The sequence below is a fragment of the Astyanax mexicanus genome, chromosome 11 (assembly GCF_023375975.1).
Source record: "Astyanax mexicanus isolate ESR-SI-001 chromosome 11, AstMex3_surface, whole genome shotgun sequence".
In the NCBI taxonomy this organism is placed as follows: Eukaryota; Metazoa; Chordata; class Actinopteri; order Characiformes; family Acestrorhamphidae; genus Astyanax; species Astyanax mexicanus.
This window is the reverse complement of record NC_064418.1, coordinates 18,153,252-18,225,340: the sequence shown is the minus strand read 5'-3', so window position 1 is coordinate 18,225,340 and position 72,089 is coordinate 18,153,252. Positions and strand designations below refer to the sequence as shown.

General features: G+C 41.4%; 1 protein-coding gene across 2 annotated transcripts; it reads left to right on the top strand.

Annotated features, from left to right (window-relative positions):
• Nucleotides 1-27,454: 27,454 nt before the first annotated feature.
• LOC125804896 (uncharacterized) lies at nucleotides 27,455-28,147 on the top strand. 2 transcript variants are annotated; one of them, XM_049484618.1, is made up of 2 exons: nucleotides 27,455-27,635; nucleotides 27,714-28,147. In XM_049484618.1, the coding sequence occupies exons 1-2, from the start codon at nucleotides 27,483-27,485 to the stop codon at nucleotides 27,810-27,812; spliced, it is 252 nt and encodes an 83-aa protein (XP_049340575.1). In that variant the 5' UTR covers nucleotides 27,455-27,482; the 3' UTR covers nucleotides 27,813-28,147. The 2 variants fall into 2 exon arrangements, with proteins under 2 accessions (XP_049340575.1, XP_049340574.1); XM_049484617.1 differs by having other exon boundaries at nucleotides 27,666-28,147.
• The last annotated feature ends 43,942 nt before the right edge of the window (nucleotides 28,148-72,089 follow it).

Below are 72,089 nucleotides of genomic sequence, written 5' to 3'. Positions count from 1 at the left end.
GGCAATTATTTCTGTCTTTAACTGATTGCTTATGAAAACCACTATGACTCACCAGTTTTAAATTTACACCCTTTTCTTTACAAAACCTGGATGATTTTACCGTGCGAGCCAACGTATTGCTAATTATCATTATTATTTTTATTCATTCACACACTGCCAGCACACGCTAGCGACACTAATCTGATTCATGAACTCCAGGGTTCGTATACTATCTGAGAAAAAGGCTCTGAGTCACCAGAAGCCCGGAGACCATCATTAAGCTTAAATCTCTTCATTACAATTTAAAGCCAATGAGTGTCAGGGATCAAAGTGAGAGTAGTTACAAGGTGTCCAATCAGTAAACCAATGGGAGATTGAATCAAAGCCGAAGAATCTGGCACCTGTCTAACCTGACGTATTGTTACTGATACACTCAGAGCTCTGTTTAAGCTGGATTAGTTTTACTTGAGGAGGTCTGATAATGTCATTTGTAAGGGATTTACTGGCTGATTTGTATGATATGATTTCTGTGGAACTGCCACAAAAGACTTTGGTAAAGGTAGAGGTGGCACTTGCCACTCCAAAAAGCTAATTAGCATGGCCTAAGTTGGCTTTTTTTTTAAATGTTCTGTTTCACCTTAAAGCAGAGTTAGTGTTGGAGTAGGTGATTTTGTAGAAACCAGTAGGTGTAAGCTAATTTTAGCCACCCTAGCATTTAATTAGACCCCTTCTAAAGCCACTGCTCCATAATACAAACATGTACTGGCTAACAATGAAGCTCATTGCTATCTTCCACCTTCAGTTTCATGCCTTGCTCCTGCATCATTTAAATAGCAGGTCAGTTTTCTGTTCTGAGAAATGTAGAACAATTCCAGGTAGCTGCGCCATTAAAATAGCAATCCACCAAAATCAGAGTGCACCCGGCTCTTGAAAGGAATGGCAAGTGAAACACTGATTGGTTTATTTCATGTTACGCACAAAACACACACATGATTAATTAAGAGAATTAAAACATACCTTCTCCGTGTTTCGAGTCACGCATGTTGTACTTTTTCTGTTGTTCTGATAGCAAATATACACTGACACTCCCTAACTCAAGCTGCAAGGTGCACGTTTGACGGCTCACCCATAGTTAGCTAATATAGGGCCCTGGAAGTTAAAATATATGTGTAAATTCCTGTTTATTCTTAAAAGAAAAAAGTACTAAGTCTAGAAAAAGATTATAGCTGCTTTCACACCTACCAGGTTTGGTCTGGACTGTTTTAGTTTGGTCAAAACGAAATAGCAGGACCAAAATTTGGAACTGTGGCTCAGCAAAAAAAAGCTAATCCTGTATAATCATTTAAACAACAAAATACAATGAATCAGCTGAGAATAGTGTAGATGAAATAAAGCATATCTCAAGTGATTTTCTTTCAAGGGAGTTAGTAATACAGCCACACTACCTGTCAAAAGTTTTAGAACACCTGTTTTTTCCCCATTATTTTTGCCATTTAAGGTAAGGGAAGGGAAATACTATAACTGAAAAGATTACAAAATCTAGTGTACAAAATTTGGCAGGGCCTTTAAAAAAAACAAATTAATCAAAAACTTAGTGAAACATTAGAGGGTGTTCTAAAACGATTGACCAGTAGTGCATTTAAAAAAAAAATAAAATAAATGCAGTTGGTTAACTGGCCCACTATGATGCTCGCATAAGAGTTGGTGTCCTGTAAATGAAAAACACTGATTTATGATTATTGATCTTAAATTATTTTCTCTCACAAAACATTAAGTGCACTTACAGTATGCCACTGATACTTATTTTATACTGCAGAAAAATATTGCTCACTTTATGCTCTTACTGATTTCTTTGTTAGTTTGTTCTGTTTGCAGTGATTATAAATATACCTGATCTCTGTTGGCAACAGAAAAACAGAAGTAAATTAAAAAAAAAAAACAGGATATTGTTTCCGACCAAAACCACATAAAGGGAGATCCAGGGTTGTAAATACGAACTTGAAGGCAACATTTGAAGAGCAGCTGTCATCTGTAACCAAATGACTGTGCTATCCATAAACTACACCAAACCTACCCAGCACTGCGAAAATAACCTAAAAATGTGACTCAGCATTAGCACAGCATTAATCCAGCATTTAGGTTAAAAAACTACCCAGCAGTTTAAAGGGGGCATATTATGTAACTCACTTTTTGCTTGCTTTTCTATTTCCACTTGGGTCTCGACTGCTCCTATAAACACTCCAAGCGCCAACAAAATACATGCATCCGTTTTCTGTGAATTAGTTGAAAGAGTTTGGGATCAGGAATCGTTTGCTTTTATAAGCTGTTTGGATGCTCCTTTATTGTGATGTTACAATAAGAAAACTTGCATTGAACTACCCTGGCACCACCCATCACCCCCCAACCCCCACAAGAGCCCCACTCAATAGATCAGTTGAAGAAACAGCATTTCAGTCTGCTGGCTGAGAACCTCAGACAGTACACAGAAGGATTAGCCAGCAGACTTTGTCTGAGGGAGGGATCTGCACCTACTGTCTGTAGCAAGTCAGCAAATAACGGAGAGTTACTATTTTTAAATATTGTGTTTTGTGCTTGTCTCGCAGTTAAGCATGAACTAGCTTGCTAACACTAACATGTCGCAAACGCTCAGCGTATAAATGGTGTGGCCAGCAATAGCTTATTTGTATAAAGTGACAGAGCCCTTAAATGGCTTTTCTGAAAGGGACTGAAACTGGTCAGAATAGAGCTTGTGAGATCTCTTTATGAGTGATTTTGTGCAAAGAACATCTTAATGTTTATTAACATGTTTTGTATAGCCCATAGTGCTAAAATGTGTAGCACATAGTGTAGCATGGTACATACCAAACTTGTTCATCAATTTATTATTTATTCAGTTTTCAACAATTTTCTGGCTATAAAATTCCAACTTTTACTGTTTTTTTCATTTAAGTTGCTGGTCCACAATTTACACCCACTCATGTTATCACCAACTGCCACACCATCTAGAAGTTTCCCATGGACACGGCTCTTCTGTAGCCATCTGCACTCAGCCTAAGCCAGCTTACCTGGCCAAGAGTAGAGAGCAGCCTCCAGGATTTAATCTGGGCTTCATCTGAAGCCTGGGAAAAAGCTCATCATTTCCGCCCCCTTTCCTTCCCGTGCCTGAGCTCCATATGGGATGTGCCTGAAGCTGACTCCACTAAGGATGGGTTTTTCTTTTTTCCCCACAGTGTCCGACTGTCTGCTCGTATTAACCTCTCTAACGGAAGTGCAGGGTTGCTTTAATTCCCAGTGGTCCGCCCTCGCCCGGAGCAGGAGGGGATACACAAAGAGCAATGGCTTGTTGTCTTGTCAAGGTAAGAGTCGACAAAATAAAACAGTTTATTATTCATAAGGCCAAGCCCTCTGCATTCACCGGAGCAGTGTTCCACTGCAGATCTGCATTTTCCTTTTATCACACTGTGGAAATGGGAAGTCAGTATTATGAAGACGATTCAGTCAGAAGATTACTTGCTGTGGCCTAAACCTAAAAATTCTGAATGTACAGATCTATACTCTACTTAAATGCCATGTCTCCTCCACTTCAAACTGTCAGAAAAAATATTTTAATTTAATGTAGGCAGGGCAAGACAGAATAAAATAGAGCAAAGTAGAGTGATGTAGAGCAAGGTAGAGTGAGCAATGGCAAAATTGAGTGAGGTAGGGTCAGGTAGAGATGAAGTAGAGTGAGGCAGATTGCAGTAGAGGAAGGCAGAGCAAGGTAGATTGCGGAAAAGCAATGTAGAGGTGAGACACTGAGGTAGGACAAAGTAGAGGTGAAAGAGTGACACAAAGCAAGGGAGAGTCAGGTAAAGTGTGGTAGGACAAGGTAGAGGTGAGGTAGAGTGAGGTAGGGCTAAGTAAATGTGAGAGAGTGAGGCAGAGGAACGTAGAGTCAGGTAGAGTGAGGTAGGGCAAAGCAGAGATTAGATAGAGTGAGGTAGGGCAAGGTAGAGTCAGGTAGAGTGAGGCAGAGCAAGGTAGAGGTGTGGTAGAGTCAGGTAGAGTGAGGTAAAGTTAGGTAGATTGAGAAAGTGCAAGGGAGAAGGGAGGTAAAGCAAGATAGGGTAGGTTGAGCAAGAGTCAGATAGAACAAGTCAGAGTTAAAGAGAAAGGTAGAAGTGGGGTAGGGCAAGATAGAGATTAGAGAGTGAGGTAGGATAAGGTAGAGGTGAGCTAGCGTGAGGCACAGCAATAGAGGGCCAGGTAGAGTGAGGAAGAGCAAGACAGAGTGAGGTAAAGCCAGGCAGAGTGAGATAAAGCCAGACAGAGTGAGGTAAAGTTAGGTAGATTGAGAAAGAATGAGGTAGAAGAGAGGTAAAGCAAGATAGGATAGATAGAGCAAGATAGAGTCAGGTAGAACAAGGCGGAGTAAAAGAGAAAGGTAGAAGTAAGGTAGGGCAAGATAGAGGTTTAAGAGTGAGGTAAAATGAGGTAGAGGTGAGCTAGAGTGAGGCAGAGCAAAAGAGGGCCAGGTAGAGTGAGGTAGAGCAAGACAGAGTGAGGTAAGGACAGGCAGAGTGAGGTAAAGACAGACAGAGTGAGGTAAAGACAGGCAGAGTGAGGTAAAGCCAGGCAGAGTGAGGTAAAGTTAGGTAGACTGAGAAAGAGCGAGGTAGAAGAGAGGTAGAGCAAGATAGAGTCAGGTAGAACAAGGCGGAGGGAAAGAGAAATGTAGAAGTAAGGTAGGGCAAGATAAAGATTTAAGAGTGAGGTAAGATAATGCAACTCATCTTTAGAATAGCCTGGTAAAGTAGGTGTATTTTCCTGATCTAACCCAGCCAAAGGGTGTCCTGCCTCACTTGCTCGAATTTGTCGAACCTCGCACCTCTCCAGCCCAACATCTACTAGTTCCTGCGCTAGTGTGGTTCCTTTGTGGATCAAATTACAAATAGCCACACAACCATCATACTCCAAATCTTCAGAGGCAACGTTAGGCTCCCCTGCTAAAGGGTGCCTAGAGAGGGCATCCGCAGCCTTATTACTCCGGCCGGGGCGATACTGAACGTCAAAATCACACTAACACTAACCAGCTTCTCCTTTAAAACATCAAAAGAGGTCTGACACTCAGTACTCCATAAGCTCAACAACCGCTCATTTACTCTAGAGGGAGGTCCAACCATTAGACAGTTATTTACCAGATCATGCAGTGGACCAGCTATCTTTGAAAACCCCTGCACGAATCTTCGGTAATAGCTACAGAACCCTAAGAATGAGCGTAAAGCTTTCAGAGTGGTAGGTACTGGCCACTGCTTCACAGCTTCTACCTTATCAGGGTCGGTCGCTATACCTTCTGCGGAGACCTGATGTCCTAGGAATTTTACCTTTTCCTGAAGGAAATGACATTTCTCTATTTTGATTTTGAGACCTGTCTCCTGGAGTCGTCTCAGTACTGTCTCTAATCTCTCAACGTGCTCTGAAAATGTCCTAGAGAAGACTAAAATGTCATCCAAGTATACTAAAATTATTTGAAAAATTAGGTCAGTCATAGTTGCCTGCATCAACCTTTGAAATGTAGCTGGTCCATTTACAACCCCCATCGGCATGCGTAAATGTTCATATAACCCATATGGGGTTATGAATGCAGTCTTGTGCCGGTCACGTTCATGTACTGCCACCTGGTGGTATCCACTAGCCAGGTCTATAGATGAGAAGAACTTTGCACCTCTCAGAGCATCAAAACTTTCGTCTATACGAGGTAAAGGAAATGCGTCTCGCTTAGTTTTTAAGTTTAGCTTACGATAGTCGACGCAGAGTCGTATACTACCATCAGACTTCCTCACTACTACCACAGGTGAAGCATAGGAGCTGGTACTCTCCTGAATCGCTCCTTTCCTTAGAAGCTGAGTAATGTGATCTTTGACCTCCTTGTACTGGGTCGGTGGGATACGACGGTATGGAAGGTTCACTGGAGTGTCATCAACTAACACAATCTCATGTTTCACCTTTTCTGTGTAGCCTAGCTCATCATCTCCAACAGCGAACACATCTGAATATTTACCAAGTAAGGCCCTTAACTCTGCTTGTTCTTTTTCAGTGCCACCTATATCCAGCTTACTCAGTATATCAGACACCTTTTGATGATCTTGAGACTCTTTTAAATCCACTGACACCTGCTCTGTATTGGCGGAAATGCGCTGAAACGTTACTTCACAGTGCTGATTATTGGTAATGCACTGTACAGGTGATAAGACACCTATGCAAGTTCTTGGATTGAGCCACACATCCTCTCTAGAGAGATTAACTACTTGCACTGGAATCTGATGTCGGTGTTCCTTAACCAAAGAAGGCATTACTACAATACCTCCTGGTAATGGTAGTTTACCAGGCTCCAACAACCACGAACCTTGGTTTGGTGACTTGTCTGAGAAACCTCTGACCATGACAGTGACTACTGATTCAGCTGGGACATGTACAAAATCTTTCCCTGCTATTCGAGCCATCTTTGTCTTGTCAACATCACATTTATGCATCTGTTGGAAAACAGTCCTCCAATCTGAGTCTAGCTTTGCATCCAAAGTTCTATCAAATTCAGCCTGAACTAACTGACAACAACGACTGATGATATTCATGCCTATGATAGCAGGTAGGGATGACTGAGAACTCTCAGGGTTTTTCACGACTAAAAATACACAATCAGGGATTTTAATACCCATGGTATCCATCTCTAACTCCAAATAGCCCAGGTAGGGAATATCGAATCCATTGGCTGTGGTTAATTTAAGCCAGCCAGAGGTTGAAAGCATATCCCCCTCTTCTCCCCCTAACTGCTGGCGGAAGAACTCTTCTGTAATAGTGCTTACTTGGCTGCCTGTATCCAGCAAACATGAAACAGGAACATTCCCAATGTTAACATCTATTGTAGGGCAAGTTCCTACCGCACGCTCCAACACCTGACCTTGGCTAAACTTGGCTTTAGGTGAGTCTGTAGTTTGCCCCTGAATTGCCCGACTCACAGCAATCGGGGCCTTTCGTTTCCCTGTGCATCAGTAAAGGCTGGATTTTTAGTATGCCGTGTTTGTGGACAATTTCTGGCAATGTGTCCCTCCTTCTGACACTTCAGACAGATAGGTTTGCCATCATCTGTAAATCTGAGTGGAGCCCTTGCCTTAGAGACGGGTTTGAAAGTGTGAGTTTTCTGAGTGGTCAACTCCATTACTGCCTGCGTTAGCTCACTAAGCTGCTTTCCCTGCTCAGTAACAACCTGCATGACGTCATCCAAAGTCAATGGTTTGTGTTCACCAACACTTACTACAGCACAGCATGCACCCCTCTCAGAATCAGACACCTTGCTTCTAGTTCTAGATGGTTTTGAATTAGGAGTAGGCTCTTCCATATTCCATAGGTAAGCTTCCTCACGTACTTCTACCATCGAAGAATCAGGTTTGTTTCTAACCCACCTCCTAAGCTCTCTCTTAAGTGCAGGGTCCCGAACTCCCTCGACAAACTGATCTCTCAATACTACCTTCATATTTGGTACTGCATCAGGTGTTTGTCTCAATACATTGCTAAGTGCTTGTGATAAGGCATGTGAAAATTCCAGTAAGCCTTCACTCTCTCTCTGTTTGCGGCTGTAAAAGTCATGCAATAGCTGAGCCCCACTACGCCTATCACTAAAAGCTTCCCGAAGGTAGGTGAACAGGTCACTAACCTGGTCTACTTCACTATCACTTCGTAAACGTACCTCTTATAATGCAACCCCTCGCAACAAAGAGAGAACAAAGTCATACTGCTCAGGAGGAGACTGACTGCGTGCACGTAAGACGCGTTCAATTTCCTCAATGAAATCATCTACTAGTCTTCCATCTTTTTCAAAATCACCAGTAAACGGAGCAATGTGACGCTCTCGTGGCACATAGACATATGTTCTATCAGGCATCCTATTCAAGGAATCAATGGTTGCCATTGCTACAGCATGTTTTCTGTTCAGTTCACCAATTTGTTTCTGAATGTCCGAGTCTTCTGGACCAACCCCATTATCAGAGTCCCTCTCCTCCTCTGAATGGTCAGACATTTTAGGAAAAATAGTCTTTGCCAGAAAAAGGATAAGGCTTCTGGATCAGTCCAGGAAGATGAACAGCAGCAGCCAGCAGCGATGAGTCCTCCACTCCACCGTCTCTGCAACTCCGTCTGCAGTCCGACGTCTGGTCACTAGGTCCTCTATCACCACCACCAGGTCCTGGTTCCACTCTCTCCCTCTCGAACCTGCGACACTTCACCACTATCAAATAATTGTACTGTGTTCTAATGTGTATCACTCAAAAAAACCTAAACAAACTATCAGAAACCCCACTCCTGGTACCAATTTTTGTCACCGGGGAAAGGACGCACACCAAATGACCAAATAAATTTTTTGGGTGTATTTTATTCTGATAAAATTGTACTCAAAATAACAAAAATAAAATGAATACACTGTAAAACCCTAGCTTAGAACACAGCACAGTATTTGGTAGTGGCACTAATTACAGAAAATAGATAAATAACATTAATACCACCTTAATACCATTAACAGAGCTCTTTTTATATTTGTTTTTAAGCTCACCTCGATTTACTCAGCTTTACTCAACAAGATTTGAGCATTTCTTTAAGAGAACTTGGATAAACAGCTTCTGTAACCCAGAAAAATACAAGTCTTGAACACGAGGAGCACACTACCCCACAGAAACAATGCCATCTGCCCGCATCTGGTTATGATTCATCCAAAATACATGTTTAGAAAGGCAATATAGGCATCTACTACTGTTATAGGTCAACTAAATCTTATATTGTTCAGTATTTCCTGATTTTTACCTCTTATTTCATTAGGATGGCTCTGGATGGATCCTAAAATGGAGCACCACCATTCACTGCAGCTTGAGCCTCCTTCTCTACCATGCTCTTAGCTCCTCCCTTTCCTCTCTCAGGGTGACAACACTTCTGATTGTGTTTCTTAAAGTTACAGACACACATTTTAAAGGTGTATTCTCAATTCACCACCTGGCTACAATAAGGTAGAGATGAGCTAGAGTGAGGCAGAGCAAAAGAGGGCCAGGTAGAGTGAGATAGAGGAAGGCAGAGTGAGGTAAAGTTAGGTAGAGTGAGAAAGAGCGAGGTAGAAGGGAGGTAAAGCAATATAGGATAGGTAGAGTGAGGTAGGGTCAGGTAGAGAGAGGTAGAGCGAGGCAGAGTGATAAATCAAGGCAGAAGAGAAGTAGAAAAAAGTAGAGTAAGGAAGAGCAAGGTAGTGCGAGGTAGGATCAGGTAGAGTGAGGGAGAGCAAGGTAGAGTTAGGTAGGTTGAGGAAGAGCGCAGAAGAGGTGAGACAATGTGAAATAGAGCGAGTCAGAGTGAGGTAGAGATTGTGGGAAAAATAAAAACAGCCAAGCCAAGAGCCGAAAAACCTTCAAGAGGAATAAAGTAATTTAGTTTATCTTAATTTATTGTGTTTTACATCAATATCAGAATATGCAGCAGCACTATCTCATTTTTTATCCACATCGTGCACCCCTAATGCGAAGGTTGGATATTTAATAAAGTCTCTCTGGAGTCTCAAGGTGAAGGAAAAAACAATAATAAAGTCTAAAGCAAAAAGGAAGTAGAGGAAAAGGATGAAATGACTGAGGTGAATTCTAAATTTAGCACTACAACAGTTGTAATATTAACTCCATAGGCTTGTTGCACTTCTTTAAAGCTAGGGGTAAAGGAAACTAGCTTTCTAGGGGTAAAGGCTAAACTAATGTAGCATTTTCTGTTTGCTGCTGCAAAGACATCTCAGTCGTGTGCTTTTAGACACACATCCCTGAAAGGCCAAACTTCCACTAAGTCTCTAAAACTTTTTAATTAGACTTCACATAACATTTTACTGCAGAATGGGTCAATAGCGCTAACAACCTACCAGTAAGCCTGGTAAATGATATCCTTGAGATAACAATCAGCTAATTACTAAAGCCGTAAACAAGCGTGTGCTGTGTCGTGTGCGTCGAGGCTCCTTATCCGTGATTAACGACTTCTCCTGGGAATCGCAGATACTTCTTTCCCTTGATAAAGTTTCTTTTTATGGTTGGGAGGGTTTCTGTCATGTGAATAGGGGCGGTGAAGGTGGCCATGATGGACTACACTGAGACTGTAAGCTCTTAGCTGCTTAGCAGTGGGATGCTGAGTGTGAGTCACAGCTCATTTAAAGGTTTCCCCCAAAAATAAAAATGAGTACTTACTATTGAATGACGTGGGCTCTTCCAGCGCTCAAAGAGCTGTGAGGCGCCATGCATGATAAATTCTTTAAAATGTATCCTTCATCCTTAATTAAGATTATGTTATCAGGCTGAACTCTATCTTTACATCTTTCAAGAAAGCTGTACTACCTTCTTATCATTGCAGCAGAGATACAGAGTTACAGCTCACAATGTACTGGACCCTCTGCACAGCAAGTTTCTGGAGTGGGATAATCTGAAGTTGAAGCAAAATGTGTAAAAACATCTGATCCTAAATTGTTTGTGTTTATTCTATAAATTAGACTACAGCTTGAGTTCAGGTGTACTCTTTGGTGGTGTAGAATTTCAGCAGTTGTGCTATACTTTTAGCTGGGTAGAGTTCACCCCATATTTTGAATGAACATTAACTACATTGAAGAGCTAAGAAATACTAAAAAAGGTACAAAAAAATAATAAAAAATCACACAAAAAGTACTTTTGTATTGGCTCCTGACATCAGTTATTTGCATAATAAGTGTCTCCCTGGGGCACCGAGTGGTCCAGCGGTCTAAAACGCTGCCACTATGAGCGGAAGGTCGCAGGTTCGAACTCCAGCTCATGCAGCTTTTCCATCAAGCTGCTGGCGTCAGAGGGAGCAAAATTGGCCCTGCTCCCTCCGGGTGGGTAGATGGCACTCTCTCCCCACATCACTCCTATGGTGTCTCCAGCACAGGGCGTCTGTGAGCTGATGTACCGGAGCTGCTGTGCTTTCCTCCGAGCGCGCTGGCTGCTTGGCAATACAGCAGCTTGAAAAGAAGCGGTGGCTGACTTCACATGTATCGGAGGAAGCATGTGTTAGTCTTCACCCTCCTGGTGTTGGGGCATCACTAGTGATAGGGGGAGTCCTAATGAATGGGTTGGGTAATTGGCTGTGTAAATTGGGGAGAAAATGGGAAAAAAAACTCACTCACTATCAATGTGTAGTCATTCCCATCAGAGCTACCTTCCCTTGGGTAATCAGTTATGTTTTATTTCATTCTTGGCTACCAGGCCACGGTGTTGTAGGACAAGAGAGAAAGTTACTGTAAAATGTTCTGCAAAGTGAGACTTAATGGGACATTCCAGGATTTTGGTACATTTCCTGTCCCACCACTTAAATTTCAAATGTACATATCCAAAATATTTAAATGACTATTTTTTGTGAACAATGTACTTGTTATAAGACAAACTGTCAAATTTGGTGGAAAAATAAGCTCCTTAGATATTATTCAAAAGACCGAATACCTTTGGACCACCTCAAAAAATGGCAGTTTTCTCTTGTCCCACACATTGGATGGCCAACTCCTTTGGCAAATTTAACAATTAAAATAAGCTCTAAATAAATTACTTCCTCTTGTATATTGTTGATATGCATCTCCTTTACTTATGAAAACAACTTCTTTGGTCTACATTGTTTTGCATGTTACAGTTTTTATGCTATTAAGTTGTGTCCCACAACATGCGCGCAACCCTGCTACCATAAGGAATTTTACCTGGCAGAGAAAGGGTTAAAAATATTTGTCTACTGGCACAAAGGAAGTTACATCACAAGGACATTTTCTGCCCACATGGCAAGACCAAGAGGTTGCAACCCTGTTGCTCGCAACCCTGTTACTGTAAGTTACCAAATATATTACATAATCTAATTAATAAAACTGCTTTGATAACTGAGCTTGACGAATCAAACTTTTTGATAGTCTATTACCTGTATTTAATAAATATATGACTAAAAATGATCAAATTGAAGATCAATTTTTTTAGAAGTGACCACCCCTGAAATGTACTTGTCACGCGGCCGTGTTCTCCTTCCACGCTACCTGACTCCATTTCCCAAGATCCCATGAACAATAACGTCAACAACACACGCTCACCTTCACCCAATCATGTTACGCTCCGACGCTCAGACTCACCTGTGTTCTGAGTTAGTTCCGGTTCATTCCCCTCTAGCTTCCTGTATTTAAGGCGGCCGCTTGTAAACAATCTCCGCGAGGTAATGTTAACTCATGTTACTTACTAAGCGTTTTCCTGTGTATTGTTTTTGCCTTCTCGTTACGACCCTGTTTTCGGATTATTGGTTTATGTCTTTTGTTTTGCCCTTTCTGGATTTGATGTATGGTTGGACTGTTTCTCAGTTACGAACTCGGACTGTATTTTTGACCACGTCTTCTGTCATCGGTGAGATCTTTGTTTGCCTGGCTATTCTGTTAGCAGTATCTGTTAGCTTTACTGCTAATAAACCTGTTTGTATTTTTAACTCGGCTCGCGTCACTCCTCACTACCTGGCGTTACAGAATACCTCGCCTGAAGTGATGGCCGAGTTTAATGATCTCCAGCAGGCAGTCGGGAATCAGGGGAGGGTTCTCGAACAGCATAGCCAGCTTTTTGAGAGCCTTGCTAACACCGTTACTGCTCTTACTACCCAGCAGTCAGATCAACACTCTCAGCTAGCTCAGATAACTGCTAGCCTTCAGGATATCGCTACTCAGCTTGCCCAGCTGAGAGTGGCCACTCCAGCTAGCCTAGCCTCTGCTAACCAGGCCCCGGTTAGCTCTCCTGCTATCGCTCCCTCGGCAGCCGCTTTTCCGGTAAGCAAACCTGATAAATATGATGGTTCTCCAGATTTATGCAGAGGCTTTCTCTTGCAGATGTCACTATTTTTTGCTAATTCAGCAGTTAGTGCCGACGCTGCGCGTATTTTGTTTTTTATATCTCGTCTCACCGGCAAGGCTTTGGATTGGGCTACTGCTATTTGGCCTAGTATTGAAAATAGCCCATACGAGCATTTCCTCAGGGAATTCAAGTTGGTTTTTGATCACCCGCATCATGGACAATCTCAGGGAGAGTTATTGGTTCAGTTACGTCAAGGAAACCGACCCGTGTCTGATTTCGCTCTCGAATTTCGTACTTTGGCTGCTGGTAGTGGTTGGAATGAACCAGCTCTACGCGTGATGTTTCGAAATGGACTCAGGGCTGATGTTTTGGCCGAATTAGCTTGCAAGGATGATGGGCTGCCTTTGGATGAACTTATATCTTTAGCCATCAGACTTGATCAGCTCAAACAGAGCTCAGTACCTGGCCGTAGAGCTGCTGCTACTTCTCCTCGTTTTGCTATGCCACGCGCATCTGGATTTACTCCACGGACCACACGCAGGGATGAGGAACCCATGCAAGTAGACGCTACCCGTTTGTCAAAAGAAGAAAGAAAGCGACGATTTCAAGCTGGATTATGCTTCTATTGTGGCAGAGCAGATCATGTGTTGCGAGATTGTCAGCTTTGCCCCTCCCGAGTTCAACGCCAAGATACTTCAGGCTCGTCCTACGGTGGGCTCTCCCATGGTTATCATGGCAACCCGGACCGTCCATATGAGCCATCTGCTACTAACTCGGGAAAGCGTGTGGAGAGGATTCCACACGCTAAAGGGGTAAGCCGACTTAGTCCTGATATGTTTTCAAGATCTTTTATTATTTCTGTTGTTCTGTTCTGCCAGTCTTCTTCATTTGTGTTTCCAGCCCTGATTGATTCCGGTGCCGAGGGGAACTTTATACACGAGCAGCTGACCAGACAACTCCAGATTCCGTTCGAACAATTGGAAAATCCTATGAGACTGTCTGCGGTGGATGGGACCCCAGTTGGCCGAGGAGCTGTTTCCCACACCACCACACCTGTCAAGCTCAACGTCAGCGCTCTGCACTCAGAAGAGATCAGGTTTTTTGTGATGAAGGACACTAATTATCAAATTATATTAGGACTTCCATGGTTGAAAAAACATAATCCTCTGATTTCTTGGTCTAACTGTGAAATTATTTCTTGGTCTCCATACTGTCATGATCACTGCATTACTGTTCCTAAATTAATGATCCAATCTACTACTGTAGAGAGTCCTGGCCTGGAGTCACTTGCACATATTCCTCCTGATTACTCTGATCTGAATGAAGTTTTTAGCAAGTCACGTGCTACTCAACTTCCCCCACATCGCTCCTATGACTGTGCTATAGAGCTTATAGACAATCAGATACCTCCCAAGTCACGTATATATCCTTTAACTCAAACTGAGGAACGTGCTATGGAGGAGTATGTGCAGGAGGCTCTATCTCAGGGGTTCATTCGTCATTCCACTTCTCCGGTAGCCGCATCCTTTTTCTTTGTCATGTCATCAAAAAAGGATGGAGGTCTGCGCCCATGTATCGACTATCGGCAACTAAATGCAGTTACCAAAACTTATCCCTATCCTCTCCCTTTAGTACCTGTAGCGCTTGAACAACTACGCGGAGCTTCCATCTTCACTAAATTAGATCTCCGCAGTGCTTATAACTTGGTGAGAATTAGAGAGGGTGATGAGTGGAAGACTGCCTTTTTCACCACTAGGGGGCACTATGAATACTTAGTTATGCCGTTTGGTCTCAAGAACGCCCCGTCCGTATTCCAATCTTTCATAAACGATGTACTCCGTGACATGCTAGGAAAATTTGTCATAGCTTTTATAGACGACATTCTAATTTATTCATCTGACTTGACTACACACATTTCCCATGTTCGTGCTGTGTTGACCTGTCTTCTCCAAAACCAGCTTTTCGTTAAAGCGGAAAAATGTGAATTTAATCTGTCTACCATTTCCTTTTTGGGTTATGTTATTAGTGCCAGAGGCATTACTATGGATGATAGGAAGATTCAGGCTGTAGTTAACTGGCCAACCCCTATATCAGTAAAGGAACTACAAAGATTTCTTGGTTTCGCAAACTTTTATAGAAGATTTATTCGTAATTATAGTTCTGTAGCTGCTCCACTGACCAATCTATTGAAACGGAATGCTAGAAAGTTGATCTGGTCTGAAGAAGCATCAAATGCTTTCTCTTCTCTCAAAGGGGTGTTTACTTCAGCTCCCTTGTTAAAACATCCAGATCCTAAAGAGCCCTTTGTTGTTGAGGTAGATGCATCCAGTGTTGGAGTAGGTGCTGTCCTCTCCCAAAATATTGGCTCCCCCAATAAGATGCACCCTGTTGCCTACTTCTCCCACAAACTCTCCCCAGCTGAACGGAACTATGGTATTGGTGATCGTGAACTATTGGCCATTAAATTAGCTTTAGAAGAATGGAGACACTGGTTAGAGGGAGCACTACATCCTTTCGTGGTAATAACTGATCACAGAAATTTAGAATTCTTGAGATCTATGAAAAGTATGAATTCACGTCAAGCACGTTGGTCTGTCTTCTTTGCTCGTTTCAATTTTGTAATCACTTATCGACCTGGCTCCAGAAACACCAAGGCAGATGCCCTCTCACGAATTTATGAGGAAGATAATGTAGAAACCTCAGAACCCTCTACAATTCTAAAACCAGGTATAGTTCTAGCTCCTATCAGATGGGATATCTCGGAGGAGATCAATCTAATTAACTCTACATCCCCTCCTCCTTTGCAGTGCCCCCCAGACAAATCTTATGTACCAGACCAGTGCAGAGATAGACTCATTACTTGGGCTCACACTTCTCCTACTTCAGGACATCCTGGCGAGACCCGCACTTTTCAATTATTAGAGAGTCGTTTCTGGTGGGAAAATATGCGATCTGACATCCACAATTTTGTATCCTCCTGTACTGTGTGTGCTCAGAGTAAAACTCCCCGTACTCTACCTGCCGGTAAATTAGTACCTCTGCCTGTTCCTGCTCGGCCTTGGTCTCACTTAGCTGTCGATTTTGTTTCTGATCTTCCTGAATCTATGGGTCAAACAGTTATCATGACAGTTATAGACCGTTTCTCTCGCGGAGTTAGGTTCATTCCTTTTAGTAAAATGCCTACGGCCCTAGAAACTGCTGAAGCCATTTTTATTCATGTTTTTCGTGTTTTTGGTATCCCTGAAGATATTGTCTCTGATCGTGGTCCCCAATTTATTTCTCAAGTTTGGTCTGCCTTTATGAGTAGTTTGGGTATATCTGTTAGTTTATCTTCTGGCTATCACCCTCAAAGCAATGGACAATGTGAGAGAATGAATCAGGAGCTAGGAAAGTTTTTGAGAGTCTATTGTTCTAACAACGTCCATGATTGGGCCAAATTTCTCCCTTGGGCGGAACTAGCTCAGAACTCACTGATCAGTTCCACTACTAAAATGACACCTTTTCAATGCTTTTTAGGATATCAACCACCCATCATGCCCTGGTCGGCCGAACCCTCTAATATTCCTGCGGTAGACGATTGGATGCGTCGGAGCGAGGAAGTGTGGGAGGAGACTCACAGACGCATTGAGGCTGTTTTACAACGGCAGAAACAACAGGCTGATCGCCTACGCCGTGAGACCCCCCTTTACTCTCCTGGTGATCGGGTTTGGCTATCTACAAGGGATTTCCGGCAACCAGATGCTAATAAGAAACTTTCAGTTAAGTATATTGGTCCTTTCAATGTCATTAAGAGAATTAATGAAGTTACCTACCGTCTCGATCTACCCTCTCACTACCGTGTATGCCCTTCTTTTCATGTGTCTTTATTAAAGCCGGTTATCCCTGGTCCGTTGGATGAGACATCGCTTGGGGCGTCTCCTCCTCCTCCGGTGGCTATGGACGGTGGCCCGGTTTATGCGGTAGAACGACTTTTGGACTCCAGGAGGAGAAGGGGAGCCCTGGAGTATCTGGTGGACTGGAAGGGCTACGGACCTGAGGAGAGAAGTTGGGTTCCGGCAACTGATGTCCTGGATCCTTTAATGGTGGATGACTTTCACCGGTCTCATCCATCCCGTCCTGCACCACGCCCCAGAGGTCACCCTAGGAGAAGGTCTCCAGGTCCAAGAAGGGGTAGACGCGGTGGTTCTGTCTCTGTCCAGTCCCTCAGTTCGGTCCGCAGTCCCAGGAGGGGTCGTCCCAGGTCCAGGGCTTCCATCCATTCCGTTCCCGTTTCTGGGCCACCTGTTCAGGACTCCGCTGAGGTTGGGGGGGGCTGTCTCCTTGTGTCGTCCTCATCCTTCGGATTATTCAGACTCTTTGGAGGGGGGTACTGTCACGCGGCCGTGTTCTCCTTCCACGCTACCTGACTCCATTTCCCAAGATCCCATGAACAATAACGTCAACAACACACGCTCACCTTCACCCAATCATGTTACGCTCCGACGCTCAGACTCACCTGTGTTCTGAGTTAGTTCCGGTTCATTCCCCTCTAGCTTCCTGTATTTAAGGCGGCCGCTTGTAAACAATCTCCGCGAGGTAATGTTAACTCATGTTACTTACTAAGCGTTTTCCTGTGTATTGTTTTTGCCTTCTCGTTACGACCCTGTTTTCGGATTATTGGTTTATGTCTTTTGTTTTGCCCTTTCTGGATTTGATGTATGGTTGGACTGTTTCTCGGTTACGAACTCGGACTGTATTTTTGACTACGTCTTCTGTCATCGGTGAGATCTTTGTTTGCCTGGCTATTCTGTTAGCAGTATCTGTTAGCTTTACTGCTAATAAACCTGTTTGTATTTTTAACTCTGCTCGCGTCACTCCTCACTACCTGGCGTTATAGTACTAAAATCCTGGAATGTCCCTAATGCTGGCTGAGAACTGCAGTACAATAACTCTCTGCTGGATTAGTTTTCCTGAAATGAGGGCAAAGTTGCATTTTCAAACTAATACTTAATATTCAAGAGTTTCAAAGAGTTAAAGATGAGAGAGTGTTACTGTTACTATGCCTACTCAATGGTCACATACAGTGGTGTGAAAGTATTTGCCTCCTATAGATTTTTTTTTTGTTTTTGCTTTTTTGTCATACTGATATTTTTCACATTATCTAACAAACTTTAATATCAGATAATCTGGGTAAATATAAAAAGCTTTTTTTAAATGATAATTGTATTTAATGAAGAAAATCTGTTCAAACCAATCTAGCTCTGTGTGAAAAAAGGGTTTTGTGGCGACAACTGCAATCAAGCTTTACCGATAACTGGCAACGAGTCTTTCACATCTTTGTGGAGGAATTTTTGCCCACTCTTCTTTACAGAATAGTTTTACGTTTTAGCCACACTGGAGGGTTTTCAAGCCTAAACCACCTGTTAAAGATAATGACACGACATCTGAATCAGACTTTGACTAGGCCAATCCAAAACCTCAATTTTTTAAGCCACTAAGAGTCTGACTTGTTTGTGTGCTTTGGGGTACACCTGAGCTCGAGGTCACAAACAGATGACAAGACATTCTCCTTCAGGATTTTTCTTATAAACAGCAGAGTTCTTAGTTTTATCTATTACAGCAAGTTGTCCAGTTCCTAAAGCATTAAAGCAGACTCAGACCATCACACTACCACCACCATGTTTTACGTTCAGTATGATGTTCTTTTTCTGAAATTATGTGTTAATTTTATGCCAGATGTAACAGAACACCGAGTTTTGTCACATCAGTCCAACGAATATTTACCCAGAATCCTGGGGATCATCAATTTGTTTTTTGTAAATGTAAGACGGGTCTTTGTGTTATTTTCGTTCAGCAGTGGTTTTTGTTTTGGAACTTTTCCATGGCGACCAATTTTAACCAGTCTTTTTATTATTATTATTGAATCATTAAACACTGACCTTAATTTAGGCAAATGAGACCTGTAGTTCTTTAAATGTTGTTTTGGGTTCTTTTGTGGTCTCCTAGATGAGTTGTCCATGCCCTTTTTGAATAAAAAACTCCAGGGTCGGCCTAGCTCTTACTGTGGTCCGCTGGAGTCCCGAAGTCTTAGAAATTACTCTGTAACCTTTTCCAGACTGATAGATGTCAATTACTTGAAAAAATGTGTTGCTTTTTGAGATCTTTTAGCTGCTTCTTGTTGTAGTCTAGTAGGGGTGGCATAGAAGGAACTTCATAATAGCACCCTTAACTACTAGAAGGGCAGAAGGGCGTTAAATCGTTAAATTAACAAATTTTCCTAACCTAGAGGCACATATTGTTTCTGATCCACGACTCCAGGAGCCTTGTATCAGACTCTGGTCTGAACTTTGAGGTGTAAAAACATCCTAAGATAAACTTGGTCTTGAATTCAAAGTGACATTGTGCTAATTTAAGCTGAAGTTCTGAGCCTGAGCTCACTCTCCAAAATAATCTTATCTAGCATTACGCCCAAATGGACTGTAAATGAAACCACGGAAGTGTAATTGCACCAAACTGACGAAGAGGAAAAGAAAAGCCCTTCGTTTTCTCTCTGCTGCTTGTTGTTAGAGCTCTTCGCTGTGACCTGGTAAAGGAAAATTGTCTACAAGACTGTAAGCAGTAGTGACAAGCGCCGGTGCAAATTTAATCCAGACCCCCACACCCTGCCTCCCCACTTCCCCACCATCCGTTTAATAATTTCTTCTCTCGGCTGGCTGGAAAACTTTCTGACCTCAGACAAAAGCTGTGATAAAGCAATTAAGAGGAGTGTGTGGGTGGTGCAGGTTGACGGGAGCAGTGTGGGAAAGCTGTGGTCATCCTGACCGTATCGTTCCTATTACAACATCAGCAACAGATATGATGTGCTCAAATCAAATAACAGAATGTAATTTACAGGACAAATAAAACATGTCATAAATGTGCTAAAATACTGGTTACTGTTAATTAGGAGATGCCAAATGCCTAAAAAAAACATTTTTAACATTTTAAGTGAAAAATATTTTTGTTCTGCACAGTAAATGTAGTGTTTCTGCTGTTGATTGACTATTCTCAGTCTAGTTATGACACTGAGATGTTTAAAAACTCCAGCAGCACTGCTGTGTCTGATCCACTCGTACCAGCACAACACACACACTAACACACCACCATCAGCATGACCCGCCACCCAAGTAATAATATCTGCTCTGTGGTGGTTTTCTCTCCTGTGGGGTCCTGAGTATTGAAGAGCAGGGTAAAGGGAGGATAAGAACATAACAAATAACAAAGAATGTAGAGAAACAGATACTGGACTACAGTCTGTGATTATAGAACTACAATGTCTCTTATGTGATCGGTGGAGCTTTAAAAAATGAATAATAGGTCTAAAAAAAAGGGAGCGGTCTATATTTGATGCACAAACAAAAAATGAATGTAAAGTTTACTTAACAGTTTACTTAGTAATTTACACAAAATGTACACGTTTATTTGCTTAATGGGCATGTCCCCTCACCTCACACTCACCCTGTGTCTTGCCCACCAGGTTTTCCTTCCATTGGGTATTTGGTTTTATTTTATATAACGGTTGACAGGCTGGCTACAGTGTTCTAGGGTGTATGAGCAAGTTACCATTTTCCCCTTCAGAGTGTGGCTTCATACTGGAATAAGTTTCCCTAAGTTAAACTGCCTTGAATAAGCAACACTTAAGCTGTGTCTCAATTCAGGGGCTGCATCCTTCGAAGGACTCATGTAAAGGCCGATTACGCCACCGCGGTGCGACTAGGCTGTCCCATTTCGAAGACTTCTTCGAATGCGGCCGACGAATGCAGCCTTCTTCTCCTCGGAAACGAAGGATGCACCGGGTGTATCCTTCACAGCCTACAGTACCCCAAGATTCATTGTGTGCCAGCTTATTTCAGCACTAAAAGGGCGGAGTCAGCAGAGCAGTCGGCAGTATTATGTAGGTTATAGATATATAAATACTTGTAGAGATTATAAATATGATTTATATTTTATATCATTTATATTATTTAGTTTATTTATATATATATATAAATATATAAGTATTATTTAGTTAATATATGTAGTTTCATGTTTATGTTGTTATATGTTAATAGTTTATAGATATATAAATACTTATATATTTATTTACATAAACTAAATAATATATATATATATATATATATATATATATATATATATATTTATATATGTGTATGTATTAATGTATTATTTAGTTTATTTATAAGTATTGTTTATATATATATATATATAATATAACATAATACTTTATTCTAATTGATTCTCTTTTTTCCAACTTCATTTCAAACGGCCTTTTATTTGTTTATGTTCAGTTCCACCCGTTCACATTTAAAATATTTAAGTATTTACACAGTTAGTAAACCTGGACTTAATTCATTTGGTATTTTGTGGTCTGAAGCAAAACTAGAATCAAAATCTCTGGCTCATTTCTCAGCTCTGACTTTGGTTGTGGCGGGTAGAATCTCAAACAGGAAACAGGAAATACTCCGTAGGGTAGACTGTCCCATTTCAGTACTGCCATCTCAGCCTACCCATCCTACGAAGGACACACCTTCATAGACTGCATCCTTCGAAGGATGCAGCCCCTGAATTGAGACACAGCTTTAGCCATATTAAGAGACTAATAACAAATATTGCATAGAGGAAAAAATGCCTACCAGCAGTCACATTCCTCATTCCTCTTTTAAGTATTAATTGAATACCATAAGGTGGGTGGGTGAGTAGAGGGGGACATGCCAATTATGCAAATAAAAGATGCTAAGAACCAATAGGTAATACTGTATGTACTTTTTGTGTGATGTAATAAGAAATGTAAAGTTAAGTTTTTGTGTCAATTTGGGTACAATATACCCAAAATTTGCATTGTTACAGTGTAAAAACCTGGAGATGCACACACTCTTGTACAGAATATAAAGAGTAGTTGCAGACAGAGAAACAATTTAAATATGAAAAATTCTCTCCTGCAGTACAGGATTAAAAGTAGTGAGGAAGTAGGGAATCATAAACGTGTACCGTTTCTCACAGCCGTTATTTCCTCCAGTAATTCCCATCCCGTCCTTCTAGCACACAGATCATCCGCAAAGTCTGCGAATGGCCCCGGGGTCCAAAAGTTCCTGTTCCAGCCCTGCAGAGCAGCGTCTGATTTCCCTAATTAGGTCCCCTCCTTTTGTTAAGGAGCTGTGCTCATTAGTGGAATCGGGAGGTGTGGTGAAGGTTGGAAGGACAGTGCGGTCCTCGGTGGACCAGTCAGACTACAGCTGTTCTGCAGCGATATTTCAGCTGAAATAAAAAATTAATAATGAATCAATGAAACTCTCCCACACCTGCAGTGTCCTTATCCTCTCTGAACAGCATTAGTATGTGTGTTGTGCTGGGTTGAGTGAATGAGATACAGCAGTGCTCTCAGTGTCACTGAGAGGAGTGTCCTGTGGGCAGTATTAATAAAGGACTAATAAAGGATAACCAACACAAACTGTGCAGCAGCAGATTCAGAGCTTCTGTCTCTGATTTTGGAGCAGCTCGGTTGGAGTGTCTAACATAGTGGACAGTGACAATCATGGGCGTGGTAGTGGGGGGAAAAGTGGACCTGACCACCCAGGGCCCAAGTAGAGAGAGGGGCCCATGAAAATTTTTGCTCACGTTCCTTGTGTACTGGCATGGATAGGGGCCCACTGTCACTGAGAGTGTACAGGGCCCCGAATTTGCTGCTACGCCCCTGGTGACAATAAAACAACCCCAGAGCATGGTGGTACCACCACTATGCTTAAGAACTGGTTCTTGGAGTTGTCTGCCTCACTTTAACTTCTCTAAACATACCTCTGGTCATTGTGGCCAAACTATATTTGCCTCATCTGACCATGAAACCTTTGGCCATGTTGTCTGTTGGAAGATTTAGTCAAGGAAAAAGAAGCAGGAGCTTTTATGGCATCGTAAAATAAACGTTGACTGTTCCAGCAGCTTCCAGGTCATGGCAGGACTGATCTTTAATAGTATTTGGGTTGTTTACGACCACCTGTAACGTTATAAGTTGCCTTAAATTTTTTATTTTTTTTTTGTAACACTTTACTTGGATGGTCCATTTGATGGCCTCGTTAATGCTCAACTGACATTTAACTAATATTCAACTTAATGTCTATTAACTGCAACTTAACCATATGTTGAATGTAAATAATTCAAAACAGAACCCTAACCTTAACCATTAATCAACCCTAAAAGCTAACCATACACCTGACTCTAACCTTAACTTTAAATCTAACTCTAAACCCAATGTTAAAATTTAAAAATTAAAGTTGCGTTAGAGTTGGATCTTGGGTTACATTCAATAGAGAACAATTTACTTTTCATCTTTCAGTTCAATTGCATTTAATAGACATGCAGTTGGATGTTAGTTGAATGTCAGTTGAGCATCATCAAATGGACCATCCAAGTAAAGTGATACCGTGTTTTTTTTCAGGATTTACATGTGCTATCCCAGCTGGCATAGGGAAGAAGGCAGTATACACTCTGGACAGGCCTCCAAACCATCGCAGGACAGACAGACACAGACAGACTGACACACATTCACTCACACACTCACACCTAGAGGCCAATTTCAACTGATACCCATTTAGTCTGAACATGCAGTCTTTGGACTGTGGGAGGAAACCAGAGGAAACCCACGCAGGCACGGGAAGAACGTGCAAACTCCACACAGAAATACCCGAGTCACAGCAGCCGGGAATCGAACCCAGGCCGTCTTGCTGTTAGGCAACAGCGCTACCCACTGCGCCACCATGCCACCTTTACTTAGGTATTCCTCTGTCTTTATTATTTCACTCCACGCAATGTACCTGTTTAGCTGCAAGCAAAACAGCTCCAAAGCATGATGCTCCCACCACCATGTTTGCAGCTGGGTGACCATCAGCTACTGTTTGGAGAAAGTACAACTGGAAGTTGGTACAGCTGGCATTGTTTCAAAAAAAGTGGACATTGTGTATGTATAATTTAACTGTTTGGTTAATAGTTATGCTGAAGAATTCAGATGTAGTTTTCATTCTTTATTATTGCAACCACTTTCTACAATGTACCAGTTTAACTAGCAGCAAAACATTCCCAGTGCATAATAATGCCCCCACCACCATGCTTAACAGCTGGTACAGTGATCTTGGTGTTGAATGCTTCACCTTTACTTCCAAACACATTTCTTGTCACTGTTTTTTCTGGCTTGTTTTAACCACCCGAACCAATTTTCTTAGGTGGCAGTTTCTTAGTTATTTCAGACTTTTCAAAGAATTGGGAAAAATAAATGGAAGTACATAGTTGTTTCTACAAAAAGTATACAACGACTACAGTATGTATAGTTTAACTATTTAGCTGAAGGAAGTCTTCACTCTTCATTATTCCAATCACTTTCTACAATGTACCAGTATCACTGTCAGCAAAACAACACCAGAGTACATTGCTCCCAACACCATGCTTAACAGTTGGTACAGTTTTCATATCTGGTCACTGTGGCCAAACAACCCAGTCCTTTTCTTTCTGGTGTTTCAGCAGCTTTCACTTCATGGTGGGTCTGAGCTTTGGTGTTTTATTGGTGGTTTTTGAACACTTTTCCTCCACAAATTCAAATTGAACCCCTAAAGTTCCTCAAGAAACTTGTACTTTTAACAGTGTAATAAAATGTGCAGTAAGTATCTACCACTTTTACGGAATGCTAATGCATGTTCTATGCTATTGGTAAATTAGCATAACCTTTGGTGTTTGATGGTATTGGTCACTATCATGTTGTTAATTTCGTTTACATTCCAGATCAATAGCACTCAGCACATCTGCAAAATGGCAGTAATTAACAATTCAATGGCCTGATTAGTCGAGCGCGGCTGGTTTCCTTGAAGCTCAAGGATGCGAAGGCCGTTCCCTCGAGACCAAACAAACAGAAGGTTCCTAATAGCTTAGCTTTGCTCTCCACCGCCGAGCACATGTCCGACCCTTTCACTGCTCTCAGGCTTTGGAGGAGAAGCTGCTAACTCAGCACGAGCGAACTCTCAGTCCGAGTCTAAAAGGCCCACAGAGTCCCCCAGCTACCCCCCCTCCAAACGGCGCCCTCCGGAGAGCGGGCGCTGACGCAGCAGCGACGGAGCTGTGAATGGGAGTGCTTTCCCAGGAGCTCCTGTCCAGAGGTGTTTATCTACGCCAAATTCCATCTGCGAGACTCCAGACCCACAGGCCGTCCAACGACCAGCAAGGTGCTGCTGCTGCTGTGAGGAAATGTAGCGATAAGATGTTCCCTTTTTTGTCCTGTTAATCCTCTTATGGGCTGTACTTCAGCGGCTGCCTTTACAGGTGCATCACAATGAACACACATTTACATCAACATATTTATAATATCAGACAAAGATAACCTGAGTAAATATAAATGTACAAATTATTGTTTCATTTATTAGGGAAAAAATATGTTCAAAATATTTGATCCCTAAATCTAATAACTTGGTTGTGCCACCCTTGGCGGCAACAACTGCAATCAAGCATTTTTTATAACTGGCAATTAGTCTTTCACATCTCTGTGGATGAACTTTGGTTCACTCTTCTTTACAGAATTGTTTTCATTCAGCCATACTGGAGGATTTTGAGCGTAAACCGCCTGTATAAGATCATGCCACAGCATCTCAAACACACTAGGCCACTACATAACCTTTTTTTTTTAGGCATTTAGAGGTTGGACTTGCTGGTGAGCTTCAGATCGTTGTCTTGCTGCAGAATCCAAGTATGTGTAAGCTTAAGGTCACAAACTGAAGGCCAGACATTCTCCTTCAGGATTGTCTGATAAACAGCAGAATTCCTGCTTCTATCTATTACAGGACGTCGTCCAGGTCCTGAAGCAGCAACGCAGCCCCAGATCATCACACTACCACCACCATGTTTTACATTTAGTATGATGTTCTTTTTCTAAAATGATTAACTGTTATTTTACGGCAGATGTAACGGGACACCTTGCACTCAATTATAGCCAGACACCACTGATCACCACTTTGGGAGGTAATAATGCTGGAATATACCGAGCACTGTAGATGGAGGAATGTTAAATGTCTGTACTACTCCAGAAATAAAACGTCTCATTCATCTGAACCAACCATCTAACCCACTCCAACTGAAGTGCAAGAGCACAATAGCCAATGTTTAAGTCACAAGATAACACCTCACAACTTACACAGGTGCAGGTGGTCCTAAGCCATCCCCTGAGGTAGCACTTTTATTGATTAATTTACATACTGATGTCCCATGAATTTTTGCACACCAAAGTAACTTTACACACCGAAAAGCTGTTAGATTAACACTGCCTCCGTTCTACACTCAATAATTGTGAGACATTTAGACACCAATTGCCTGAATCCCAGTTAAATTAGGTCTGTTCTATTACAATTTATTTTACATTATATGTTTCTATTTAATTGTTATTACTTTGTCTTAAATCTGTTTTTGCTTTTACATAAAAATAGTTTTTTTATGTCAAAAAGCAACAATTTCTTTTTCTTTCTTTCTATTAAAGATGTAATGTAACTCATTCTGCTTCAAAACAAAACTAAAAAACTCCTTGAACTGATTGAACTGCAAGTTTTCTAGAATAATATCTTCATATTGTCAGTTCTGCACATCCTGTATCTATTAATGGCAACACAAGTATTTATCAGACTGTTGCTTCTCAGAACAGCACTGCATGTTTTCTAACACATAACCTTAACCTGCAGATTATATAATAACAGATCTGTAGAACTGCACAGAAATCAGACATTACATTTACCACAGCCACATTCATGTAATGTGGCTTAATTCACTTAATTCACTTAAAAACATCACACAGATATTAAGAAGCTGATAGACTTTGCTTTAATTGCTTTAATTTAATTGTAGCTAAAACTAACAAACAAACAAGAGATACTAAAGATAAACAAACGGGGAGACTATAAAACTAGGCAGGATAAACTAAAACAGGGCAAGGGAATAAACTAGGGAAAACACAGGGAACTAGAAAATAACAAAATAAACAGGAAGATAAATATATACTACAAACAAATAGGGAGGCTGACAAAAACAAACGAGGAAAACAATAAGGAACTAAACTAGATAGATAATAACTAACAAACAAAGCAGGAGTAGATAAACAAAGAAATAAACTAGGAACTGAATAATTACAAAATTAAACAAGGCAGAGATGTATAAATATAGGGAACTAGAAACAAACAGAGATAAACACTAAACAAGGACCTAGGGCAATGACTAAAGAAACACTGAGAGGCTAAGAAACACAGAGAGAGACAGAAACGCAGAGAGACAGACAACGGGGGACAGTGCAAAGACCGACAGAGGACAAGTAACAGAGGAAGTCTATTTAACTAAACAGGAAACACACTGGGAGTAGAAACACCTGGGGAAGGGGTGGAGCTACAAATGAGACATGAGGTAATGGAAAATCACAGGCAGAACACAGGGGCACGGGTCACGTGGGACAACACAGGCACGAGGACAGACAGGAAACAGGGCCAGGCGTGACAGAAACCTCCCCCTAAACGCGCAGCTCCCGAGGCGCGTAAAAACAAACCCCGGGGGCTGGCGGCAGGGAGAGGCCGGGGAAAACAGGAGACCGAACGGGAGACTGGACAGGGAACTGGACAGGAGATGGAGACAGGACAGGGGACAGAGACTGGACAGGGAACGGAGACTGGACGGGGAACTGGACAGGTGACGGAGACTGGACGGGGAACTGGACAGGTGACGGAGACTGGACGGGGAACTGGACAGGTGACGGAGACTGGACGGGGAACTGGACAGGTGACGGAGACTGGACGAGGAACTGGACAGGTGACGGAGACTGGACGGGGAACTGGACAGGTGACGGAGACTGGACAGGTGACGGAGACTGGACGGGGAACTGGACAGGTGACGGAGACTGGACATGAGACAGAGACTGGACGGGACCGGACATGGGAACAGGGACTAGAACATTGACGGGGACGGAAACAAACACAGTAACAGGGACAGGAACAGAGAAACCACCGGGGACAGGAACTGGAACAATCACAGATACGGGGACCAGGACAGGGAGAGACAGGGGTACAAAAGACATAGGTGGGTGCCCAGGACTGGTAAAAGTCTGTGAGGACAGCCTGGGCACATAACTAGGGGCAAAGTCAGGAGGCCTAGGAGCAGGCCTGGAAATACGGGGCCTGGGCCCAAACATAGTTCTGGGAGCTGCAGGTGCTTGAGCTGGAGCTGGAGCAGCTGGGACTGCTGGTGCTGGAGCTGGAGCAGCTGGGACTGCTGGTGCTGGAGCTGGAGCAGCTGGGACTTCCGGTGCTGGAGCTGGAGCAGCTGGGACTGCTGGAGCTGGAGCAGCTGGGACTGCTGGTGCTGGAGCTGGAGCAGCTGGGACTGCTGGTGCTGGAGCTGGAGCAGCTGGGACTGCTAGTGCTTGAGCTGGAGCAGCTGGGACTGCTGGTGCTTGAGCTGGAGCAGCTGGGACTGCTGGTGCTTGAGCTGGAGCAGCTGGGACTGCTGGTGCTTGCGCTGGAGCAGCTGGGACTGCTGGTGCTTGCGCTGGAGCAGCTGGGACTGCTGGTGCTTGAGCTGGAGCAGCTGGGACTGCTGGTGCTTGAGCTGGAGCAGCTGGGACTGCTGGTGCTTGAGCTGGAGCAGCTGGGACTGCTGGTGCTTGGGAGAGCGGCGCGGCCGCCGCTGAAATCTCGGAGAGCGGCGCGGCCGCCGCTGAAATCCCGGAGAGCAGCGCTGCCGCCGCTGCAGTCTGTGAGCGCGGCGCGGCCGCCGCTGAAGTCTCGGGGAGCGGCGCGGCCGCCGCTGAAATCTCGGAGAGCGGCGCGGCCGCCGCTGAAATCCCGGAGAGCAGCGCTGCCGCCGCTGCAGTCTGTGAGCGCGGCGCGGCCGCCGCTGAAATCGCGGAGAGCGGCGCTGCCGCCGCTGCAGTCTGGGAGAGAGGCGTGGCCGCCGCTAAAGTCTCGGAGAGCGGCGCGGCCGCCGCTTGTATCATGGGGTGCAGCGTTTCAGACGCGTGCTTCACGGGGCGTGGCATGAAAAGGTCCGACACTGCAGTACTGGAGCCCGAAGCTGCGGGTGAAGTAAAAACCCGGACTGGATTCCTACTCTCTCGTGCAGAGTCAGGTGTGAGGAGAGCGGGGAGCGCTGGTTCTCCGGTGAAAGCTGGCGCGGGGAAAGTCTTTGACCGCGGCTGGCTCGCCGCGCAGGGGGTCTCGGAGCGCGGTTCTGCTGCTACCGCGGGAATCACGGGCTGCGGTTCGGCTGCCACCGCGAAAGACACAGGGCGCGGATCGGCAGCTACCGCAGGAGGAAGTAGCGGCTGGCGGGCTGGTGCAGGAGGGCAGTCCTCAAACTCCTCTTCACTGGACGCAGGTGTGAGGAGATCGGAGTAGTCCCAGGAATAGGACTCCTCACAGCCTGCATCCATGCCACCCCCGTCCTCGTCGGGGCGAGGATCGAGGCTGACCGCACACAGCCCTAGCGCCCCCCCAAGAAAATCCTCCCCGGAAACGGGCTCCACCTCCGGCTGGCGGGGCCCCTTAAAACGCCTACCCCGAGGCCTACGGCGTCCTTGGGGCCTCGGGGATTCCAACGCCGGGGTCCCGCATGGAGCGTGGCGAATCGCCAACCTGGAGCCAGTCCACGGGCTCCCCTTGTGGGTCTCGGTGGGCGCCACAGAAGCTGGGCTGACGGGCTCCAACCCGAGGAAAGGCGCTGGGAGCGGGTCATCTCCCCGGATTTGCTCGGCGAGGAGGCGGAGAAACTCCAGGTCCGCCTTCCGAGCAGCGTGCCATTCTGCTACATCCATTTGGTCGGTCTTTTTGTCAGGGTTGACCCAGGCAGAGAGACGTGGAGGCGGACGTATGTGCAGGTAAGGTGAGTTTATTAAACAAAGAGAGAAGTAAACACGTAACAACAAAATAACTAAACAAACGAGGGAGGCTAGAGAACATAAAACTAAACAAACGCTGGAAAAATAAACTAGGAATAAACAAGAGAGAGAGACTAATGATAAATAAACAAATAAACATGTAAACAAGAAACAAAGGAAAACAAGAAACAGAGGCGAGCTAAAACTAACAAACAAACAAGAGATACTAAAGATAAACAAACGGGGAGACTATAAAACTAGGCAGGATAAACTAAAACAGGGCAAGGGAATAAACTAGGGAAAACACAGGGAACTAGAAAATAACAAAATAAACAGGAAGATAAATATATACTACAAACAAATAGGGAGGCTGACAAAAACAAACGAGGAAAACAATAAGGAACTAAACTAGATAGATAATAACTAACAAACAAAGCAGGAGTAGATAAACAAAGAAATAAACTAGGAACTGAATAATTACAAAATTAAACAAGGCAGAGATGTATAAATATAGGGAACTAGAAACAAACAGAGATAAACACTAAACAAGGACCTAGGGCAATGACTAAAGAAACACTGAGAGGCTAAGAAACACAGAGAGAGACAGAAACGCAGAGAGACAGACAACGGGGGACAGTGCAAAGACCGACAGAGGACAAGTAACAGAGGAAGTCTATTTAACTAAACAGGAAACACACTGGGAGTAGAAACACCTGGGGAAGGGGTGGAGCTACAAATGAGACATGAGGTAATGGAAAATCACAGGCAGAACACAGGGGCACGGGTCACGTGGGACAACACAGGCACGAGGACAGACAGGAAACAGGGCCAGGCGTGACACCTGATCTAGCTGTTAGCTTTCAGGCTTATTTAATATGAAAGCACGGCTGCAGAGAAAATCTGCCAATAATTTCTTTGGATGTTAATGATGCATGTTAATAATTTCAAATTGGTCTCAAGATAATAATCAGAAGCATCTCTTTGCTTAATCAGTAAACCAAGCTAATGAACTGAGAGACACACACACACACACACGTCTAACGCTGATATATTTTAAGCATATTAAACTTCCCAAACAATATTAAAAGAGGAATTTCACTAAATTTTCTGTTTTTAGAATATATTTTTCTTTAATGCAAACAAAGATATTCAGTCTGTGTCCCTTTTTTTTTACTTTAACCCCACCTTATACCCAGTTTAGGCTAGTTACACAATCCCCATTCTTATAAACTCATGAATCATGCTTTGTAATTGTAGGACGTAATTTAGCTTCCCAGTGTCAGAAGCACTCAACAACAGTTCCACAACAACTGTAACAGAACTGTAACTACAAAACGGAGTATGGTTTATACAGTCTAACACCACGAATGTTAGCTTGAAATCAAAAGTGGGAATAAGCGAACATGATAAACGTTACGACCGTGAGAAGGCTGTGATGTTATAACAAATATTAGCACGGCTAGAACACTTCTCAACCAATCAGATTGGGAGGTCGGACCTAACTGTTGTATAAATAAAAATAAATCCTATATGTACAGTAATTATAATATATGTACAATATATGTACATATATACACACACATGGGTGTTTTATATATATTACATAACTTCTATCTACAAATATACAGAGGATGTGTGTCTGTGAATAATATATCACTTGTATGAAAATATGAACATTTATGGAAACATGACTCTTGATATAGGGACATGTACTGTATGTGGTATATTGCATTTCTGTATGGGACTGTAATCTAATGCACATGCAGTGGCAATGTTGAAAATATATATTGTGCAGCTCTAACCCTGACAATTCAAAAGCAGCTTACAACATCTGGAACCAGCTCCCAGAAAAAAAAAAAAAAAAAAAACTGGCAGGGTAAACACTGTTTTCGTTGCTTTGGACATGAACAGGAAAGTAAACGGTCTGTTTTGAAACAGTAACAGTGTTTATATATTGCTTTTGAATCTTATTTTTTTTAAAAAGCAAGAAAATTTCAGGTTTCCCTGTGAATCTGCCCCACCTGCCGAGCATTTAAACACTTTTCTGAAAGCTCTGTAACCTGTGAAAGCAGCACTTTCAGTGCGACAGGCTGCCGTTTCGCCGCGCGGCGGAGGGAGCGGCCTGAATTTCAAGTCGACCTGTAAATGCGACAATAGGCCTAAAGTTGTTTCCCTGGGTAATGCGGCGGGTGCACTGAATAACAATGACGGCCTTCTCGGTTGATATGACGCGCCCGTAGCCGGCGTGGTGAAGGTGTTCTGAATGGCAGAGATAGCATCGCTCAGTCCCTAAATGTTACAATATTGCTGTAATAGTTAGCCTGGAGCTCCGCAGGCCGCCTGAATGCTTATGAGCCGGTTTGCTGCTCCCGCCATCGATCCCAGTCTCGGGATCCAACGCACCAACAGTGGGAATGCGTGAAGGCTGTGGGTGGTTGGTGGGGCTGATAATTAGATGTTGATGCCAGCAGGTTTTCTGATGTTATACAAATCAATGCCTCAGGATACTCTCTCTCTTTCTTTCTCTCTCTCTTTCTCTCTCTCTCTGCGTGAACATGCATGGTTGTTTTCCTCTCTTGCTCTCGGACAATTTGAAGCCAATTATATCCAGTCTTTGTGATGTAAAATGTTCTCTGATCTTTGGTTTCCTCGATTAAAGTCAGACTAAGAGGATTCCCAACTACAGAAAAAAGCAGCTGCTGTGCTGAGTTTTCACAGATGGGACAGTTTGTGACTCCACCACATAAAGGAACCTGTAGAATGAGTATTTTAATACTACAATTCATGCTAATATGGATTTTATGCTATTTAGGTTACCCAACAGAAAATAAAATCTGTATTTTCCTTGATGACTCCTCAATGGGATTGATCTGATAGGAGGTGTAGCCTATTCTTGAAAACATATTTTTTTCCTGTTTAATGGCAGTTGGAACACAACTCATATGGAGCATTACCACCATCATCTAGACTGGAGTGTGAGTCCAGTATCTAGTCCTGTATTTTTCTATAAAGTACAGAAGTATTTTTAAATATAATATTCTCTTTAGACTGAACTGGTTCAGTTTTTTTTTTCTAGTCTTTGTCTTTCCTACCACTTAGCACTACCCCTCTGTTTTACTTGTCAGGCTGGAGGGGCTTTATGACCTTTTAAACCAGGGTCGTTGCCTGGGCTGGGCTTCCAGGCTACAGCCCCAAATGAATATCCACTAGCCCCCAATGGTTTTGCTCAGCCCCCTTACTCCCCCTTGCTGGAGTTAAGGCAGCAGGTTGGAGCTAGCTGACGTTACAAGCAGAAGAAATATGGATGTATGGCGATTTCTCTAAAAGAAAGGTAACAGTATCTAACCAAGCTGTAAACTGTGATGAGATTTTTAATAGCTGGTTAAAAAGTCTCTGAATCAAAACACACAGATCAAACCCACTGTGTGATTAATAAAATGCAGCTTGTTACTAGTCAATTAGCTTAACTTTGGAATTAAATAAATAGGTAGTCATGGTTTATTAAAAAAAAAGCTATAAATGTAATGTTCAACTTGCCTTGATGTCTAATCAGCCAATAACAATTTCATTTTATGTTTCAAATTATGTTTATTAATTTAGGATTGCAGGACTAAGCTATAATGAAAGAATTGTAATTTATCTATCTAGAAGTTGTTTGTGAATAGCCTGAATTTAGTACAATACTGTATGTTGGTAGTTTAAAGCAGTTTCTCAATCTTGGTCACTGCCCTGAATTTGTGTGTTTTCCTCCTGATCAAACTGATCAGCTAATAAAGAATCCTTTATTTAGTTTATCTGTTAAACTCCCTTAGCCCCCTATGAATCATAAATCAATAATTAAGTATATTCAGCAGTGTATTAGACACATAATACTGCCACTTACTTTATTACAGTGCGTTTAAATCACTGGTGCATGCTGGAAGCAGTTTGGGGGTTAAACTGAGCTTCGGGTTGTCTAAGCGGTAATCAGAGTAACCCGAGCTCAAATGCACGTACTGCTCTTTACTGTTGATGTTTACATTTACTGGGCAAACTGGGAATCCAGTGGAAAACTGCTCTGCTTCTGGTTCTTATGGTTGTGCTGAAAACTCAATGAAGGAGCTCTGAGATCTGGGCACTGACTGACCTTGGGACAAAGGTTGTTAACTGGACCTTTGCCTCTCAACCTCAAAAATTAAGCCTGACTTTATGGCACTTGTTCAAAAACAGTTCAGTTTACAGTATTTTTCACACTATAAGGCGCACCGGATTAAAAAGCGCACTATACATCTAAACGTCTATTTTCTGGTCTATTTTCATTCACAAGACGCACCGGATTATAAGACGCATTATGTGACACTAGTAAGGAACAGGGGTGTCGCCATGTTTTCCTTCTAATTCAGCAGGTCTTGCCACTGGGTGATGGGGGGTAACTAAGTTAAGTTCACCTCTAAATGGTGAAGGAGCTAGCGCTTAGTGAGGTTAGCGGCTAATGCTAATACTGCTCCAGCAGTGCTAGCTGGGGTTAGCAGCAGGCTACAGGCTGATAATACACACTTCTGAACAGCAAAAGAACTAGCATTTAGCACAGTTAGCGGCTAATGCTAATACTGCTCCAGTCTCGAGTCTTGGTGCTGGAGAACTAAACTGAAACTCCTGGCTTTACTGCTCTGGATTATAAAACACACTGACAATTTTTGAGAAAATTAGAAGATTTTAAGTGTATCTTACAGTGCAAAAAATATGGTATTTCACTGAACACTAAAAAGTACTGAAAAGTACTAAAAAACAGCAAATGAGGTAATTAGACCACATAAATAATATAAATAATGGCTGGTATTAAGTGGATTTGATTATGGTGTTTACTGTAAACACAACTGTAGTTACACAACTGTAACAATTTGTTCACAATTATTCATGTAAATAATAATTAAATAATGTCAATAATGGTGTTTCACTAGGCTTTTCTTCCTGTGTCAACAATATGCTTTAATAAACAAGTCATCAATGCCATCCAAAACTAAAATAACAATAATCCAACTGTACATTTATTTAGATAATGTACAGAAAAAAACAGAAGGAAAATCACTGTCCTCTGCCACTGCTGGTGCATTTTGTGTGTCAAAACACAAATACAATATTGTGACATGCTTTGACAATATCACCCAGTTCTATTAACAGTGGCTGTTATACTCTTCATGTTGGTATTGGAGTTATATATTGTGATATCAGTTCTGGCCATTTCGTTTAGCATTATTCAAATGTTTCACTTTTATTTTTAACACAAAATAGAGGCAAATAAGTCTGCCCACCTCAGGCCCAGGTGAAGAAGGCGGGTCTACCAAATGGGCACCGTCTGGCTTAAACTCTGGGCTGGTTGCAAATGTAACAACATGGCGGATAGTTTTGGTTTGATTTCTACAGAATAATAGGAAACTGGATCATGGCATCTATGTTTTTTGTTGTCACTGATAGTGTTCATTAATGAAGTGTCTAGTGTTTTTACTACTTTGTCTCTATACTGTGTGTGTGTGTGTGTGTGTGTGTGTGTGTGTGTGTGTGTGTGTGTGTGTGTGTGTGTGGAAATAGGCTTCTGTTACCCATTCATCTAATGTTCATGAACTGATTTAGGCCTGTTTTACTTAGCGGTTGTTGGTGTGCCATTAACATGCATTATTCTCAACCTGCAGCACTCTGACATGTTTAAAAGTAGCAGTGCCTGGTTTTTGATTGCAGTTGAAGTATCTTTCCTTTAGTAAAACTAAATTAAACATGCAGCACTGTGAGCAGCTGTTACACTAAGAGCTTTATTTTTTTAATGGCTAAATTATATGGGATTTTACTTTAGTTTTTAAAAAGCTCTAGTCTAGATATGTAGTATTGAAAATGTTCTATTCCTGACTAAAAACACGTCCCATGGAATCAAGCCTCATCTCTGGAGTGAAATGTGCAAATGTGTCCAGGCTGAAGTGCTAAAAGACATTTGTACGGTATGAACTGTGTCCTTTACCCTGACCTTAGTCTTCTGTAATTTGGGCAGTCCTTAAGTTTGGGCCCATAATACTCATATTTAATATCCTGTGTGCCACAAGTTTTCAACCAGTGGCATGAGAACTTAGTCTTTAGTGGTCTGCAGGCCAATCCTTAAGGGGGAGGCAGTAGTTTGTAGTAGTTTGTAGCACTAAATTATAAAAGTACACATTTCAGTGCATTAATTATAAGTACAAATCAAGAGATCAGTCATGTTCAAACAATTGACTTTATATAAAGATTAATACAAATTCACAGTAGAAACATACAACAAAAATACAATTTAAGCCACATTTTTATGTAAAAGAAATGGTTGATTTATATGGTTATTGGCAGAATTGGTTAGTAACACATTACTTCTAACTGCATTAAAGGAGAAGTCTGCTGTGAAATAGACTTGGAGTGTACTTCAACATCATAATGAGTACAAACTTTTGTCAAATTGCCCACGTTCATCCCCCAGCATTCTGAACTACTAATGATAGGGGAATAGCATTGACCATGCAAAAAATGTCTATTTTTGCACAATTAAGAAGCTAAAAGCAGTCCCACAATTCATTGATAGAATTTCGAGTGCCCTGACTTTTAAATCCAGGTACTGAGATCTTTGAAAACGCACAAATACTTTATTAAAACACTGTTTATACACATGGTACCCTCAGGTGGGCAACCTAGTTTTAAGTGCCAGGGTCCTCAGATTCTACTAATGAAGTGTGGAGCTACTTTGAGCATGTTAATGGTGTAAAATTAGCCATTTCATTGCATGTGAAACAGTATACCCCATCACTGGCATTGTAAGTCAGTTAGGAGCATTGGCTAAAAGTGCTGTATTTTGAAATGCTGGGGGTACACTAAAATTCTTCTTTACGTATTCTTAAATGGGCTGTATTCACATCATGCTGTTACTGTTTTTAACTATTTTGGTAAAAATAAGGTGATGTTCCCTTTGGCAGGCATTGTCCGTGTTTTGATGTTATGATACATATAACATGAAGCCTTCAGGACCTTATATACACTAAAAGGAATAATAGAGTAGAGCACACCTGGTACGGTAAAGAGAGCTCTCTCAAATATGGAACATACAGGGAATACATGGCTGCCCTCTTGACTGGCTTTGCTTTCATCTTTATTTAATAAAAAGCTATCAGCTGTACAATACAGTAAGTTGAACATAACACAAACTGAACACACTCATTCTCTACTGATAAATAGTATATATGCAAACAACTTTGGATTGGTCCATTCCATGGTGTTTAACTATGATTGGTCCCAATCAGATATATGTCAATGACATCAGTATAATTTCAGTGATCCTAATCATAGTGTTATTTTTCCTGGGACCTCCCTCTAAATGTGATTTTTTTTTTTTTGGAGACTTCCCAGTGACTATGACGAGTGTGATGCCTAATTTCTGGTGTGATACCTAGTTACTGGTGTGATACCTACGTTTTTAAGTATATTATTATAACTACAGCAGTGTTTTGGCAGTAGTTCAACCTAATCAAAGTTCTTTTATCTTTGTAAGTATACTTTTGACTTTTGAGAGTACAAATAATAATAATTAATAAATAATACTGATATATATTTTTTGTCAGTGTCAGTAGATGGCAAACAAAAGAAAACATTGGCAAAAGTTTGCAGCAACTACTTTATTAAATATTATTTGGAATACAGTATTTACAGTTTTACCTACAAACACAACTATAGTATTACTGGAAACACTGGTAGACACTGCACATCATATAAAAAGATTCATACAGAGTTTGTCTCAACGAACTGCGAGCAATTAAATCATTGCTGTCGTATTACACAACCCTTTGCAGTTTACAGATTTTAAGGAGATAAATGACGAGTTGCGAGTAGAAACTGTGCCCCTGAAAATCGAACAATAGTTTCAGACTTTCTTGGACACGAGCTGGACAGCTCTGTCATTACAGGCTTCCAGTCAGGCTAACGCTGCCCATCCGTTCAGCAGCCCTCCACTCATTTATTACCCTCCTCCCTGAGGAGCTCATTCCGCTGAAGCCAGATTAAAGATTGGAAAAACACACCGTATGATATTCGCTGGCAGGGCCGTGCTTGCTTTGGATGACTTCACTAAAGGGTAAGGGATTGTGGGGCCGCTCTATCTCCTGGCAACAGCACACGGCTCCTGGGGGATGAGAATTCATGATAGCGCCGAAGGTAATGGCTGGATTTCTCACCTATCAAAGCCTCGATTGGCGTGTCGGGATTGCCCGGTCGCTGCCTCCGGTAGAGGCCGGATCTGCGGGTCCAGACGCTGGGAAATGGCAGCTGGGCGGTGACGTGGAATAGACTGAGATACAGAGACAAATCGATGCACACTTGTGAGACAACTATTTTGAGAACAGGTAAAACATGTCAATCACTTGGAATCACTTTTTTCCCTGGATCATAAAATCATACAAAATTGCAACTTAATACAAGCTTAAATTAAGATTTTTATGAACTCTTAAAAGTAATAATAATAATAATAATAATAATAATAATAATAATAATATTAATAATAATAATAATAATATTAAATAATAATTTGTCTGGTGAGGCAAATATGAGCGGTTAAATTAACCAAGCAAACAAAAAATATTGATTAAAATGAAAGAAAAAATAACAGCCCTCACCCACTATCAGCCCTCACTCTAACTCCCATAATTCACCTGCACCCACTATCAGCCCTCACTACAACTCCCATAATTCACCTGCACCCACTATCAACCCTCACTACAACTCCCATAATTCACCTGCACCCACTATCAGCCCTCACTACAACTCCCATAATTCACCTGCACCCACTATCAGCCCTCACTCCAACTCCCATAATTCACCTGCACCCACTATCAGCCCTCACTCCAACTCCCATAATTCACCTGCACCCACTATCAGCCCTCACTCCAACTCCCATAATTGACCTGCACCCACTATCAGCCCTCACTCCAACTCCCATAATTCACCTGCACCCACTATCAGACCCTCACTCTAACTCCCATAATTCACCTGCACCCACTATCAGCTCTCACTCCAACTCCCATAATTCACCTGCACCCACTATCAGCCCTCACTCCAACTCCCATAATTCACCTGCACCCACTATCAGCCCTAACTCCAACTCCCATAATTCACCTGCACCCACTATCAGCTCTCACTACAACTCCCATAATTCACCTGCATCCACTATCAGCCCTCACTACAACTCCCATAATTCACCTGCATCCACTATCAGCCCTCACTACAACTCCCATAATTCACCTGCACCCACTATCAGCCCTCACTACAACTCCCATAATTCACCTGCACCCACTATCAGCTCTCACTACAACTCCCATAATTCACCTGCATCCACTATCAGCCCTCACTACAACTCCCATAATTCACCTGCACCCACTATCAGCCCTCACTACAACTCCCATAATTCACCTGCACCCACTATCAGCACACACTACAACTCCCATAATTCATGTTGAATTACCACTAGCAAGACAACACCTCATAACTTACTGGTGTGAGAGTTTACAAGCCATGTCCTAAACCAACATGTTCAATATACTTCATATTCAATTTACACTCTGCTGTTCAACTTTAGACATATCAGTTTGAGAAATTCAATCAAAAAAAGAAAGACAAATCACTGGGTTTGTGCATCTAGCATCTGAATATCAGGGATGAATGGTGTTAGTTGACCTAATTGGAGCTGTCTTCCCATGTCCCCTACATGCAGATCTTAGCCCTGTCTGCTGTCCAAAACAGTGGTATTGAATTCAGGGCCAGGGGCTTCAGCACCCTGGACAGGGTCAACGCTCCAGGATGAAATATTTGCTTGTATTTTACAACCTATCCCAAAGCAAACCCATCCCAATTAAATCCAATCCAACTCAACCTAACCCAAAGCAAACCCATCCCAATTAAATCCAATCCAACTCAACCTAACCCAAAGCAAACCCATCCCAATTAAATCCAATCCAACTCAACCTATCCCAAAGCAAAATCATCCCAATTAAATCCAATCCAACTCAACCTATCCCAAAGCAAACCCATCCCAATTAAATTCAATCCATCACAACCCATCCCAAACCCATCTTAACCAAACTAAACCCATCCCAATTCAGTCAAATACAACTCAACCTATCTCAACCAAATCAAAACCTATTCTTAATTCAAAACTCATCCCAACTACATCAAATCCAACACAACTCAAACCTAACCTAACCCAAATCAAACTAGACCAAGCACAACCCAAACCAAATGCAACAAAATCAAACCAGACCAACCCACACTAATCCAACTTAACCCAAACCCAACTCACTCCACACCAATTTAAACCAAACTAACCTAATCCAAACCCGAACTAATCAAACTAGACCAAACTAAACCTAACCCAACCCAACCGATCTGAAACCAAATCAATCCAAACCAATCAAACTAGACCAAACAAAACGTAACCCAACCCAACCGATCTGAAACCAAATCAAACCAAACCAGACCAACCCAATCTAATGTAAAAAAAAAAAAAAACAAACCCAAGCTTACCCAACCCATCTCAAACCCAACTGACACCACACCAATACCAACCAACTTAACCCAAACAAACAAAACCAAAGGAAACTCATTAACTGATTCACACCGAGCAAACCAACTGTGTAAAAATATCTTTTTTTTTTGTTTATGCTGCTCTCAACACACCTGATCCAATCAATTAGGTAATTCACCTAATTTACATGCCCTTTTAAAGTGTGTTAGACTAGAAAACCACTACAATATTCAGGACAGGGGTCCTGCAGGACCAGGGGTGACAGCCCTCTTGTAGGTAATTTATGTGGGCCTGGTTGGGGGATGGAGAGGGTAGGAAAAAGCAGACATGACCAAAAGAGGAGCATCAGAATGATACAGGTGGACTTTGTTAGTCTAGGACGTGGTGTCCTCTAAGCGAGTGCTAATCTTAGGTAACAGCATGTGCCAGATTTGAGTATATCCATATTTCCTGACACTTCCATTTCATTGGAAGAATTATGTGGCCAGGCTCGTGGACATGGCGGCTGGAAACTCGTTTTAAAACTTTTGCGAGGGTAAAATAGTAAAGAGTAATTGGCCACCAGTTGGCTGTGCCAGGTTCACAGCGATAGTGTCACAGAAAATATATGGCCCTCATTTCGAGGGGAGGCTTTTGGGAGGACCTTATTTGGGTCAAAACTCTTAGTTAGTTTTTTGCTTTTCATATTAATTGATGGCGTCGTGTTATCATGGAAGATGTGTACTGTAGACGAGGGCTGGCTAGACAGTGGGTGTTCACAGTTTGTGGCCGATCCTTTAACAAGTCCGCCTAACAAGTGACTTTGGCGAATTGGAGCAATTGCTGGAAGGAGGCAGGTAAATAACCAGCTGTTCCTAGACCATTAAGGGTGAGGGTGTGGGTGGAGAACAGAATGAGGAGGGGACTCAGGCGAGGTTTCCGGATGGTATGGAGCTGCATGTGGGTTTTCAGGGCAACCTTTAAATCAAAACTGCTTCAGACCCGGAGGTCAAGGAGTACTCATGGATCAATGTCGGCCGTTTCCTGTGATTTTCCACATACAAGCACAAAGCAGTGTACAATATCTTTCTCCAACTTTTCAAAGTGGAATAGCAACTTCCTGCAACTTTTAAATTGGGTTTTGCTACACTTGTGCGCAGTTCAGAGGACAATCTGCCGAAACGCCGGAATTGGAATTGCAAAGATGAGCTATTTGAGGCCTCTTGATTAGATACTGCCATGACAATGCATACCACTCTAAGTAGGCACGTCGAGACACAATGGGTTCAACAGGGTGAAACAAGAAAGGAGTCATTAAAGCAGCCAGTCGGGGACAATATCCATGGGATCAAATTGTATTTCCTGTTCCAGAACTGATACTGCGGGCTGATGCGGTTCATTTGGTTGGAAAAGCTGAAGTTAGCATTCGTTTTCTCTTCAGTCATCCGGTTCTCCACTGGGTTCAAGTGCTCCAAAATGAGGGAAATGAATATGCATGAGCATGACATCATCTGGTCATGTGATCGTAGGTCATCCGCCTCTCTCACTTGCAGCTGCAGAGAACAAACCCACAACTGCGATGAAAAGCTTTCAGAAAGTAGATCTATAAATTCAGAGAAAAATCAAAACACCCTTTTAATTAGCCAGTATGAAAAACGAGTTACACAGACAGAGATTAAGCCTAGTCTCCGACTACACAACAGTCTGACTGGAAGGTTTTTTTGAAAGTTGATCAATATTAGTTGTATTAATCGCACTGTCACTTTACAAGGACAAACACTGTCACTTTAAACCACACTGAGACACTTTATGCTCTTAATTCACACTCTGGACTTCATGTTGCTGCTACCTGCCTACTTTCCCTATTTATTTTTTTGTGTATTTATCTTTATCTATTTTGTTCTATTCTACATTTATTGTGTTCTTTAATTTTATCTATATTATCAATTTTAACAACACCTCTTGGGTGTAAACTGGATCGTATGATCACAATTTCTTTCCACCACATGTACCACATGTGATGCGAATGACAATAAAATCTCCTTGAATATTAAATACTTGATTATGTGACTATCACAATCACGTACACATTGTGTAACACTGTGGATGGAGGAAAGTTAAATACTCACACAACTTCAGAAATGGAACATTCCATCCATCTGCACCCACTATCAGACCTCAATACAACTCCCATAATTCACCTGCACCCACTATCAGCCCTCACTACAACTCCCATAATTCACCTGCACCCACTTTCAGACCTCACTACAACTCCCATAATACACCTGCACCCACTATCAGCCCTCACTCCAGCTCCCATAATTCACCTGCACCCACTATCAGCCCTCACTACAACTCCCATAATTCACCTGCACCCACTATCAGCCCTCACTACAACTCCCATAATTCACCTGCACCCACTATCAGCCCTCACTACAACTCCCATAATTCACCTGCACCCACTATCAGCCCTCACTACAACTCCCATAATTCACCTCCACCCACTACCAGACCTCACTCCAACTCCCATAATTCACCTGCACCTGCTATCAGCCCTCAATCCAACTTCCATAATTCACCTGCACCTGCTATCAGACCTCACTACAACTCCCATAATTCACCTGCACCTGCTATCAGACCTCACTCCAACTCCCATTAATTACCTGCACCCACTATAAGCCCTCACTACAACTCCCATAATTCACCTGCACCCACTATCAGCCCTCACTACAACTCCCATAATTCACCTGCACCCACTACCAGACCTCACTCCAACTCCCATAATTCACCTGCACCCACTATCAGCCCTCACTACAACTCCCATAATTCACCTGCACCCACTATCAGCCCTCACTACAACTCCCATAATTCACCTGCACCCACTACCAGACCTCAATCCAACTTCCATAATTCACCTGCACCTGCTATCAGACCTCACTACAACTCCCATAATTCACCTGCACCTGCTATCAGACCTCACTCCAACTCCCATTAATTACCTGCACCCACTATAAGCCCTCACTACAACTCCCATAATTCACCTGCACCCACTATAAGCCCTCACTACAACTCCCATAATTCACCTGCACCCACTATCAGTTCTCACTCCAACTCCCATAATTCACCTGCACCTACTATCAGACCTCACTACAACTCCCGTAATTCACCTGCACCCACTATCAGCCCTCACTCCAACTCCCATAATTCACCTGCACCTGCTATCAGCCCTCACTACAACTCCCATAATTCACCTGCACCCACTATCAGCCCTCACTCCAACTCCCATAATTCACCTGCACCCACTATCAGACCTCACTCCAACTCCCATTAATTACCTGCACCCACTACAAGACCTCACTCCAACTCCCATAATTCACCTGCACCCACTACAAGACCTCACTCCAACTCCCATAATTCACCTGCATCCACTACGAGACCTCACTCCAACTCCCATAATTCACCTGCACCCACTTTCAGACCTCACTACAACTCCCATAATACACCTGCACCCACTATCAGCCCTCACTCCAGCTCCCATAATTCACCTGCACCCACTATCAGCCCTCACTACAACTCCCATAATTCACCTGCACCCACTATCAGCCCTCACTACAACTCCCATAATTCTCCTGCACCCACTATCAGCCCTCACTACAACTCCCATAATTCACCTGCACCCACTATCAGCCCTCACTACAACTCCCATAATTCACCTGCACCCACTACCAGACCTCACTCCAACTCCCATAATTCACCTGCACCGGCTATCAGCCCTCAATCCAACTTCCATAATTCACCTGCACCTGCTATCAGACCTCACTACAACTCCCATAATTCACCTGCACCTGTTATCAGACCTCACTCCAACTCCCAGGGCGGCACGGTGGCGCGGTGGGTAGCACTTCCGCCTCACAGCAAGACGGCCTGGGTTCGATTCCCGGCTGGGGCGTCCCGGGTCTTTCTGTGTGGAGTTTGCACGTTCTCCCCGTGTCTGCGTGGGTTTCCTCCGGGTTCGTCCCACAGTCCAAAGACGGCACGTTCAGGCTAATTGGAACTTGATTGAAATTGCCCCTTAGGTGTGAGTGTGTGAGTGAATGTGTCGGTGTGTCTGTCTGCCTTGCGATGGCTTAGATCGTAGAACCTTGTGATTAGACAGTACCTTTCCTGCCGCGGAATAGCCGACGAGCTGATGTGGCGTTAAACTCGACTACCCAACCCAACCCACTCCAACTCCCATTAATTACCTGCACCCACTATAAGCCCTCACTACAACTCCCATAATTCACCTGCACCCACTATCAGTTCTCACTCCAACTCCCATAATTCACCTGCACCCACTATCAGACCTCACTACAACCTCCATAATTCACCTGCACCCACTATCAGACCCTCACTACAACATGGCCTTACTTTTACAGGTGTGCATGTTACCAAGCCATCCTCACTGTAAATTTACATACTGCCTTCCCATGACTTTTGGAATGGTGGTGTATTTTGTTTTATGTGTATTTTTACACACAGGCATAGTAGTGAACAGTTGCTTCAGGTCATGTGATTTGAATGTGTAATTGAATAATGGTAATTGATAAAAATGTTCAATAGCCAAGGTCCTGTTCTGTTCAGACTCTGTTTATGGAATTTGACCAAAATCCAAAGCAATTTCCAATTATAATTCTCATGGACCCTGAATAGTTTTCTTTGTAAGTAGGTTAATGTTGCTCTCATGAGCAAACAATGTCCAAGTGTGCTGCCAATGAAAAAGAGCCCAATAACCAGTAAGTCCCCAGTTGAAAGCATTTGCTGCTTTCTTCACTTTAAAGTTTAAACTGATTAATTTAGTTTCAGATACAGTACAGAGGATATATATACCCCACTAGCTTTTCTCCATTTGTGGATATTCTTTAAGCTAAATGGTTTCAGATTTTTTTGTCCAATTTTAAGCCAAAATATGTAAGCAGATGAAATTTCTCTAACCAGCCAATCTTGAGAGCTGTTGAGATAATTTCAGATAAAACAAACAATGACAAGATAACCCTCTTCATATCTCAGCCCAGTACAGTTAGTATCAGTTAGTATCAACACTATTTGGATACCCCTGTGGAGAGAACATCACTCATTTCAATACAGTGAGTATCAGAACACTAACTGGATACCCCTCTCTGCTGTGTCTGTTAGCATCACTTATTAGCAATGTAGCTATCCTTCTCCAAACTCCCAAACTTTTCATTGCATAACATTTTGACAAATATGTAATGTGTTACTGTGTTATTTGCATAACAGATTGAAGGTTTTTAGGCAAACAAATGGATTGTGACTTTTACCTGACCATTTCCTCTTGCAAACAGCCATCTTAAATGTATAGTGCTGTGTGGACAGTCACTGCCTTGAATATTGGGGAGGGCATAGGTTGCCACAGGGCGGGACTAACACACACTAACACACAGAGGAGGTGTGGCTTCATTCACTGTTCAGGATGCTTTTACTCCATTTGCTCCATCTTTACATAGACATTTTTGCAGATGAATGGATGTTTAAAATATTGGATGTAGCATCTTTGGCAAAGAAAAACCCTTAACTAAATTAGTAACTGGAAGATTTTGTATGACTCAAAACTTTATTTTTTTTAAGATGAACATTATAATGCATAATGTATTGACATCTGTTTCTTCTCATTTTTTGGTCAGTGTTTTTGTCTGTGTGCAACGAGAATCACAACTTAGAAGGAGAGAGATTTTTTCAGCTAGTTCTTCTTGTAATTTAAGCATACAAAGTTTAATGGTAATGTATGTAGGCTTTATAAGCAATCCTTTTTGGTTTACCATCAACTTCATTTTAGTAACAGCTGCAAACTTCTCTTTGTCCCGAAACAAACAACACAAACTTTTAATGTGACATAAACAACGATGGTCACATGATAACTGAATTGAACATATGATGAGCTTTCTTTGGCCACTCTGCAAGTGGTGGACAGTAGTGTTACCCGGTATTCAGTACCAATTGTGTAATAAAGCAGTATATTTTGGCTGTGGCATCCTGCACCAAGCCTTTCCTACAGTCCCTACAGGCCGAGTGTGGTGCATAATAAAGCACATTCAGAGCAATTCAAAACCTCCACAGAGACCCCCGGCTGAATGGAGCGGAGTGTCTGCAGCGGGACGGCTGGCGGTCCGAGGGGAGGCTATGCATCTAGCTAGAGATAATGTGCCCTTAAGAGACACTGCAGTTCTTTGACATCCAGCAGCTCTCTGTGCAGTTTCTCCACAGTGGTCACCAGCTCCCCACCATTTCATCCGTCACTATCTAAATCAAATATTTATTCCACTCCCATCTCCTCGTTTTTGGCCTCCTCTGAATAGTCATTCTTGCTGACGGTGCAGTAAAGGGCTTTTTGTGAGTCTCTTTAAAAAAAAGACTTTTTCTGTCTGGCAGAAGTTGAATGTAATAAGAGCAAGAATTATACAGAGAATGGAGCAGAAGCCCCAGCGACTGAAACTTTATTATGAAATCGTAATATAAAAGTGTCCAAACGCATTCAGCCACCAATTTAGAATCTTCTAGAGCAGCGGGGACAAAAAGTGTTCCGCATGAGAAACAGTTCTGAATAGAAATAATTCAAAAAGGCGACTATTATGAATAGAGGTGTCAGGGTCGTGGATGTCTGCTGAATTCAAATGCAACAGAGTAAATGGTCAGGTTGTAATGTGCCCACAGGTTAGACAGACCCAAGATCTGCTAGGATGCAGTTTGTGCAATGTCATGCAAGTATATCATTGCTGTCCTATGAAAAACACTTATCTCCATTTTTGTCGCTTTTTAGTTTACTACACAGTTTGAACAGACAAACTGTTCTTTACACTGTGCCAAAATTTCTTGATGAACGGACCAATAGAAACTCTTCAAAATGACCTAAATGAAATAAACTCTTTTTTACATTGACTTCCATTAAAAGTTTACAAGGTTTTTTCTCTCTCCTGTAAAGTTTCTGTTTTGGAGATAAGTGTTTTTCATTGGACAGCGACAATATACAGTTTCAAAACCAAATAAGAGAAATAATCAGTAGATAGATTTTACCATTTATAGGTATATGTTGTTTTTATTCGGTTTTTATTTTGTTTGATAAAGAACGATCAGAGGATCCATACTGTTGAGGTCAGCGAAAAAACAAAACCCAACACATGTTTTGCCTCAATTCACTTTGATATGAACCCATACACAGCCAGGTCAAGTATTTGTAAGGGATATATTTTTGGTACAGTTGTCTCTGAACATGACATCAATGGGCATTGAAATTAAGCAATCAAGATGTGATTGAAGTTGAAATAAAATATTGTATTTATTATTTACTATTATAACTAGTTGTAGTAGTTTCCTGCAATATTTAATTGCATACAGCTTGAATATTCTCAAGCAGTTCCTGCAGATTTGGCGATAGGGATGGATTGTTGTTAGAGCATTCCACACATTATTAATCAGTGATAGATCTGGCGATGCAGCTAAGATGGCATAGTATCTGTAGTATCTATCTGTCATCAAGGCAAGATCTCGAGATGTGGATGTGCATTGTCCTGGAGTGTGTATTTATTGAAGGAAAGTCCACTGGTTGCAGAACCTCAATGCTAGCCCTCTCAAACTTTTCCAGCTGTTGGAATTGTTTTAAAACTCTTTTTTCAGACATACTCTACTTGAAAAGTATACTTCAACACAACAACATTGGTCAGAACTGAAAGCACACACAGGCAATGAGGTGACCTCGTATAGTCACTTAGGTACAACAATAAGCTTTGCCTACCTTATCCACGCCCAAGTTTGAACTTGAATCATTTGCACGTCTCAAAGTCAAAACTTCCCACCATGTTTCATGACTTTTGGTTGATTCCTTCTGGGTACTGATATTTCTTTACTGTTGAGTGTATATAACATTTAAAGTGTGAAACATGTAATGAAAGGGACAGTGGATCTTTAGCAGAAGGGTCACTGTGCTCATTAAAACAGGCTAAATATAAAGCTGTGAGCTGGGAAATTGAGAGAGGGTGAGAGACTGTGAGAGAAAGCGATATTTGACAATGCACAGACTTAGAGAGCACAGTCTGATCACTGAAACCAGACGTCACAGGATGAACTGGGTACCAGAGTGAACACCTGCAGTCTCAGAGCAGCTGGAGTGTGAAATATAATCAGAAATATATTCAAGCTGAAAATACGCTGTGTCTATCCTAGACTATAGTAGTCCTAGTACTAGTCTCCAAAATACAGTTCTACAGAAACACAGGCTGTGTCATAAATGTTAGCACTTTAAATCAGATGATCTCAGCCCTGGGGTTAGTCTCAGTCCACAACTTTATATTTTATTAACTTTAGAAAATGTCAGAACCTGCACTCTTAGTACCCTATTTTACTGATCTGTAGGTAAGTCGTCTGCAGCTGTGTCTGTGCTATCATAATGACAGGAAAAGTACACCTTATACATCTAGAAAAATGCAAAAGTCATGTACTTGCAGCTACATTTCTGCTTGTATTCTCAGTATTCTAAAGCTTTCTCAGTTATTTCACTAAAGACTACAGCCATGTTAATAATTCTGAACAAATCAGATTGTGATTGTGTGAATACGACACACAATCAAACCAACGTCCCAAACCAACAAGCAATAACTGAAGGAAAGCACCTAATTGTTAACCCCTTAAATCAGGGAATGTCAATGTCAGCCCTGAGGTAGTCTCAGTTTACAACTGTATTTTAATAACTTAATGTTAAAATGTTGACTTAACCCTTCAAAAACTATGAATAAAATGTGAAACGATTAATCTGAAAATATTGTGTGAACTTTTGTTCTTTGTTTGCAAGCTAGTTCAACTACAGACACTACTGGTGCAACTGGTTTGATTGGTTGTGATCATCCATCTTCCTCTTGATTATATTCCAGTGGTATATTTTGGTAAAATCAAAGAAACTCATCACTTATAAGTGGTCTCTTATTTTTTCCAGATCCACGCTTCCCTGCCCTGTTCCTCATCCCTGAGATTTTTATACTCATCAAATTATGTTTGAATTCAGAAATCCTCACAACCAAGCTGAGACATTTACAATCCAATTTATCATGCATTCTTTATTCCAGCACCCTACGCTGATTTTATCTCCCCTCAAACATACAAGTATATACTATAATTTAAATTGACACCACTAATATACAGTAATTGCATTTTATATTTCTTACATTCATTCTTTTATTTACATTTAAATATCCACTATAAAAATTTGCGTCTGAAGAAAAACAAATGCCATTATTTTGGTAAAGCAGCCCTGGTTAAAAGTGTTTTAGGTGTGCTGTGTTTATACATGTATTTCAGCCTGTATGTAAATTTCTGTGCTGTATTATAACTCACTGTAACTCATTCTGACTCAATCAATGAAAGTCCAATACTGCCATGACCCTCATGATTTACACAGCCTGGCCTTGAGCCTAAAATCACGGCACACCAGTGCCAGTATATCACGGTGCAGCTCTCTCTCTTACACTGACATGATAAAAGTCATGGGATGGTATGTAAAATGATCATGGGGGCATCTTATCTGAAATGGTATCTGATGTGAAAGCCTGGGAACACTGAAATCTGTATAAGTTGTGAGGTGTTATCTTGTAAGTGAGGCTTAACACTAATGGCTTACGGTACTGTGAACATGGTGACCTGTGGAATACCTGTGGCAGTGTCTGGCAAGTGAACAGAACAGATCGAGTAAACAGATAAGAGACTCATCATGTGTGTGTGTGTGTGTGTGTGTATAACGTATTCTTCGCATTATAAGGCGCACACATCTATTTTCTGGTCTATTTCCTTACATTACATTACATTACATTTGGCAGACGCTTTTGTCCAAAGCGACTTACAATAGTGAAGTACAAAAGTAATAGAAGTTAAAGGTAAAAATATCTTTAGATAGGGCCTAAAGGAGGGCAAAGGGAAATAATAGGATGGAGGAGTAGAGAAGGGAAATAAGGAAATGAGTTAATGAGTTAAATAAGTTAGTGTGTTAGAGGTGTTAAGAGAGTAAGTGCTCTTTGAAGAGCTCAGTCTTCAGGAGTTTATTAAAGATAGTGAGAGATTCTCCTGATCTGGTAGTAGAAGGTAGTTAGTTAGAGGTGTTAGGAGAGTAGGTGCTCTTTGAAGAGCTCTGTCTTCAGGAGTTTATTAAAGAGAGTGAGAGATTCTCCTGATCTGGTAGTGGAAGGTAGTTAGTTAGAGGTGTTAGGAGAGTAAGTGCTCTTTGAAGAGCTCTGTCTTCAGGAGTTTATTAAAGATAGTGAGAGATTCTCCTGATCTGGTAGTGGAAGGTAGTTTGTTCCACCATTGGGGAACTCTGTATGAGAACAGTCTGGATTGCTTTGTATGAATGTTTGTTTGGTAAAGTGAGGTGACGTTCATTGGAGGAGCGCAGCGGTCGGGAGGTAACGTAAGCCTTCAGGACTGAGTGCAGGTAGGAAGGAGCTGTTCTGTCATCACCTTGTAGGCGATTGTAAGAGTTTTGAATTTGATGCGAGCAGGAACTGGTAGCCAATGGAGCTCAGTGCCCGTTTTGGCTGATTAAAGATCAGACGTGCTGCTGCGTTCTGGATCATCTGGAGTGGTTTTACTACGCAGGCCGGGAGGCCAGTTAGTAGGGCATTGCAGTAGTCGAGGCGTGAGATGACAACTGCTTGTACCAGGAGTTGGGTGGCCTGTTGCATCAGAAACGGTCGATTTTTTCTGATGTTGTACAGCACAAAGCGGCAGGATCGAGCAACTGAGGCCACATGGTGGGTGAAGGAGAGCTATTCATCAACCAGAACATCCAGGTTCCTAGCAACCTTTGTTGGGGAGAGAAAGAGAGAGTCGATGGTTATAGCAAAGTTGTGCTGTGTATTTCATATACAAAGCGCACTTGTATATTAATATAAGATGCATTAAGCGACACTAATAAGGAACATGGGTGTCATCATGTTTTCCATCTCCATGCACTCACACCAGACTTCCCTGACTCCCTGACTGAATATACGGCGTTCCTGCTCCCCCACTTACTGGTTGTTTCCACCTGGCCTGTGTAGTATAAATACCCTTTAGTTGTCTCTGTTCCCTGCTGAGTATTAATTCGAGTTATCTAGCTCTTCTACAATGCGTTTCCTTTGTTTATTTCCTTTTTTTTAACCAATTCTTGATTTTTGCCTTGCCCTCTCTGTTGTTTATTCTGTTGCGACCATTTTTGTGTAAAAGCTAACTACTTTGCCAAATAGCCAGACTTTGTGTGTGTTTGCAACAAAATGATAAATGCTGAAAATACTAAAAGTATTTGGTCCCACTCACTGCTAAAGTAACTAATGAAACAGATGGTTATAATATTAAGTTACTTTATTTTATATCACGCTTAAATGAATGGGTCACTTTTCACCCATGTGTGTAAATTTGATGTATAAATATATCAACTGTTTCTTTATATTAAAGTATTAAAGTAAAAAATGAAAATGAATGGATTATTAAGGAAAAAAATGATTATGATCAGTGGTGATCAAAAACACTTGGAATATTAAATCATAAAATAAATTGATTTCAGAAGATAGAACAAAGAACAACTCATTAAGCCTGTATAAAAGAATACAGGAAATAAATGCTAGTCATATTTGACCCATGTTCTGCATTAGAGGGGGTGTGCATATATGTGCATCAAAGGGTTAAACATGCATTATTAAAAGTTTCTGTGTTAAGATGGAAAATGTGATTAATTGTTTGACAATCCTAATTTAAACCGTTTTGTTGAGAATTAGGCCAATTTAATACTAATAAGCTGAAGAAAACGATGAAAGAGCAGGTGTGTGTGTATGTGTGTGTGTGTGTGTGTGTGCGTGCGCGTGTGATCTGTCTGCTGCAGGGCTGAGTGATGGTCAGTATGAGCGTGGCGACGCCGGGCTGTCAGGCCACAGCAGGATATATGTGTAGCTGAACTCCCACGGGCCGACTAGCACTCACTCTACTCTTCATCCTCCTCCTCCTCCTCAGCCCTCACTGCACTCTCTCCATCCACTAATTAGAGTCCCTATCCCTGACACACAGCTCATCTCTCTCTCTCTCTCTCTCTCTCTCTCTCTCTGTCACACAGTGATTGGATGGACACATACAAGATGGCTGTGGTACTGAGGCACTACTAGTACTGATGATAGAGAGAAAGAGAGAGAGAAGAAAGACAAAAACAGATAAGGGAGAATAACAGAGAGAGACACTAAGAAAGTATGAGAGACTTATACAGAAGAAAAAAGAAAGAGAAGGAAGAATAAGTAAAAAATAACTTGGCGACAAAAAGAGAAAGACTAACTTATATAGAGAAGGTGTTAGAAACAGAGACAGTTACTGAGACAGTAAGAGATTATGGTTCTTTTCACACCTATCTTGTTCAGTCTAGATCTTCACACCTCTCTGTTTGGTTTGACCCAGAATAGCAGGTGTGAAAGGTGCTAGAAATCACAGTCCAGAAGAAAGGACCAGTAGAGGTGGCTCAATTAAACCATGGTCTGGTTCATTTGCAGTGTGTAGACACTTTTTTTATATATATATTTATGATTCAATTACACAATCCTTGAAACAGGCTATCATCACCCATTAAACAATCAGTGCAGGAGTAGTATGCAGTATGGGTACAGACGCGTGATTCCTGTATCTACTGTAGCAGTAGAAATTCAATTTTTTTATATTTTTGCATTGTGTTTTCTATATGCTTCACATAACACCAACATTTAATATTATACAAATGTGATTTCAGCAGCTTTGTCTAGACTGATCTCAGGTTTGTTGATGATAGAGTGGGTACGTGCCCTCATCTATGTTACGTTTTGGCGCTCTCCCTTAAAGCAGCACTAAGTAGGATTTCCTCTGAGCTCAAACCAGACTCTGTAAGCTTTCCGAGGCGGCCGTGACCAACACTCGCGAGAACTGCGAGCTGCTTTCAGACCTTTAGTTCTAACAGTACTACAAGGACTACTGGATCATTCTTTACAAACTAACATACAGAAACTCTGGCAGAAGCTGGAAAGAGACTGAATATGTCTGTGAAAGCCAGAAAACGAGAAAGAGAAACTAATCCGCCTGAAACATTTATTACACCCTGCAACTGTAGGGGGAGCCCACGAGCACAAAACCTTAATCCTACCTAGTGGAGATTTAATTTAGGCTGTTATATTAAGATCTGCTGAAGTCAAGAGGCTTTAATTGTCATTCCAGTACCAGTGCACTGTGCAACAAAATACGTTCCTCTGGAAACATGGTGCAACTGTGACAAGCTCTACAATATAGACAACATAAAAGGCTGTGCAACAAGTTGTGCAACAGAAAATTCAAACAATAAATACAATAAATACAGCAGCCATGAGACAATTTAATAGAATGGGCAGTACAGTACCAACACCGTTCAATCTAAATGTTCATTGTGAGGGTAAGGTGCAAAAATATGTAATATTACCCACACAAAATTACTGACAATGTTCATATTTAATTTGTTACCCATAAATCCAGTCATAACTAGTTCCATTTCTTTACCTTTCTCCAAGTTATTGATTGCCCACCTTTTCTGTGCCGCTACAGATCAGCTATCTACCCTTTACTACTGATTTTACTATTTAGTTTAGATACTCGTGGAAAAGCAACTCGCTAAACTGACAGCATTTTGTAAACCAATGCTGATGATGGTAGATGATGACGACAGTACATTGTAAATTCCTTTAGCGCACTCAGTCACTGAAATGCAGTGTTAAACCCAAATTAAATGTATGGAATACAAAGTAATACAAATATGAAGCTTATTGTGGGCTTTTGGTTCTGATGCTGCATGGAAGTTAGAGTTCATTCTGAGGCAACTTCACCTTTTACATTATTTAAATGCGCATTTACCATCATTTTTAGTGTGAAATTTGTTGTTGGTTGTTGGTCTCTACTTCTGGACTTGATTTTGATTGTTACAATGCCTCCTAAGCCTAGCCAAACACTAGGGCCATCACATAGCCTTCATAGGCCTGCAATCCAGTCTGCGTCCCCGCCGTCTCCTAAAGTCTCCCACCTGGAGCTAGTGCTGCTCTGCTTGTCCAGAACATCACAGTGCTAAAATCGGAACTGATTCTGGCAGTGAAGGAGGAAATGTAGGCGGTTCTGGAGGAGTTCAGATCCAGCGTAATGTTGGAGTTTCAGGCGTTAAAAGCTGAATTGTTTTGAGATAATGCAGCACTAAGATCCCAGTTTTCAGACCTAAAAAAGAATGTTTCTGAAGTGGAACAGTCCTTTTCATCATGTTTGGATGACATTGTGGCTCTGCAAACCAAGGTGAACTACCTAACAGCGGAGGTCGCCAGATTAGACGCAAAGTGTGAGGATCTGGAATCCAGGTCTCACAGGCAAAATATCCGGATGATAATCTGTGTTCCTGAGTCATTCTCTGCAACCAGTTCATCTGTCACTTAACTTCTTAAAGATGCGTTTGAACTGGATCAACTTCCCTTGATAATAGAATGCACTATTTTAAAGATTGCGCTTACATCTTATAGAGAGTCAGAGAGCTGCACCAATTTAGCGAGTCTAACATGAAGTTCTCTGTGTATCCAGACTACACTTAGAAGGTTTCCAAGGCTTGCGCAGCGTTTGGAGATGTACAGAGGCAGCTGCGTGTATGTAAAACACACCCTCATTGGCATGTGGTTCATTACAAATAATATGTGATTTTACACATTCTTTTCCCTTCATACCTCTCAAACAACCACCCACCATCCCTAACATATCCCTTTTTGGGGCCATTTGTAGTGTAAAGTGCACAAGATAAAACAAGTACCCGACTGCTCAAATACAATTATGCTGGTATAAACACACAGACATACAGTATACAAATAAATGAATTAAAAAAATAAAAAGGGGGGGTGGTGTTGAGGGGAGAGGACCTCATGCATTAGTTTTAAGTTTGGGAAACATCACTATCATGCCACATTGTTTCTGATGTATTCAAGGACAGGGCCCCATGCATTGTTAAGGATACATACACCCATATCCTACGGAGATACGCATCAGATCTTTCCTTCTGTTGACGAGGTGAAAAAGTAAGTAATTCTAGTATTGGACTCCCAAGTGAGTTTAGTATTTTTTATTACTTCCTTCATGGCAGTGCTAGAGGCTATACGTCTGATTTGAGGTGTGTAGAATCACCTGTATTAAACTCTTCTATTCGCTGGATTGAACTCTTTCTTTGAAGATTTCCTACAGTTTGAGTGTGTTTCATTTTTTTTTTCTTTTGTTACCTATTGGAGCTAGAGGGTTGAATTGTTTGTATGTTATACATGAGATATAATTGCTCTTTTTAATGTGGGAACTGCTGTGGAACCTTATTTATACTTAATTTTTATCATTTCTCTTTTATATTGGATTAATATAATCTTGCATTTGCTGTAAAGTATGAAATCTTCAGGTCAGTAATTATTATCCATAGCACACCAGCTTAGCTAAGATTAGCATAGCAGTATGGAATTCCAATATAACAGTATAAATAATCATTGTATGTTTCAAATGGACTAAGGTTTGATCACTTTCCTAACCATTTCTAGCCTATTTTTTTCAAGAATTTTTAAACTAGTAGTTTCAATCAATAAAAAACATTGTATAATCATAACAAACTGTGTATAATCATGATTAATCAAAGCAGCTTAACTTCATCATAAGACTTACTTAAGCAATATATATTTTCAAATGTATAATAAAAGTATTAATGTAAGATGGAGAAATAGAATTAGATTTAAATTATTGGTGGCAGCAGCTTAAAAATGAATTAACGTATTATTTACAACATCATTCTGTGATTCATTTTTTTTTTTTAAATAAAATGTCCAGGTTCATCTCATGTATTGACACATTTACATTGACAGCACTTTTTAAAATACAAGATCATTAAATACAACACAAAAAACTTAATGATGGGTCTGAACAGTGTCTTTGGCCATCACATCTGTGTTAAATTTGCAATGGTGTGTATTTCCACTCATATTCCTAGGACTTTCACCAAATGAAGCATCCTTTTCGGGGGCTGAGAAAGAACACATGACAACTTTAACTTTTTTTGGTAAATGATTTATTGGGTCTTGTAATGCAAGTAAAGCACACTAGAATTCATACTGTAAAAAACAGCCACAGGTACTGTATAAAAACCTGGAAAATGTCTTGGGAACCTCTCAGAATGTGTCGTGCCATGTGTCTGTCTCCGCTCATAGTCCCATGTACAGTCCCTCTACTGGAGGAACTCAATAGATCTTTTGTACTGAGACCGCCAGCTAGCATTCAGGGTACAGTCTGCCCCCACAACCTCAGTCCATTTAATTCCCTGTAGATCCATCAGAGTCTGGAAGTTCAGGACCTTTACACAAGCAAAGTACAGCTTGTGAAGGCCAGCAAAATTCCTACCTGTGGGGTCTTCCGCTGACCTTCTTACACGAGAGACAGACAGAGTGGAGAGCTATTGATATAAAAATACATAGAATCATTTTTTACACTGTCTGCTAAGGACAATGGTTTTTTTTTTTAACAATGTTACTTGTTTCCTCGAATTCCTCAGAGAAATTCAGCAGCGGGAACAGCCTTTTTCTTATAAAGCCCCCAACTGTAAAATAACCTTCCAGACAATGTTAGGGACTCTTTTGATGCGCCTGGCACCCTAATCTGAGTTTCCTTTTTTAACTGGGTTCATTTGGTTCCTCTGGTTTTCAATGTGTAAATGTCTAAAATATAGATCATGGTATTTTTCAAGATTCTAACAGTTTCACAGTACTTTTTATATATTTTTTAATATATTTAGCTATTTTCTGTATGAGTGGGATTTAATATAGGTTTGTGACTTACTCTACTGTTACTGTAGAGGAGTACATATAATATAAAACATTAGGGCTTTAAATTTATGCTTTGATTATGAATGGGTTTACTTTACACAATATATAATGAAATCAGACTTCATAGAAAACAGCTAAAGAATGCAAACAATAGACCCTAAAAAGAAATATGCTAACAACTTTAACCCGTGTGTGGTGTTCGGGTCTGTGGGACCCATTTTTATTTTTTATCAAAGCAAAAATTATACAATTAAATATTTTCTAAATCAAACTGATTGGCCTTGGTTCATTTTTTTTGTGAAGAACTTATATCAGAAAACATTTTCGATGAACACACACTGTACACCCCACCTACACATTTATATTACATATAGGGTGATCGAAAAAAATGATACGTAAAATTTACTTTAAAAAAGTTTCGCAACTTTCTGCATTTGATTTTTTTTAAGCGAATAAAAAAAATCAGATAAATTTAAGTAACTTCAACTCAGTTTCAAGATTTAAATGGTGCATAGAGTAAATAAGAGAACTGAACTTCAGTGAATCCTTTCTTTTAGTAAACTTTACTTAATTTATTTTTGCTGAATCAATCCTTTCTTTTAGTAAACTTTATTTAATGTCTGCATACAATATTACCTAATTACAATTACTTAATTTATGCAGTGTTACTGAAATTTAAATATTTTTAGTTAAAACACACATTCAAAGATTGACCAAGTCTCACAGGATACAAAGATACAAAAGATACAAAAGACTCGACACTGAACATTCAAACAGAGGGGCTTAAATACAAGAGGAGAGTGAGAAACACCTGGGCTTGGATGACGAGGGGCGGGGTTACAGACAAAACACAGGTGAGAACACTAATGCTATAGAGCAGGGCTGGGGCGGAGCTAGGGTGGAGACAGATACTAAATACAACAATAGCACATGGCTGGGAAACATGACAGGTAAACAGAGGGGCAGGAGCACAAGAGACCAAATGAGGGAGAAACAGAAGACAGACATGGGCTAAGGTGTTACATTACCCCCCCCTCAACGGCGCCACTACCAGAGGCGCCGAGAGAGAGGGAACAGAGGCTGGACAAGGGACACGAACGGAGACTGGACAGAGGACTGGACAGGGAATGGAAACTGGACAGGAGATGGAGACCGGGCAGGGAACGGAGACTGGGACTGGACAGGGGACCTAGACTGGACATGGGGCACGGACTGGACAGAGGGCTGAGACTGGACAGGGGGTTGAAACACAGACTGGACAGTGGGCTTAGACTGGACAAAAGACTGGACACGGGGCTGAGACTGGACAGGGGGCTGGGCACTAGACAGGGACGGAGACTGGGCAGCAGACCGAACAGAAGACGGGGACTGGACAAAACTGGACAGGGGAACTGGGACAAATACATTGACAGTGACAGACACGAACATGGTGACTGGGACAGGAACAGAAACAGAGACTGAGATGGGTACAGGGACACAAACTGAGACAGGGACCAAAACAGGGACACGGGGACCAGATACACAGGAGGGTGCCCAGGACTCGCAAATGTCCAAGCAAATGTCTGTGGCAAAGTCAGGGGAGCCAGCCTGGGCACAGTGCTAGGGGTACAGTCCGGGGGCCTAGGAGCAGGCCTAGGAGCCCGTGACTTGGGAGCAGGCCTGGGGGCATACAAAGTTCTAGGAGCAGGCACAGGGTCAGGAGCAGTGGGTACCACATGGGTGGCAGGCACTGCTGGTGCTGGAGCTGAGGCTGTAGCAGCGGGAGCTGCTTGTGCTTGAGCTGAGGCTGTAGCAGCGGGAGCTGCTGGTGCTGGAGCTGAGGCTGTAGCAGCGTGTGCTGCTGGTGCTTGAGCTGTGGCAGCGTGTGCTGCTGGTGCTTGAGCTGTGGCAGCGTGTGCTGCTGGTGCTTGAGCTGTGGCAGCGGGTGCTGCTGGTGCTTGAGCTGGGGCAGCGGGTGCTGCTGGTGCTTGAGCTGGGGCAGCGGGTGCTGCTGGTGCTTGAGCTGGGGCAGCGGGTGCTGCTGGTGCTTGAGCTGGGGCAGCGGGTGCTGCTGGTGCTTGAGCTGGGGCAGCGGGTGCTGCTGGTGCTTGAGCTGGGGCAGCGGGTGCTGCTGGTGCTTGAGCTGGGGCAGCTTGAGCAGGCGCGGCGGGTGCAGCTTGAGCAGGCGCGGCGGGTGCAGCTTGAGCAGGCGTGGCGGGTGCAGCTTGAGCAGGCGTGGCGGGTGCAGCTTGAGCAGGCGCGGCGGGTGCAGCTTGAGCAGGCGCGGCGGGTGCAGCTTGAGCAGGCGCGGTGATCCTAGGAGCTCGTGACCTGGGAGCAGGCACAGGAGCAGAGGCGGGTAGCCCAGGCACGTGAACTGGGGTGGCAGTGGGCACAGAGTCAGAGGCGGCCGGAGCCGCGGGCACAGGGTCAGAGGCGGCCGGAGCCGCGGGCACAGGGTCAGAGGCGGCCGGAGCCGCGGGCACAGGGTCAGAGGCGGCCGGAGCCGCGGGCACAGGGTCAGAGGCGGCCGGAGCCGCGGGCACAGGGTCAGAGGCGGCCGGAGCCGCGGGCAGCGCTGATACAGAGGCGGCCAAAGCCGCGGGCAGCACTGATACAGGGGCTGTGGGTCCTGCTGGCGTGAGCGCGGCAGGCACCGCTGACGTGGAGGCGGCTGCCACCGCGGGTTTGGAAGCGGCTGGCAACGCTGGCGAAGAAGATGGCTGCCGCCAAGATCCGGACTGGAGCCGCAGATTCAGCAGTGGGCGAGGCTGTGGAAACCGGACCGGAGCTTGCTTCTGGAGCAGGAGTCGAAAACCAGGAATCCGGCAGGGCTGTAGAGCTTGGAGCCGGCAGGGCTTGAGAGCTGGGAGCCGGCCGGGCTTGAGAGCTGGGAGCCGGCCGGGCTTGAGAGCAGGAAACCTTCCGGGCTTGAGAGCGGGAAGCCGGCCGGGCTTGAGATCTGAAAGTCGGCTGGGCTAGAGAGCTGGAAGCCGCCCGGGCTGGAGAGCGCGGTGGAGCTAGCAGGCTAGCTAGCTTAGCTGGAGCTGGGCTGACGAGCTACAAGCCGAGGAGAGGCGCCGGGAGTGGTTCATCTCCCCGAATTTGCTCGGCGAGGAACCGGAGATATTCGAGGTCCGCCCTCCTCGTAGCCTGCCACTTTGCTATGTCCATTTTAGGTCGAGTCTTATGTTACGTAGGAGGGAGGGATGGACGTAAGTGCAAATATATTTTATTCAAACAAACAAGATAAAATAAAACAGTAAACAAAAACACGGGTAACACAAAAAACTTACAAAAAAAACAAGGCAAGGAGAATATCAAACTAGAACAAAAACTAAGAAACACAGACTACTAAACTAAGACTAGGATACATACGGACAGCAAGGATACAAAGATACAAAAGACTCGACACTGAACATTCAAACAGAGGGGCTTAAATACAAGAGTTAGAAGAACACAAGAGTGAGAAACACCTGGGCTTGGATGACGAGGGGGCGGGGTTACAAACAGGACACAGGTGAGAACACTAATGCTATAGAGCAGGGCTGGGGCGGAGCTAGGGTGGAGACAGATACTAAATACAATAGCACATGGCTGGGAAACATGACAGGTAAACAGAGGGGCAGGAGCACAAGAGACCAAATGAGGGAGAAACAGAAGACAGACATGGGCTAAGGTGTTACAGTAACATAAGGAAGGTAAAGGCCGAATATTAAACACATAACCTGTTTATATTGCTTGTAATTTAGGTGAAGCAATCATCTGTTAAGTATTTTAATGTAGAATTGCTTAATTTTGCTAAATTTAAAACATTAAAATGCAGCGGGTCCACCAGACCCAAAAACAGTGACTGAGTAACAAAAAGTTAAAAATAATTTAAACTAGCTGACTTTCACTTACATTTTTAGACAAACAAACATATTTTAATATTGGACAAATATAATCTGAGTAAATATGAAACTATTTAAAAATAAATAATTTAATTGATTAAAGGAACCAACATGACCCTCTGTGAAAGTATTGCATTACATAAGTCCTGTATTACATAAGCAGCAGGTCGTGTTGCAAAGATGGTCACAAAGTGAACTGACTTTCTATAAGGGCTTAGCTGACAGGTTTATTATTTATTTATTTGGTTAGCTCTGTTTTGCTCTGTCTTTGCTGCTGTTACAGCACTGTGGGACTAATAAAGGATTATCTTTTCACAGGTGATGATCAGCATTGTTCGCAATCTTTTGTGGAGGCCATGGAGCAGAGCACGCTTATTGGAGCTGTTTTGAAGCGTACTACGTTTTTGACATCAACTACTTCAGACAGTGCAGTGTTCTCCAGTGTGGGAGTTTCCACAGATCGTGGTCTATGAACTGCCAGGTCAGGAGTCCCTCCATAAGACTTTTGCATGCATTTATGTTTTCCACACAACAGTGAAGCTCGTCCGCAGCTCCTTGTGTACTTATTACATGTTAGTGAAAAATGTTGGTGTGGTTGCTGGTGGTGCATTAAGCAGTTTAATTTAGTGATATAACACATCAATGCTTACTGCTGTGTTCAGATGGTAGATTATGTTTTATTTATTCTGGTTTATGCTCTCTTTCTCTTTTTACACTTACATGGTCATGCACACACAAGGCTGATGGCCCGTTTCCTCTTTTCAGGCTGTTGAATGTGGAATATGGAGCTACACTAGCAGTGATGTGCAGACGCTATGGCCCAATGTGCTTGGACAACTGCCCTTTTGCCGTCCTTGGCTGAGGGGAAAAAATAATATAGGCAAATATGATTTCATATTTCAACAAGATTTTCTTTATAATTCGTAATTTTGATTGAAGTTTCGTAAAACAAAGTTTTCAGAGTCAATCATTCAGATTCAGACACCTCGAGAGAGCAAAAGGGAGGGGCGCGGGCGTAGCAGGGGACACGCAGCACGCTTCACTAGAAGCCGACTAGCAGAGACACAAGAGGAGTTTGAAGGTGGGTGCCCTTTCTTCAGATTAGAGCAACTGCCCTTCAAGATTCCTGTGCACGTCCCTGTACACTAGTGTTTATTTCCTCCATTAAATCTCTCAGTAAAACATTACAATATTTTTTGGTTTAAAATGCATCAAAAATACTCTGAGATAAATACTATTATAGTACTGTAGTACTGTACTATAATACAGTAAAAAAAGGATCCAGTCTGCCAAGTGAAAACCACACTACACCATTATTACTGTCCTCTTCCCAAAAATACAGTTACCAGCATTTAAATATATAATAATACTTGATTGTTAATTTAAATTATTTTTTCTCTTTGCTTTAAATGTATACCATGTACCATGAGATTGTGTACCCATTTTTTTTCTTGTGAACCTGACTATATGTGCAAATAAAATATAAATTGCAAAAAAATGTATAGATTTTATCCATGATTTAGTGTTGCATTAGAATATTGTTGTGATACATTTATTCTTTAAGGGATTGGCACAAATAATACACATCTTTTATTCACATTTTAAATACTGATTATTAAAAGCTTATTCTTTTGACACCACTTAAATAAGTAATAGCATTTTTTTTTTTCATGTGAGCTGTAATGCTTTCTAAAGGTTAAAGTGTATCAGGACTGGCTGATGGGGCGGACTGAACCCAGATTGGCCGTGCTCGGTCTCCGCTGGCTCGTGAGAAGGGAATAGATGCTCAGCTCCTTAAATCTCTGCTTAATTGTTTCTCGGCTCAGCAGAGCAACTGCAAACAACTGCCCTCCTGTAAAACAGAAACCCGGACACGTGACACTGCTGCACCGGTGCAGGCAGCAAATGAAACTTCCATTTAGCCTTATGAGCATCTAGCTGCTGTTAACCTTTATCGTGTAATGACTCGACCATAGAGTCAATCTCTCACTCCATCTTTCTCTCTGCCTGTCTCTCTCTCTCTTTCTTTCTCTATACCTATTAATGTTAAAGCTTACAGCACCGCGCGCCTGGGTAAGAGCTGTATGAGGTCATGGGCAGCCAGACGGGATGTAAAATCCCTCTTGCATTATTATTATTGATATTATTATTATTATTATTATTATTATAATTAGTAGTATAGAATATTGTTGTGATACATTCATTTAATATTATTATTATTATTAGTAGTAGTATTATTAGTATTATTAGTAGTATTATTATTAGTAGTAGCAGTAGTAGTAGTAGTAGTAGTATTATTATTAGTAGTAGTAGTAGTAGTAGAAGACGTAGTAGTGGTGGTTGTATTATTACAGAATATTGTACCTCCAATAAACAAAGCCCTACCTGCACCATTATCAGAATACTGCAAAAAAAGACATCTTAACAAGTGAAATAATCCTATATGTAGTTTAAATATGTAACATTTCTCAATTTAAGATTATTATAGCAATGCTAAAATAATAAATGACTTATTTTAACCTCTATGACAAGTCAAGTGTCTTATTAAATAAGCAGATAATTGTGCCTAATTTGGGAAATAACATATAATTATATTTTTGACAAGAAATAATGAACAAATATCTGCTTATTAAATTGTATATTATACTTTCAGTAGGTAAAAAACTTACAACAAGGAAAATGTTAGATATAAGTTGGAAACTCTAACACAATTCAGGCAAAAGGGCAACCATTATATTTACATATAAATATAAACTAGATTTAGGAGGATTTATAACTTTCATCTCATAATGTCCAATAAACTGACTTAAGATTTTTGATTTGACTATTTATAAAACTCCAGACTACACAGAAATAATAGAATCTAGCTAGTAACAGTGCATATCATAGAAACTGTTATTATGCAACAGATAAAGTGTTCCTCCCATTATATTATATATACTCAGTCTCTTTTTCTGTTTCTATTTTTTTCTCTGCCCTGGTGACGAAATGGCTTCAGGCTTTTTCACATATTGCTGTAATAATTTATGCAGAAAAACAGATAAAGGACTACAGTCTGTACTTAAAGAGCTACAGAGTCCTATATGATCAGCAAAGCTGTAAAATGGAATATGGAATACGGTGTAGCACAAGCTGAGAGACTATGCACCTAGGTTTTGTTGTTGTTGTCATGTGGAATTAAAACTGACTTGATTAAGTACATATTGAATGTATTTTATCTACGCCAATGAGATGCTACATTTTGCCTTTTTTACAAATCATTTTGGTACTTCAGGCTGTTGGCTGAAGTCTGGTCAGCATGCAGCTTCACATTGTAATTGACACACACTGACTGCCTGTTAGCAAAAGCCATGACCTTAAATCTCCATTTGCTCCACCGCAAAATCAAGTGTCACACATCACAGGGAGCTGGATGGGAAATTCACTGCACATTTGTTGTTGCCAGCGAGCAGCACAACAAAAATGCTCATTAGCGAAAGCGGTAACATGCTAGCATCATCTAGCAAACACTTCAAAGTTAGCTGGGTGGTCCGGTGCTCGAAAAACGCCACACCAAATATGAAAATCCCGACATGAAAGCAGTTATTTGTTTATGCTGTCAAACATCAAGCTCCACAAAGTGTAAGGGTAGCTAGTATTAGCATAATAGTATTTTAAAGATTAGCATGATCTTTCTGCTAGCATTACTGAGTAAGAAAACAGGGACATCAGAATTTTTCAAAGATTTTATTATATATTTTCATGGGACAACACTGAAGATATGAACACACAATACTTTGACACAAAATGTCCAAATTTTGACCAAAGTATCAATATTTTGTGTGGCCATCATTATTTTTTTTATTATAACTATCTCTGGCATCTCTAAGGGGAATCAAGGAACAAACCTCACAGGTGAAACAAAACATCCTAAACATTCTAAAGATTTTTTTGTTACCAATAAACACACAACAGTTTTTTTTATAGCATGTTTGTATTCATGTTTGTTACTTAAGTACTATACTTTTACTAACAAGAGATTCAGATTCTGCTTACAGCAGCGGGTCTTTGTACATATATTCCTGTTAATGTATTTTTCACACTATAAGGCGCAGTAATATTAATGAATATTTATTCTCTGGTCTATTTTAATACACAAGGTGCACAGGATTATAAGGTGCATTATGTGACACTAGAAAACAACAGGGGTGTCACCATTTTTTCATTGTAATTCAGCAGGTCTCCTCGCTGGGTAGTGTTGGGAAGGTAATTCTGAAATAAAACATTTGCTTTTAAAGTCAAATGAGCGCTTGATGTTAATCTACACCGATTTCCTTTCTGAAAACTGTTTATTTGGGTGAGTAAAGCACTTCCACTTTTTTACAGTAAGCTTAGATTTCCAAATTTCCACTAAGGCTGGGTGCAGCAGCATTAGCATTAGCAGTTAATCACAGTTATAGCCGGGCGTAAATGCCACCTGACAGCGCTTCACTGAAGAAACCTGAGTGTTCTGGTAAACCAGGGTGATATTAGCTAGCGGCTTGTCCCACATAGCTTGTTTTAACATGGTAAACACGCAGGCTACAGTTTGAACAGTATTTTTAGTATAATAACATTCTCTTATATTACATTTCCATGGGTTTTAAACCCAAAAAATGTAAAATGTAACATTAAACCATATTTCTCCACAACAGACACTGGTCCTCTGCAGGGCAAATACATTTTCAAATAGTTACTCAGACTAACACGATTAACACGATTACCGTTTTTATCAGGACTAGAATAAGGGTATGGAACAGAGGATACAAGCTAAATAAACTAAAATTAAAAACTGTGTATTTTTTTACATAATAAATACTCATTCCTTCAGTTTTATGGAATAATTGTTGTGTAAGTCGCTGTGCTCCGTGTCTGTTTTACGACCCTTTGATTGGACAGCAGTCTGTAGATGTGGTACATAAAGTAAATGAGTTTCTGAAGAGTTGGGTGTATGGGTGCGCTGTGGCTGAGGGAACTCTGTGGGAGGGAACTGAGCATTCGTGATTTTGCTGGGTTTTAAATGCTAATTAAATTTTACTGCAGTTGTAAAGTATGACATGTTCTGGTGTATAATGTAGATCTTTTGATTTATCTGTGATACTGCGTTCAAATTTGTCACAGGTGGTTCTCCTAAAATCTTGAGTTAGATAAAAATGTATTGAAGAGGTTTATTTATTTATTTAGACTACAGCTTAAATTTAGGGGTATAGATTTTTTTTCTTTTTGCAAAGTGTTAGGGAGCATGATTTATCTTTCCTTTCATTGATGATCCTTTACTGCTTTGTTGCAATTGTATTACCTAAACTAAACAACTGCATTATCTTAAGAAATATAGTAAGTCCTAATTTGCATAATAGGTGTGTCCCTCAACCCTCCCTCACCATCAGTGTGTGGTCTTGCCCACTAGGGCTGCAGATAATTATAGTTAACTGTCTGACCACTGCGTTTTAGGCTATAAGAGCAAGTTACCAATTTCTTTACTATAAATTGTGACTTGAACGCTAACTAACTCTGCAGTAAATCTGTGTGGGATAAATCATGGGCTGGCAGAAGAGAAGCAGGGTCAGTTTAGCCTGTATAAAAAACAAGACAACCTTTCCTGATTAAGTAGTAGTTTTCAAAATTAAGGGACTAATAAAATTGCCTACTTGTAATGATGTTACCAGATAGCCCTGGTCATTAAAACTACACACTGATGGTGAGTGAGGGTTCGGAGGGATGTGGTTGGAGGTTTTTTTTAACCCATTATGTAAATAAATGATGCCAGAAGCAAATAGAAAAGGTGTAAAATTAGTAATTATCAAGGTAAAATATCAATTCCTAAATAAGTGTTGCAGTTATAATGCTGTGTAAATGTTTATACAGATTCATTCTACATTTTACATAAAGCTTTCTGTTTTGGATGTTGTTTATTCATTTATATTCCAGTCCGCTGAAAGCAGAAAAATGTGAGTTCAGCACTTTTTTAGGTGGAATAAGCAGGTTTTTACTTCTACACTTGGCTGATAATGTTCTGTTATTATGGGAGGTGACAGTGTTCTGTAAGAGGAAGTCTACATCGATTTCCATTTCTTTGGAACCCGTTTCATTACCAAGATTTTTGCTCCTGTGAAAAAGCTGATTTGCCTGACTCTGAACCTGTATAATCTGTGGAATTGACGAAGCACAGCCAGGTTCTTACACCAGCACAGTCTGTGCTACATCAATAAATGATATTTAGGTACATAAACCAGGCAGCTGTGGCTTAGAATGAAAACACTGAGAGACTCAAACAGGAATCAATATAAACAAGTAGAAGTGAAGCCATGCTGCACTGTAAATTGAATTGGTTAACTGTACTGTTAACAAAAGTGGAATAAGTAGTGTATACATATTGTATTAATCAATGCATTTCCATATAGATTATTTAAACTTGAGTTAACTTCAAAACTGATAGACTGCTTTATTTTTACTTTAGATGTAAAATTTGTGATTTGATGCTTTAGTAGGAAAAACTCTTAATACTATTATACTAAACTAAACTATTTAAAGTGAGAAGTTGACATCACTCAATTAAGAGTAGTTCCTTTACCCTTATACTGAAATTTTTCCGATGTTCTTATCCTACATTAGTTAATATGTTTGTGTACTGGAGCCTTTAGCCATCTTAAAGCAACTCTCAGCAGCAAAGAAATGGTTAACCTGTTAACAGCTTCTAACCCTGAGACCATTACATAATGTATACGTGTAAACGTAAAAATAAGTTAGCCAATAGGGAGTGACTACACACTGAAAGTGAGTGTCAATGACAGGACAACACACGCAGTATGCAAATAGATGGTGACATGAGCCAATGGGAAAGGTGTGAGATTCTCTGGTCAAACATAGAGCACACTGGATTTAGCCAGTGAAGATTAGTATTGCATAGCATTACTGCTATGAGCTGATGGTTGGTAAGCTAGAGCACGAGTTTAAAACTTTTACAAAAAAATATGTCTGTGGTACTAAAACATTTGATATAATTCTGTGTTGAGGACATAAGTGCATATTTCAGTATAAAAATGATCAGACATTTTTAAACTTGGATTTTACTCCATATGAACCCATTTATTTTGGACTCACTGTAAGTGCATATTCTCCTCTCTGGAGATTTTTTGGCATGGAATCACTAGTTCTCTGTGTGTTTAGTTATAGAGTGATCTCTTGATGAAATGTTTTTTTTTTTTTTTTTTGGAGAGTAGCCAGAACCTTGTGAAACCTTGTAATTCATCACCCTGTGTTGTAAAAATCTCAACAACTAGCAATTTTAGCACAATCAGTCGTGTAATGTAAACAGCACAATGACTGACAACGTAGAAAGTTTGATTAGTGTAAACCTGGCATTACTCTGGGCAAGTTTAAAAAAAAAGTGGATCCTGAATCCAATTCCTTGGGCTTAGACTTAGGAATAGAACAAGTACAGCATTGTTTGTATTGTTTGTGTTGTTAAAGATTCAATGATTTAAGTTTTTAACCGTCTAATCTTCTCAAACCACTTGAGTTTTACAGTGAAGGATTTCTCTCTATACTTCTGAAATGGCTGGCAATCCTGACTACCTTAAAACTGGATCTAGAATTCCTGCTGTTTATTTGACTGAGCAGACTAAGGCTTTGGAGACTCCCCAATCTCTAAATAAGCTACATGCATCTGCCAAGATACTGAGTAAGCACAAGTCACCTGGCCTGCAGGGGACGCAGGTATTGCTTGCTGTTTGGAAGCTGGATGCGGCACTGAAAGCATGATTGTCTAAATAAGACAGAATATCAGACTACAATATCTTCAAGAACACAGCCAGCATGTACAACATATAATCACTACCTGTGATTAGTTATGGACTGAAGGGCAGGACTAAAAAAAGATTACTGATTAGATAAATAAACATTAACACTCACTCTATCTGAGCTTTTAGTATATTATTCTAATTAAACAGCTGATTCACAAAACATGAGGTTAAGTTTGCTTAGCATTTCTTTTGCACCTCACACAAAAATAAATATGTCTTCCCTATTAGTTCCTGGAATCATTTATTTGCATAATGGACATCACACACAGAGTTCAGAGTATGGATGTTACACCTTAGCCCATGTCTGTGTTATGTTTCTCCCTCATTTGTTCCCTAGTGCTCCTGCCCCTCTGTTTTCCTGTCATGTGTTCACAGCCACGTGTTTCTGTTATGTATCTGTCACGTCTTAGCCCTGCCCTAACCATCAGTGTTCTCACCTGTGTCTTATCTGTAGCCCTGCCCCCTCATCAGCCCTGCCCAGGTGTTCCTCCTGTATTTAAGCCCCTCTGTTTGTACATGCTGTGTCGAGTCTTTTGTGTTTTCTAGTCTGTAAATCTAACCGTGTTTCCTGTTTATAGTGTTTAGCCTCAGTATCCCAGCCTTGTATCCTAGTGTTTGTATCCCAGTCTTTACCTTAGTCTTCGCCTTAGTTTTTGTATTCCGTTTTCGTTTCTGTGTTTGTTTTGTTTGTTTAATAAATATTATCTTTGCACTTACGTCCTCCTCCTCCTTCACACCCCTCCGTCTCCCGTGACAATGGAAGCCTTCTACGCCCTTTGCCATGTGGTTTGGTTTCTTTATAAAGCAGAGTTTCACTGAATGGCTGATATGGAATGAAACTGTAGTCACTGACTAATAACTGCACCTGTGTGGTGTTCTATACGAGGAGGTGAAAGTTTTTAATATTTCTTTACTACAAAAATCAGTCTTTATATCCATATTACTCCTTATTTTTGTGAGGAATATATGATACTGTTCTGTTGTACTGTAAAATCTTCTACAGTAAACTATATGTGTACCACATGTTTTATTCATGTAGAATTGTCCAGAACTGAATTTAACATTTGGGTAACATTCTCTTAATTCATTATTCTAAAATATCTGAAGAATGGATATTTTCATACCACTGTATTTGCATAATGGATGTGTCTCCCCAACAGTAGTATTTAGTCTTGTTGACAAGTGGTCCAGCACAGAGTTCCTTTATAGCAGTTCTAAGCCAGCATCACACTTCACAATAAATAAAAAAGTAACTACAACACTGTGATCAGGCATTCAACCATTACATTACATAGAACTGAATACCTGAAGGAAGGTTAGTGGTAGGGGACACACCTATTGTGTAAATAAATGACGCCAGGATCCAATAGGGAAGATTAATGTGTTAGTGTGGTGCTACATTAATGAAGTAATCTCTACAAAGATACAGCTACTAAAATATACTTAGTGATTGTGAATTACAAAGTGTGAATTAGTGTTTAATTTGAATGTTCTGTGTGTAAGTTCAATGTGTGGAAAGTTACTGCAGAACTTGAAAGAGTAGATTGTAGTTTACTCGTGTATTTATTTATTTATTTATTATAAAATAATTACTTTATTAAAATTGTATAAGTTAAATCATAAGGATATTGTGAAATAAGTAAGGTTCACTAACGTTATTTGAGACACACACACACACACACACTTGTCTTTGGCTCAGCTAAATGTAAAGTGTGATTTTTTTTAGTTAATTAAACCTAATGTATAGTTAATAGACCATTTTTAAAAAAGCCTAATTTGGTCTAATAAAAACTTTATGAACCAAACTTTATAATACTGGACACTTATGCTGAGAGAAATACAAATCTGAAGGAATAAAGAGTCTTTTATCCTCTGGAGCAAATTAAAACATTAACTGAAGTGCTGTATTTTCAGCGCGCTCCTCTCTAATCCCTCTTCTATTAAATCTGAGAGAAGCAAAAAAATAGAGGGATCAAAGAGTGTCAAACTTCAAATCTGCTTCACAAGAAATGATTCTAAGAATGGAGTTTTGACATTTGGAGAGTGTTGTGATAATGAGAGAGTTATCACATTAAAGTTCAAACAGTCTGAGAATAAAGTCATGTAACAGTGTGGAGATGCTAAAAAAATATATAAAAAAGCTTTTTACAATACAATAATATACAATACAATAATATACCGTAAAAAAGGAGGCATTTTGCCATCAACTTTGGTGTTTCAACCTGATCAATGTTCAGCTGCAGGGTCATTAAAAGCAGACAGCTCATTTTGTAATTTGGCTCTCTATAATTTTCTCTTGAATTTGTATTCACTTTTCTCTGTTAGCAGCAATCTGATCAGGCGTGAAGAGGTGTGGCCTGACCTTACATGTATGGAAGGAGAGAGTATGTCTCAGAGGAAAGCATCGGACTTCAGCACTAATAAATCAGCTAACAGATTCCAATTAGCTGAAGAGCAGGTATTAGATTATTTAAGTAGTCCTGTAAGGACTATACTTCCATTTCTGGTTTCTGGTCCTTTAGGCTGTGTGGTAAACTCAATAGAGGCAGTCTAAGATGCTTAGTCTGAGAGATGGGCCTAGGTGAGCATAGAGAACTAGGCTTTGTCTTCTTTTTCATAGAATATAAGTTCTACTATTATGACTTCTGAAGCAAATGTGTTTTCTGGTAGTTGAAATATTTAATGTTGAAAATAAATACATGTATCTTATTAAGTAGTTACATAGAACAGTCTTTCTAGATAAAGTCTTTGGTATAGCCCCCATCATTGGCCTAGGTCATGATCCGTCTGGATCCTGTCGTATATGGAAGACAGGGAGGAGCCAACCCCCTGTGCATGCGAAAGGGGCCAACCTAGAGGCAGCAAAGGTACTTAATGAAAGATCGTTATTTAAAAGCAGACAAAATCAGACCTGCAGTCCTCATCCAGAACGACAATGTCGTTCAGGGCAGGAACCGAGTGAGCTACATGCAGCAACCTAAATATAAACGAACGGTCCTGAGGAATGATGCGAAAATAGGAGTGGGTATTGTCACTGATTTCCCAATTTCACTTACAATAAAAATTGTTTTAATATGAAATTATGTAATTATACAAGAAACATTTAAACTTCCATTACTAAAATCTTGGGGTTGGGTGGGGTTCAGCCGGTTAGGTCTTACTTTAAATAAAGTAAGGGCGAAAACACTGGAAAACAACTTAAAACAGTGTTAATTGTACCAGTTTGATAAACACAGGAAGCAGTGAGTGGAAATTCCGAAGAAAATTA

Excerpts from the sequence above, each read along its gene's own strand:
- LOC125804896 (XM_049484617.1), top strand. The coding sequence starts at position 27,483 with ATGGAGACAGGACAGGGGACAGAGACTGGACAGGGAACGGAGACTGGA. Across the intron at positions 27,636-27,665 it reads CTGGACGGGGAACTGGACAG|GTGACGGAGACTGGACGGGG; the intron begins GTGACGGAGACT and ends GGAACTGGACAG.